The 72,089-nt window shown below is 35.7% G+C and overlaps 2 protein-coding genes across 3 annotated transcripts; one reads left to right on the top strand and one right to left on the bottom strand.

Annotated features, from left to right (window-relative positions):
- The first annotated feature begins 22,356 nt into the window (after positions 1-22,356).
- Positions 22,357-38,316, top strand: IntS6 (integrator complex subunit 6). Of its 2 annotated transcripts, none has more exons than XM_073088500.1 (16): positions 22,357-22,490; positions 22,577-22,654; positions 23,072-23,311; positions 25,006-25,186; positions 27,841-28,055; positions 29,158-29,349; positions 30,154-30,306; positions 31,101-31,328; positions 31,800-31,994; positions 32,349-32,558; positions 33,022-33,222; positions 33,694-34,017; positions 34,490-34,607; positions 35,160-35,344; positions 35,860-35,998; positions 36,984-38,316. In XM_073088500.1, the coding sequence occupies exons 1-16, from the start codon at positions 22,374-22,376 to the stop codon at positions 37,208-37,210; spliced, it is 3,003 nt and encodes a 1,000-aa protein (XP_072944601.1). In that variant the 5' UTR covers positions 22,357-22,373; the 3' UTR covers positions 37,211-38,316. The 2 variants fall into 2 exon arrangements, with proteins under 2 accessions (XP_072944601.1, XP_072944593.1); XM_073088492.1 differs by having other exon boundaries at positions 34,484-34,607.
- Positions 38,317-64,784: 26,468 nt separating this feature from the next.
- On the bottom strand, positions 64,785-69,056 carry LOC140748240 (uncharacterized). The gene has a single exon (XM_073081013.1). The coding sequence runs from the start codon at positions 69,054-69,056 to the stop codon at positions 64,785-64,787; it is 4,272 nt and encodes a 1,423-aa protein (XP_072937114.1).
- Positions 69,057-72,089: the final 3,033 nt, after the last annotated feature.

The raw sequence follows: 72,089 nt of genomic DNA, 5'->3' as shown, positions 1-72,089 counted from the left end.
AGGTTTTTTTTAGCTAAATGCGAAAAAATATCTAGCATTTTTTTCTAGTAATATAGAAGTGGAAAATAGGCATGCACAGCCCGATGGCAGCTGGAAACTGTCATGGACTTCATGGACATCTAATCTCAAAAAGGATTAGAGGCGCTTAAGTTTAAACACGTCGTGTTAATATATGTTGCTTACCACACCCTTCAAACCAGAACATAGCAGCATTAACATTGAAGTTATTATGAAACACAAAGAGTTAAACCACTTTTAAAACTTGCAATTTATTTGGCAATAGATTGAACAAGGAAAATTCATTAACGGTAAAATGAATTGAAAATTAAAATTAAATATAAAATCCAATATGAGACATTAGGTTTCATCGATTATTTTCGTGAAAATTAAGACTTTAGATCGAAAAATCGAAATGCTGCAAGTTTTTAACGCATAAAAGGATGAGTGAGGGTGTGGTGAGGCAGAGGGCTGCAGGCAGGGCACGAGAAACGTGAGTAGCGCTAAAATTTACACGGATTCTTTTTTTTATCAAAATGCGAGTCATAAATTACACACTTCCTGGTAAATAGTAATACTGAAAAATATGATATCAATATTGAGCTTTATTGTTTTTGAAACATGTTGATGGACCGTTATTTTTATTTTTAGATTCGTTTTATCGAAAGAATGTACCTATTTAATAAATACTTTGCCAGAAATTTATGATTTTTTTCAACAATGCAAAAGTAATTATAATCGTATACCCAAGCATAGTTTTTTACTTCGCTAATCCTAATTGAATTAGACAATTAATAGTAGTTAACCACCATATTTGTAAGTTTTCATGAAGGTTTTATTTCAAAGTTCTCTTTACATATTCGATATAAACCTCGATGCATTAAACCGAATTATTATTATTATTACGGGCCGAACGGAGAAAAACTTGGGTGAAAAGAGGAGCAGGGGGCGTCTGCAACGTTAACTTACCCTTTAAGATACGACAGATATGATTTGATCAAAGTAAGAAACATTAGCTCTTAAAGTTGCGAATGCCAAGATTTCACTTCCTTTCAGTAGTTTATGTTATTAAGTTAACTCATAAGTAAATTCTTTTAAAATCCAATTTTAGTATTTTGCATCAAGAAAATTGAGATATGACTGTTCCCAGTTTAGCTTAAACTGATAAAGGATACTATCTTTGTTATAAATATTTATACTTACTTTTGTCAACGAAATAAGTGCTGCAAAGTTAAAAATTTTGAATACGATCGGAAGCTGAAAGGGTCACTGCTAGTAGCTAGTTACATATTATACGCGTTTCCGTGCATCGAAGGCTATGAGATTAAATATCGTATACTACTACCATAAGTGCATTCTTTGAACTTGGAATGTCTTTGTTCGGGAGGTCACTATAAGCCAGTTAATATTAAAAACTCCTACTACGAATTCACCACACGTATATCTCTTTCTAGTAAATGGATTGGAACAGATTAATGGACCCTCTCTTAGTTTAAAGAAATGATTTGTATCCGAAATAGGTTCATTAAAAGGGTTGTAGATATTCAAGTTTAAGAAGCAATGATAGATGAAATTGTATCGTGTTGTGATTTTCTGATTCAGCTTTGTTGTATTTGTACTTGTTTAACGCTCTAGGCCCATTGGCTACACACTTTTATTGTAGTTAATTGAAAAAATAAAAATATAAGTCAAATTCCCGCGATGAGGATTGCACACAACACAAATTAATTTTATGCTTATGTTGGTATGTATTTTCACACTATGTTTCAAACTCGTATGAATTGTGTATTTTTGCGGTTATTATGGTACAAAAAGTGAAAAAAAAAATCTTTGGAAAGGGACTAAAAGGGACATTTATACATTTTTCAAAATTTTATGTACTTAAGTACCTTATTCAAAAATTAAAATATTTGTTAGTTACATACACCTTATTGTCACACCTGAGTTAGAGCCTCCAACGGTGTAAAAAGGTTTATGAAGCATGAAGCTACGCTACTCAACTTCGGATCGATAATAATAATACAAACAGGCGTAATACCAATCTACAAGTACAAAAACCCCTACTATACAAAGTAACGTAATCAAAGTTCATGTTTTTAATAGGGCCGCCGAGGACGGCCCCCCGGTGGCCGTCCTCGGCGCTTGTTGGAGAACTCCGGGATCTCCAACGGAACACAACCGGAGTCCTCCAAAAAAAACTAGTCATTACCTACCATTTAAACAAAACGCGTATGTAAAATTTCAACTCTATCGGGTGGATCAAATGTAACTTGAAAGATTTGTCTCTCATATCGACACAAGTACGAGTCGAACTCGCACATGGAGGCTTCCGTACTACCAAATGTTCATTATTTTAATTCATTTTATGATTTTCAACAATACTTAGTCATATGAAACAACAATAGATGGCGTTGGGGTGACAATGGGACGACGATTATACGTAATCAAAGTATAATAAAATTAAAATAAGTATATTAAAATATGTTCTATGGTTCTTATTTGTATTTATTATAATACCAGTTATAGTAGTAAACGTATTATAAAAATTTCAACCGTCTTCCTAGTACAGTTTAACAGTTAGATCGAAAAATGCCGAAAAAATTCGGTTTGTTGTATGGAGACCCCCTTTAATATTCAACTTTATTTTATTTTTAGTATTTGTTGTTATAGCTGCCACCGTTATGCCTCCTCTGTCAAAATTTCATGTGTCTATCTATTACGATTTAAGCGGTAGAGCCCTGTGACAGACGGACAGATGGACAGACGGACAGACGGACAGACAGCGAAGTCTTAGTAATAGGGTTCCGTTTTTACCCTTTGGGTACGGAACCCTAAAAATGCTTGTAATAGCTGCTTTAAAGTTCATGTTTCCTACCTACTACATATAACCAACAATATTCAGATTTTCTTTTATTTATGTAATGGAAGAAGCGAGCATGCAACTGATTAATTCTAGAGTACCTGGATGACTAAGCTTTGCTCGGTGTTGTAATAATAAAACAAAAATACCGATTATTTGAAATAAAATAAGTGCAATTATTTTTCTGACAAAAAGAAGGAACTCGAAAAAAGAGAAAAATAAAAGAAACAATCGGACCGGGATTTGAACCCGGGTTTCCTGCGTTTAAAGGCGCCCGATTTCTCGACCGAACTTTTTATTTTTTTTTCGTGGGGAAACCCTTCATGGGTTTCTCTCGGCCGCGGGGGCAGCGGAGACGATATGCCGGACTCCTACTAAAACCTAAAACCTCACGCTGTTCCTCTGGATGCCCTTTATCTGGACCACGGGTACGATAGTAGCACTCGTCTGCAGTCCCGACGACATTTGCCCGCATCAGAGCCCATCTCGGCTATGGAAGGAGTTGGAGTAACTCCATCTGCACATTCGCGGGAACACCGCGCGCCACCTCGAGGCCTGATGTTGTTTTTGACATAGAACACCCCCGTGTCCTACGCCAATGCCTCCGTTACGGGGGTAGGAAATGAGCGTGGCGAGCCCTTCTCCTACGCCCGGTTTTCCGGCTGCGGATTGGAAGGTCCGAGGATTTCTCTCTCTCCCTCTCCACAGCTTCCTTCTGCAAGATTGTTATCTTCGCATTCACCTTTTTCCATGACCTTTTCACTCGCGACCATGGCTTTTACAACGGCCAGCAGCGAGAAGTCAGGCCCCACTGCAGCGATGAGAACACGGCGCTGACTGTCCCAGGCAGGACACTCCTCCAGTGTTTCCCGACCCAGCTATTCTAACTTCGTAAATGGTGGCGAATTTTTCTGAAAAGAATAATACAAAATTTTAAGAAAATCGTTGGAGCCGTTTTAGAGATCGTTGTATATATTGATACAAGAATTGCTTGTTTAAAGATATTAGATAGATGTTCACACAGACGGATACAGTTCTATGTGTTTAGTATTGTATTCTTTGTAATAAACTCTAAATAGGACAGGAATCCTCTGTGCGATCCACAACTGTACATTTGTACTCCTTACTACTCCTTATACATTAATTTCTACCTCTACCTTTCACCCTTTAAACTAAAAAAAAACAAGCTGCTTAATAATCCTATAGTAAACCTGAAATTGATATAGCAATAGCGCTCCCGCAGTTAAATTACGGAAAATTAATAAATATAATCATCTCCTTAGCTTTTATTGTTTACGTAGAATCTTTATTCTACGTAAAAAAATAAAAGCTATGCAATACAATACACGTGTTTGAAACGTGGAAGCATTAGCTCTATCTACCTAGATATAGTTATTTCGCCAGAATCAAATTAGATTAGGGAAACATGATATCTCTTTGGACTTCTAGTGCTTGTATCAAATCAAGGATTAATGAGTGAAACACGATCGACCAATACACCTAGGTTTACCTACATTTAGCGCAAGCTTGAGTAATAATCCTATGACTATGAGTAATAGCCTAATGTTGAAACGCGACCTTCCAATCGATGGGCTTGGGATGCGAATCCCAGGCACTAATCCATATCTCAGAGATCTTTAAAAAAAGTTCTTAAATATATTGAAGTGTATCAATTCGCATTTGGCCAGCGTGGTGGACTATAGCCTAATCCTTCTTATTGTGACAGGAGACCCGTGTCCAACAGTGGGACTTTAATGGGTTGAGGATGATCATTTACCTAATTATATACGTTTGTTTCTTTGTTCAGCAAATATTCAGAAATATCTTAACTTGAGATCTTTTACGCTTTAAACACCATTTACTCGTAGGTGCACAAGATCCACAGGTAGATTAATTATATGAAAGCAAATCTATTCAGCTATTTTCCTCTTAACTTAGAAAATGTTTGATGCAATCCTTATTATGACCCGGTGGACTAGACTCCATCCATCAACTGCTCCAATGGAAACTTAAAGGGTTAGTAGAGTAGAGAGTAGAGTAGTTAGGAAATTAAGTTTCACGAATGTTATTTTTACCCGACTGCCAAGGAAGGGTTATGTTTTTCGCGCGCATCTTGTTTGAAATATAGAAGATATAGAAGAAACAAACTAATATGGTACCATATGGTAAATGGCTACTGCCACCCATGGACATCAACATAAGCAACTCCTGACAATATTATGGGATTAAGTTGAAACGCCTCGGAAATCTATGTCTCCTTTACCATACCCTTCAAACCAGAACATAACAGCGCTTAACAGTGCTCTTATTAGACAGAAATAGGTGTGACAGTGGTGCCACCGGACCCGGACGGGTTGAACCACAAAAAGTTCTACCACTTTAAATGTACATAAAATATTATCAATTATATAACTGTATCATTAAAAACAAAATCCGAAAGGTTGCAATTAGTTATATTCATTTTAATGCCTTTGAACGTAACATTGATGAGAGAAATAATGAGCAATATAAAATTGTTTTTCGCTTTTTAAGCCTTGTTTACGAAATATTGCGCTTCAGAATGGCTTTAAAGAGAATACGTCGTCACTGCCTCCCCTTCTCACCCGCTTTTAGTTTTCAGGCCACAGTGATTTTATTTATTCAATAGTTCTTTACTTGTAGGTTTATTTCAAATTACTATAATATACCTAAGTACTTATGCCATAAATAAATGAAGTTAGTGTCTCTCTCGGATTTCAATATAAAATCAATGTCTTAATGTAACAATACATGTCTTAAATATGTATCACTTTAATTTCAAAGATTTCATTATTTGCACGATCAATAAAAGCTCATAGTTTTATCCGTCTGTCTCTAGAGGTTTACTAAGCAACGGCTGAACAGATTTTGATGTAAGTTTCGTGTAAATATAGATTTACTCTAATAATACTTAATGTGAATTCCAAAATTTAAATTTTACACAGAATCAAACGTGGTATTTCGTTATAAATTCTGTCTCGTTTTAACTTTCTATTCTTTGCAGATATCTTCCTGCAAGCAGATGAGGCCTTTTTTTTTGACGAGGGGGAAACCTTCAAAAGGTACCCGACGCCATGGGAGTGACGCCGGGTTATGTGGGATTTTTACCGCACTAAAACCCCCCCGGTGGCCGTCCTCAGCGCTTGGTGGAGAACTCCGGGATCTCCAACGGAACACAACCGGAGTCCTCCTAACGCGATGCCCTTCTATCGGCCTCTGCCCTTGAATTTACGCTCCTCCCACATCCCCTAAGTAGATGAGGCCTAGTGCCTTCTCTATTTGCTTCTTGACTGAATATTGGTAGAGGAACCTGCAAGATAATCTTTTCAACCCATCTATGAGATCTCGGACATAATTTAACAATTATACAGATATAACAACCGGAACCGAAGTCTTAATGTGCCCTCCGAAGCACTAAAGCCCGCATTAAATTAGCCACTAGCGGTTACTCATCCCACTCCCGACCGCGCCCGACTGCTTACCTTTGCAGATCGGTTACGATGTGATTAACTACTGTGTTTTTCAAAGTTTTTCAAGGCATGACTAGGTAAGTATGTAATTTTTTTATGAACAGCAGAGAGTATCTGCTGTTATACCTATAAGCAGTATTTTAATCAAATGTCTATACATTTTCACTTTTTCAGTAGCACTTCAAAATATAATTAAGTAAATAAAAGTGTACCTACAATTAACATTTTCTTATTAAAAAGTAAAAACATCTTTTTGAACTTTTTAATGTTTTTTTTTCTTTTGAGGCTTCTCGACCTCCTGCGACCCCGTTAAAGAGGCTTTGCGGCCCACGGTTTGTAAACATTGATCTACACGTGTAATGATTGGATGGGAGTAAAAAATATTTTCAACCAATGTATAAGTTTGTTCAAGTAGTGTAGGCGAAATAAATATTATTGTTACGTTTGATTATTTTGTTATTTGTATCAATGAATATTAAAATGAAGTATCCGACAAGGTTCAAAGAGCTAATATACAACATCAGAACACAGCCTCCCTTCTCCACCCCTCCGACTGCTATCGTAAATTGATAAATCATTTATCCGGTAGGTAACAAGTGTTTACTTTAACTGGTAAATAAACAAATTTGCAAAGCATCGCTTGGCATGTAATAGTTAATTCCACAAAAAAGGACTTACTTCTTAAGTACCTAATTAGAGAGGGCCTTTTAGTGTTCAAGTTATTCTTTGACTATTTAAGTCGTTTTAATGTTATCACTTTTGGGGATAATGAAATAGTCACCATCATCATAAGACCCTCACTGTGCCACTTAGGGTTTATACCTATATACTTAACCTTTATTTTCTCATAAGACGCATAGATCCCCTAAAATTGAAACAAAACAAAAATGCTCCGTCCAAGACGTGTATGTAGGTAGTGGGTGTATGGGAACACAAATGTGCGTTTGCGGGTTGTGGGTGAGAGATAATCTAGTAAGAAGACTAGATCGAACTGGGCCTGATTTGTTAATGGGCAGGCGAGGCTATTGTCCTGGGGCCTCCACAAGAGATAGTCCCCCACAATTGAGATAAAAATATCCAATTTATATTTTAAAACGTATTTTTTGCATTTTACTGACAATACATGCACTTATGTAAATGCTACATTTCCATATACTCTCACAAAAATGCCCGTTATATTTGGAAATTGAAATTAGAGGCCTCCGCATGTTTGTTGCCCTGGGGCCTGTTGCCTTTGGGGCCCTGGGGCCTTAAGACCTCTAAATCCGGCTCTGAGCTAAAAGAACACTTTTTCAATCAGAAGCCTTAAAATTTAATCGGGATGTCTTCCACCGTAATCTACCTCAGCTATTATTCACGTACATAACATAACATCGATAGTATCAATCCCTCTTGTAAGGAAGCTTGATTAGAAGGAAAACAAAGGCGGTCTTGATATCACTTGGTTTTAGGTTAGCCTATTATAATCCCACTAATTGCCAAGAGCTTTTACCTAGTATGAAAGGGTTATGCTATTCAGCAATATTAAGCGATGTTGCATTCTGGTTTTAAGGGTGTGGTAAGGAAGAGCCTCTTATAATTAGGTAGAGAGAGGGATTTAAACTTAGTCCTAAGTCAATTTATATTAGGAGTTGTTTATAAATGTACAAGACTGGAAATGTGACGTACCATTAGGTAAACTACATGCTCGGTTGCTATTTTTATAAAATGAAAATGCAAAAGTTAAGCTAAACCACTTGGCGAAGATTTCTTGATTTGTAACGAAGATTGTTAATATTTTTTTCATATTAAAAAGGCAAGAGGGTGGAAAAGCCGGACGGTGACTTAATTGGCCTATTTATAAATAGAAAACTCCCTCGCAGCGAAATTGTTTGTGGATCTACGCAGTGAAATTGAGATATTATGTACTACGTACTACCTATGGACCTTCGTTCGAAAATTACAATTTTTATGCTTAAATGAAACAATCTATATATATATTCCACCCACACACGCATAAAACAAGAACAAGCGACATACTGAGTCGATCACGAATGCGTTTCTACCCTTTAGGACTAAATATGAATGTTTTTATAAGAATTGATCTTTAAACTCGAATTAATGAGCACAAATTCAGGCAGAAAAAAGGGTCACAGCAATCGACGTCTGGAACATTCCATCCACAGATTCTACCCTATTTATTATAATAATGTATTTATTAAACATATTTTAAGTTTGTATAAATAAATACAAAATCAAATGAATAACAAAATAATTTATTTTCATTTCGCTGTTTCCACCCGTGTTTACAAAATATCATGCTTCAAAGGGAAGTGAGTGGGTCGTCACTGCCTCCCCTCACCCCTTTGTGCCTTTGCACTCTATTACAGTAGATTCATGGAATCACGTTGCATATACTATTCATATACGTATATTAAAATGCTACGTTTGTTAATTTATTGTTATAGACTACCAAAGTCAAGAGTATATTAGGCTAATATAAGGTTAACTGTTAGCTTGTTAGTTAACAAAGAATTGATCAAATGTAGCTCAAAAATAAATGTAAAAAATTAAAAACGTTAGGTCTTCACATTATTTATTGACCTGGTTGTACTTATAAATAAAAATAGTAAGGATAGTCTGTTATTTGTTTTATATTGTATATCGATTTTTTTATATTACTATAAGTCACTGAAGTTTTCAGGTGTCTAAAGATCTGAAGTGGGTGTATTACCTCCATATATTGGATTTTATTGACTAGATTATATTTTACATCTAGTCTATTTAGCCAGTGCGTCTATGCTAAAATTCAACAAAAATCACGTTAGATAAAAATATTTTCCTACTTCAGACTTTATATGAAACAGTTATAACTCTGTAGCTTTTGGAGTATCAAAACCATCGCTTGCATGGATGGACATTCGACGCAAATCCTCGTGGCGTTTCCGTGCTTCGGTAGCTACGTTTGTAATCACCGTCCGATATTAGGTTACGCTGTTAAGCCTTGTGGGAGACCTGTATCGGTCGCTCATTCGTAGTCATCAACCACACCGGAGCGTAATAGGGTAAACTTCAGGATGCATTGACCTGGATGTCAATCTAAAGCAACTGCTGTTTACCTAAGAACACACTAATTATGATTCACTGAGCTGTATGTAAATGGGTCAAATCATCAGTAGTAGTAGTAAGTAGTCGTTATACGACGAAGAACTTCAGACTATATGAGTATCCAAGAGTATCCAAGTCAACACAAAGCATAGCTTACGACAAAGCTTACGACGACGAGAGGTAGACGCACGCACTAACAAAAAACGGTAGGTAGGACTTTGTAATATTATGTTCCAGCATTATCGTAATTATGTAACTAAGTATGTAAACTCAACAGTTGCAGCTAACTACTGTGACCCATGATATAATAAAGTTTTACATCCATATTTATATGTTTTCATTTATAAAAATAATTATATAAGGTTTGATTTATTTTAGTAGCCTTTGCTCGCAACTCCAATCGCGCCCACTAACGCCCCGTTTGTATCCTTTATGGAGTCTAAGTATTTTCAGTATACCAAATATACCTAGTATATGTCATTATAATGGAAAACAAAATCAGATTACTCTGTAATGAATACAATAAATTATTAATCAAAGAGAAATTATTATGACGTCACTGTCATACCCACACATCGGAATTGAATTAGGCATTCAATCGAATTGTTGGAACCATATTATATAGATCGTATTTAAATACTTATAATAAATGAATAAATTGACTATATTGTAATATAATTGTTTTTTATTTTTTATTTCTGTAACTTATTAAGTGTAACACACAGGGTCTCAATTACCTTTTTTTTTGTTAACTAGGGGGAAACCTTCAAAAGGTACCCGGCGCCGTGGGAGCGACGTCGAGTTATGTGGGATTTTTATCGCACTAAAACCCCCCCCGGTGGCCGTCCTCATCGCTTGTTGGAGAACTCCGGGATCTCCGACGGAACACAACCGGAGTCCTCCAAGCGCGATGCCCAGGGTCTCAATTGCCTATCTCTACATTAGGGGTACTCGAGTCGATGGATCCAGACCCAGGCAAAATGTTGATCCACTATTATCCAAACACCCCACTGTTTCATTTCTAGATTGTAGTTTTAAAAAGTAAAGAATACGTTCCGAAATCCAAATACATTAGCCCACAATACACATTTTTGAAAAAGTTAACTTAGGCATTAATCTAAATCCTACATCTTATTATAATATTATTATTTAGTATTAAACTTAGGTAGTTTACCCATGTATTTCTATGATCATTTAATTTAATGTTGAACGGTTATCAAAGGATCACTATTTAAATATGTACATAAACGCAGATTCTGATTCTGTGAACGGCAGTGGGTTGTGTAACAAGTGGGGTAGGGAGAAGGGTATATAGCGAACAGAATATAAGCGAAGGTCTGTACATATAGGTTTACTTCGATTTCATGTTATAATACACTCATTTAGTGAAATAATAAATTGTTGACAGATTGATATATAGGATGGGATGTATTTTAATTGAACTATAGATAGTTTTGGACAGTTTGTAACATTTTGTACATATTATTAACAGCATGTACATACCTATATAACTACTAGCTGACCCGACAAACGTCGTGTTGCCATATAAATAAAAAAATGTTAAGGGTGAACAACCCTTATCACTTAGGGGGATGAAAAATAGATGTTGGCCGATTCTCATAGATACCGGATAAGCACAAAAAATTTCATCAAAATCGGTCAAGCCGTTTCGGAGGAGTATGGCAACGAAAACTGTGACACGAGATTTTATATATTAGACTAGATTTGTAGGGGTCCGTTCGGTTTGAAAGGTGTGGCAAGGTAAAGGTAAACAAGATCAATTTAGTCCTTAAATATGGTTAGCGAGAAACGCATTTATTATCGACTTCATATATTTATTTATTTATTTTTATTTTAAAGTGGGATTTTTTCGCTGGGCGAACACATCATCTCGTACAAACAGACTATTAATCAATTCATCTCATAACATACATACTTTGAGAAGATTTTAAATTGCGCACATACGGTTTCTTTCGCCACTTCCTCTCCATAACGAATCACTTTCCAAAGCGGTAGTAGTTTGTTGATGTTCGAAAAAAAATCAATATGAATCAATTTTGAATAAACGAAATTTGAATTTGATTTAATAAAAGAAAATAGAACCTAAATTTTTTTTGCTAACCTAAGTCAGCTAACCTAAATAGCACATACTCGTATATGATTTCATATTTGAGATTGACGTGTAAAGACCGCCGCGAGTTTTATTTTTAATTGGGGTGTATCTACATGATTTTACTTCTACTATTACATACAACATACTCGTAAGGTGCGAATGCAATTGATCAGGGAAGAGACTACATATATTAACGCACAGTAACGAGTTTAATTAGCACCTACCTTTTGATGATACGTTTATCACAAAGTTCGACTGGCTAATCTGTTATGCAGTTTCGGATTGATCCTCAATTAGTTTGCATTTCAGAGCGCACTCATTAAATTTTTCGAGTATATAATAATTGCTATAAATTGCGGGCTAATTAACGTTAAATCGTAGCGTCATACTAAATTGTGGCATCATAATTATTAAATCTGCTTAGTGCAACATTGTTCAATTATTAGGGAGAACGTTAAGGTCGGTGGGCGGTAGGGCGGGCGGTTGTATATCAGAGAGATTTTAAACTCAACATAATTCATTAATGTAAATATAATACAGCACCATCTATTTTTAAAATATGAAATATAGATGGTTACATATTAATATATTCTCAAGAATGTAATAGGTAATATGTAATATGTCGTATTAAATATTTCCTTTTCTTTAAAAGTCGCTATTAATAAGGTTTGGTACGTAGAGCGTCCGTGACCGATCCCAGGCCAGGCAGACATCTAGGTAATTGATAAATGTATATTTGTATTCTGGGCTCAGGTATTTATGCACTTTGTGTGTCCGTGACACTAACATTACAATGATTTTTTTCGTTACAGAGGCCAAGCATTGATTTACATATTTACTAGCTGATCCGGCAAACGTTGTGTTGCCATGTATATAAAAAAATGTTAAGGGTGAACAACCCTTATCACTTAGGGGTATAAAAAATAGATAGTAGCCGATTCTCAGACCTACTGAATATGCGTAAAAAATTTGGTGAAAATCGGTAAAGCCGTTTCGGAGGAGTACGGTAACTAACATTGTGACACGAGAATTTTATATATAAGATTTATGATAATAAATAATTTAATCTGACAATGATAGTTTCCTTCCGAGTATCACTATCAGCAAATATTTTAAAGATTTTGATTTAAGATGATTCTCTGGAAACTCCGATGTTTCCATTTCTAGGATTCTATAATAATAATAACTTCTCGGAGATAACAATTATGTTAATACATTACACAATAACTAATCCTATTGAAGACCGGTAGGACAGTAGTTTTCAAACTGACCTGCAGAAGTTTAAAAAAGGCGTACGTAAGGCCTTTTTTTTATAATATAAGAGTAGCAGACGAGCATGCAGCCACCTGATGGTAAGTGGCTACTGCCGCCCATGGACATCTGTAATCAACCCCAGATAGGATTAGATATTCCTACCTGACGTCGGCCACAGATGCGCCGCTACCCCTGAGGACTAAGCTGGAATGCCTCGGAAAAGTCTTTCTCCCTTACCACACCCTTCAAACCAGAACACAGCAGCGCTTAACACTGCTGTTATTAGGTAGAAATAGGTGTGGCGGAGGTGCCGCCGGAGTCGAACTACAAAGGGTTCTACCACCTTTATAAGGCTGTCAATATGAAGGGACAACGTAGAACGAATGAGCCAAAAGGCTTCATAAAGGATACACTGATTAATTTCCTTTCCCGCTTGCTTGCAAGCTTGTGAAATTAAAATGTTTGATCTTAATTCATGTTTAGCTATATGATACTAAAACTGATGATACTGTGACGTCATACTACACCTGACTAGTGCATCAAAGTTCACCTGTTACAGACGTTAAAGGTCTGTGGGCGGCAGGGCGGGCGTCTGTTTGATATCAGATATTCTCAGTGTAATGTAATAAAATGTTTAGATAAATACTCATACAATTTATATCAAAATTTTGTATATTGCTTGTAGTTGATTTACCGTACAAAACAGTCTTCTAGCTAAAGTGTGAAGGTTTAAGATGTTTTTCATATGACAGACAACCTATTATATATATTATAACAGCACAGAGTTAGATACAGGTCTGTGCTATGTAGTATATATGTTTTAATATGTAACGGGAAATCATATTATCAACGGTTTTTCATTTACTTATTGACTTACTTATGTACGTTGTGAGTATACGAAAAGATACTAAAAGTATAAATAGTAAAACTTTGTTGAGTGCCAAGTTATTATTTACTTCTAAAGAAGACGCTGCAAATGAGGTGCTTATTTAATTGTACCGTTTTCCATTTGACGATAAAAATGTTTTAAAATCGCTAGAACTAATTTTCCACAGCGACAAGTTCCTTTTGAGTATCATATGCAGTATAGGGTGTGGGTAACGAAGATGACGGTTATACGGCGTGGGTAGTTCAAAGTGATGTTGATAGGGCTCTATTTATTTTGATATTCTAAGTTATAGCTATTTATGGAACCGACATCGCATTAGAAAGACGTCCTTTTTTCAGATATATTTTTCAGTTTCATAAGCGACTTGGAAATAAATTATTTACTATAGGTACTTTAGGAATTATCCCATAACTTTCTCAAAGGCGCGTGATTATACCATTTCACATTCGGTCTGCGAGCTACAATATGGTGTTGTCCCTGTTGTTCCGGGACTAGAATAAGGCTACGGTAACTCCTACCGATCATAGGAGGTGACTAAAAGGGGGCTTCCGGGGTTCCGGGCGGCAAGAGTGGGAGTTCGAGCCGTCCAGTAAGCGATCCCAGGAAGGAGGGAAGGACGGCGGTATGTGTGGTCGCATACCGTCGTGAACACCAGATGGTGCGGGTGGAGCGAAAACTGCTCCCCTAGGGCTGTGGCCGATCGGGACATCGCGCTTGGAGGACTCTGGTTGCGTTCCGTCGGAGATACCGGAGTTCTCCAACAAGCGTTGAGGACGGCCACCGAGGTGGTTTTAGTGCGGTAAGAATCCCACATAAACCGGCGTCGCTCCCACGTCGTCGGATACCTTTTGAAGGTTTCCCCCTCATTAAGAGAAAAAAATAAAAGGAACAATATGGTGTGAGACTTTAACATTAAGATAGGACGTGTGATAATCCAGCATTTATATACTACTAACTTTAATTCATAAAAAATATAACAGTAGTCAAACAAATGCCAAACTCAAAAAATCATGTGCAATCTTGTGCACTTTCCCCACCGCCCATAGATAGGTAATAAAAGTCCTTCTCGACATAAGTTGAAATATTTGTACCCTTACCATGAGTTTTCAAAACATCCCACAATTTTACGTTACGTTTACTCAATCCATTATTCTGTTCCGCCTGTTTCATTAGACTGAGTAAACGTAACAATAAGTAAGTGCTCAAGTCTTTTTGTCTACCTCTCATGTTTGCAAAAAGAGATTAAACATAAAGCGCCATTTAGTCAATTTAGACATTTAATGTTACGTTACTGACACTATAGTTCTGATACAATCCGCTAGGGGCGCTGATTGGAAATTGTATGGATAAATCCGTAAACATATACCAAAACAGTCATATTTGTCAAAACGGAAAAACTCATGGTAAGGGTATTGTAGTGGCGTATCAAAATTTGTTCGGGCTCCTTATAAGATACACCCCTGGATATCTGACAAATTATTGTGGAATATAAAAAGGCATTAAGGCCCCTAAACTATTTAAAAAGTTTATTTGGGTGTTTTATGTTTGATTATTAACAATCACGGATTAACAATATCATCTGTAGATTCTATCAAGCATAAATGAGGAAACAAAGATACTTAGGTACCTACTTATCGTTGTGGTTTTTTGACTTTCATTAATTTATGTAGATTTTTATACCGTTTTGTTTGATCGCTTCTTATTTCCTATGTAGCTATATTACGTTTACAATTATCATGTTTTTGTAAAATAGTAAATTTTAACCTCGTTTCTTTATGATCAATGATTAACAATTTCAAATATTAAACAGATGTAGATGTAAATATAAGGTTTGTTGAACATAAAACGAGTGTAGCTTAAACTATAGAACGAAGGTGAGATAAGAACCGGTTCTCCCTAGGACTTCGTGTTGGACGACAATATGTCGCCAGTCTCGTCCCGATATATGTACTGTGAAGGTACAAGTTCTGTAAATTTTATTAACAAATCTATAATAAAGCAGAGTATTATTGTTCGATTAACAAAACTATAGTAAAGGAGACTATTATTGTCCAGAATATCTAGACTTCTGGAGCATTTTTGCAGGTAGCGGCTTTGATCAACAATACCTACTTGTTGATCGATAGGCTCCACACTGATAGTATCTAGAGCTGAAGTTATTTTACATAACTTGATTATTTTTTCTTTTTTATTAGAAACCGGCTACAAAACTCAATGGTTAATAATGAGACGCCTTGTGTATTAAAAAATTAAAAGTGAATTTACAACATAGAGCTGAAATTTACAAAAACGCATTCCTACCCCTACCTAACGCCACTCATATTTTTCAAGTACATTACAAGCATGATTTTTCTTGATTTATAACCTTTTATAGATTTTAATACTACGCAAATGCCTATACCTTTGTATAGTATTCGAACGCGGTCCGCAAAGCGCATTGAAGGTCGTCAATAGGGGGGCGGTGGGTGGTTAGCGGGCTTTACACAATTTCAGGAACTGGATCAAAAGCGAGCTAGAATCTGCTCAATCTAAACTGCAAAATGACTGATACCATACTATATCATTGCTAATACCTATTACTAGCGAGTTTAAATAGTCCCTTGTTACTCTACAAGGTAAACCATGAGATAACTTAACCGAATTAGGAAACATAATTTTACGGATTAGGAGCCAATTTGTACCTTTTAATTAGTTACAACATGGATATAAAATAATTATTCAAAATGACGTCATTTATGTTTAGTTATTTATCTCTCAATTCTTTATGTGCGAGGGGGAAATGTACATGTGCAAGGCCACCATTGGGGTAACATCCCTTATGGGGTAACAAGACAAGTTATACGTACTTTGACAATATTTATTTGTTATTTTAAAGTACTTGTATTTGTATTTTCTAAGGTAATAAATAAACTCTGAGGAGTAATTTTTTCCACTTAATTTTAACTCACGATTTAGATTTAGTCACGACTGAATCGTCCAAATTAGTAGATTTTTGCGCAAATATTTACAGTACTGAATATATTGATAATTCTTGTTTAAAATAATATGCTCAGGTGCGTATCAAAAGCGTGTCCAGTGTGACTTTCGTAAAACGTAATTATTTTAGAGAGTTATATGACAAAATAAATTTTGTGCTTATATGGAGAAGAATTATATTCAATATGGAGAATTTAATTTAAGAATTATATAAATTATGTTTAGTTATTACTGGTATCCTGCTCTACCTTTAACCTCTCAGCCAATGTTGAAGCATAGGTAGTACCTATTAGGTACATATTAAATAGGTACTGTCGATTTGCGTTGGTCAAAGGTCAAATTATTTACATAGGTAATCTAAAGACAACGTTTAGCATTTAATCAGTGAGATATTTTTCTAAATTATGATGATTGCGATAATTGCAAAGCAAAATCTCAAATGAGTTGTAAAATTGCTACTTGTACCATATTGAGATCATAAAAAAAATATCATAAAATCGCGTTTAAAGTTCACATTCCTAATACTCTCAAAATCTACCTTACCGGTCTAAATGACTACCTCTTTAAGATCCACACACACACAAGTAAATAGACAGCTATAGTAGAGTTGTTGAGTTATACTGTATGCGATATTCTGCGGGGCTTCGTCTAGCTTCTTCCTGTTAAAGCTTACAAGTTACCATAATATTATACGAAATAATGTTTATTATGTACCTACCTGCATACGTAATAACTGCTTAAACATTAGTTAATTGTGTGATTTAAAGTTCTGTGCAATGCGGCAAATAATGATACCTATAGACAATGTTAATTTATTTTGGTATTATCACAGAGGTTACTTATTGTCAAGCAATCCTAGAAGATTGTGGTTCAAATAGCCACAAAGATGTGGAAGAATGAAAGTCTTTGTGTTATATTTCTCTTTTTTTACTTTAACAAAAAAGTTTTATAATGTTCTTTCACAGTGTTCTGAGTAATAAAAATAATAAGGAAGACAACAAAAAATCTGTCTTTTCGTAGATATGTACATACGAGTACTTACATTGATTTAAATAATGTAATATTTAATAACTGTATTACTTTTCCCGCCATTTCTTTTATCAGTGGCACAGTAGAAATATGGAACAGTATGTAAACTCCCTACAAAGCGTTCGAAACGGCACACTCACACAACATGCGCATCGACGAGGCCCCTAAGCGGTTTTCGCCAGTGTTGGCAACCGTACGATAATTATCGTACATGTACGATAATTTGATACCACCGTACGATGTACGATTGCGAGTCATTATCGTACGCAAATGTACGATAATTGGCTACTTGACACTTTTTGGGAAACTGTTTTTATGAATTCATATACTTATTATATATGCCTTTCGTTGATCATTTTTTCGAAAAAAGGGCTATTTATTAATAAAAAATATATTTTTATTACGGTAAACGGAACGTTACGCCAAAACAGGCGGTCAAGTGTCATTTCGTAGCGTGACGTCAACACATTGAAAATATAGAAATAAACTTCGACGCTACACATACTTCAGGGGAAATCTTGGGAATTATTTAACTTTTATTAGTACAATTGCAAGAATGTCAAATTACAAGGCGTGTGCAGTGACGATGTGTACAAGTACGATCACTAAATATCCTAACAAATTTGCTTATACAAGTTCTTAAACCCAAATCTCATAAACGTTAAAGAACTTGCAGATTCTTATATGTTTAAATCCTCTGTTTGCAAGCAATGACATTTTATACTATTTATGTAAGAGAAGTATTATTGAGAAAAAGGAATAAATTTAGTAACTCTCGAGTGATTCGTCAATTCCAAATCACTGGAACGGGACGTAATCAAAACAAAACAGCAAGTGGAAGTATTCATCCCTCACGCGTGCATCGCGCCCGGGTGCGCGGTGCGCGGCGGTATGTGAAAATCATAAAACTCGAAAAATGACGTGACAGGCCGGTCGGGCGGTCGAGTGCAATATAAATTTATGATAAATATCTATTTTCATTAATAACTAACGCGTTATTATGAAATTTGAACATGTACGATATTTTTTCGGCAGATACGATAATTTTACGCCCCTGGTACGATCAGCGCCATCTCCCAGGTTGCCAACACTGGTTTTCGCAGTGCTGCAGTAGCGAGTGTTGCATCAAAATGAGTGGTCATGTAGCTATTTATTTCCGCGATCTCTTTAAAAATCACACGAGCGTATTGAGTGGTATACGGCTGTTTGTATTTGGCTTCATAAAAACCGGAGTTATCATTTTTTTTAATTATTTTTTATGCTTTTTCATTTCATTTACTGCTTTCATTTTTATTCATTTGTATGCTTCCGCTAAAACTTGTAAAAGGTTACGCCGTAATTAATGACAAATTAAAGATCTACAAAAAATCAAAGTAAGTTATATCAATTTTACACTGTTTTCTCTATTTAAAAGTATAATAATAATAATAATCGTATTTTGCTGGAATTAACCGACGCCGTGAGATTACCTACTTATATTATTTATAAACTGCGTAGTTATTTCAAATTCGATTAATTGATCATAATAGCACAGTAAATGCTAAAATAAAAATACTTAAATAAAACTATTAGTAAAAAATAATATAGTGACAACCTTATTCTTCAATGGAGTGTAGGTAATTATTTTATCAACTAGGCTTAGTTTCCATACTGTTCCATATTTGTACTGTGTCAGTGGCCCATACAATGCGTCTCCACAGCTACAGTCATATATTAATGTTAATACTTATACCACAGTACAAATATTTTCTACTGTGCTTATACTTAGGCACTCACACGCCAAAGCGTCATATCGGAACGCGCCTTTCACACATGTCAATTTAAAATCGCGCCGTTTCTCGCGTGTCGCTTGCTCGGCCACATGGAATCTAGACGTACAATTGGGTGTACACAATATTTTAACTGCATTGACACACCGTTTTGGGGAAATATGAAAAAAATAATACATTACATACCTTTAAAAATATGTTGGTATGGATTTTCCCGGCATAAGGCGTCAAACGTTAGGTGTAAATGTTTTGTGGCATTTCTCGATATTGGTATAGGGGCAGGCATATAATAAGGGAGTATAGATCAAAACTCATTCTAGATGTATTACAGCATTCGATATAAAAGGTATCATTTTTGAGACACCAAGACGTAGATGTATTTAGACGTTTTAGACATAGGTACTGACGTGTTTTTTAAATATGTAGTGGTTATACAGCTACAATTACATATTTAATACTTCAATATTTTCTTTTGTAAAATTTCCTTGTCGTGTGCTTAAAGCTAACTAAGGAGGTCTCAGTCATAGATTAGTAAAGATTACTCACTCCTAACAAGAAAATGTACCCAGTTTTGAGAATTGAAATAGATGCGTAAAAAAGTTTTGCCACGTCTCCGTGCTAAAATGTCCCTAAACTATTTGAAATAATTATTTATTTATTACGTAAATTACGTAATTATTACATAAATTAGTTATTTATTCGTAAATTTTCTCCAAAATGTTTTTATTTGTCAAGGACTCAAAAAAAGAACTTACTAAAATAAGCCGTTTGTGGCTTCATTCAATTTCAAGGCGGCGAAGTATCTTTACTTATCTATGGTCTCAGTATTTAAGACAAAATCAATAAGTAGGTATCTATTAAAATATTTGCAACTCACTTAGATTTACAAGGAAATTTAAGATTGTTTCTTCTAGAAATACTTCGATGCCATTATACGATTCACTGAAGATCTTGGGTTAAGACGCTCAAATACATCTAAAATCATGAACTTCGCCATTCGCCATCGCCATCCATTCGCTTTTTAGGAGGTAGCAAAATTTGTGCAGATACACACAGATTTTTTGAGAGGACACCCTCGGCGGAGGGAGTCCTATTCCCGACGAAATTTCTAGATTTGCTATTTCTTATACCTATTTATTCGAGTTGAATTTGAAGAACATTTCTACGAAAATTTTAATACCGTGCAACTGCTAATTGTGGGTAATACCTACGTCGAGATGTTGTTTCTAATACATCCAAGGTGCCTAAATAAAAATTGAATCTTTAGATATAAACACGTTAGTTGGTATTTAGATAATTAAAAATACCTGAGATTAAAAATACATATAAAATCGTCTAATGCCTACAACCTCAATAGTCAATGTTTATGTATGTATTACATTATTCACTTTTATTATAAGGAAAAACATAAAATTGTTTATATCAGATTAATATTATAATTCAAATATTTATAAAATAACGTTGTATTTTAACTGGTAGTTGCCTACGAACTTGGAAACTATAAAATAATTCTTATTATTGTGGTATGAATTTAGGTTTCTATATTAATTTGCTTAAATGGTGATGGATCGTAAAATAATTTCGTGATTTCCATAGACTGACTTCCCATTATGTTCTCAAAGGTGTAAGAATTTTGCCCACCCATTTATAGGAACCATGGTCACTGTGCTGAAGTATGACTTCAATTTTTATTATCCCCTTCTTAATAGACCGCTTGAGAGGATTTAATGGTTTCATGAACAAGAATTGTACAATATTTGTCATAAATTAGATATTTGTGGATATAGATACTAAAGTTTTCAAAGTTGCAACAATAATTTATAAAGTTATTTAACTAAATCATCCTTATTACTTGCTGTGTGCTGAAAACTAAACATGTTATGTAAATAACTTAAACTTTCGTAACGATAAAACTATAAACATTTTTAATAACAGGAAGTAGGTAATGTCTACAACGTACCTGCTTAATTTTTAAATTTGGCGCTATAAAAAAGACCTCGCCATTTTCAAATAAAACACAGTTTAATGTCATTATTTCTGCTGCTTATTGAAAATATCTTTAAAATGCATTAATTAATTGTTGTTTCAAAAATTTACGTGTATAAATTATCATAACAACAAAAGGAATCAATCGTTTAAATACGTTTTATCATGTTTGCTTCGTAATCAGTGTGGCTACTACAAATCTTTTTCCTTTTTTGGGGAAAAGTATTCAATTAGCATAACAAAAATCCTTCACATTTAAGTATATAGGAACTGTGCGATAACTTAAGTGTCCACAAAATTAATTTTGGGACAGCAATAATTTAATAAAAACATCAGGAATAAGTAATAACGTCTTTTATTAATTTCCAACAAAGTAAATAGCCTACTAATAATAAATATAAAAGACACGTTTTGTACATATTGTCTAATAATATAATGTATATGAATGAACAACATTAAAAATATTTTTTTTTAATTTATATTTTTCACGACACCTTATAATTCATACGAAGTTGTTGCAAATATATTCAATTTTGTGAACCTTTTACAAAGTTAATTATTTAAGATAATTGTTTGCAAATAGATATGGTCACTATTGTATTCAAAATAATATAAGTAAGATATTTCAAATGGTTTATTTTAAAAGTAATAGTAGTTTTTAAAATGAATACTGGCAACATATTTGTCAGGCAACGATCTTTGCCGAGCGTTTTTCTATTGGAGGCCGAGAATATCCGAACGTATGATTAGGTCACGTGGTACTTTTGGAGTCTTCGTGGCGTAGCTTGTTCAGCTGCTCGTCGAAGCGGCTGTCGGACGGTCGCCTCTCAGCGAGTTTTGAACGATGTAGCGGCCATTTTAGTTCTTAGTTCATAATAGCGTGCACATATTTTATGTATTTAGGATATTTAGGGAATTTTTCAGGATGACTATTATAGTCTTTTTAATAGATACATCAGCTTCTATGAACCAAAGAGCTTATTTGGGCGGACGCCCAACATTGCTCGATGTAGCCAAGGGCGCTGTGGAAACGTTCGTAAAGGTACGTGTGGTGTCATCGACTCTTCAACCGTTTTTGTGATCGATTTGTTTATCGCGTCTAATTTGTGAAACCCGTTTTTTTCCTAGGTTCGTCAACGATCTCCTGAAAGTAGAGGAGATAGATACATGCTACTAACTTTCGAAGAGCCACCCGCGAACATCAAGGTTAGTAAATCAGAGTGAACACGTTTTTGGAGATATTTTAGTGGTCTATACCTAGATAAAATACATCCATGTTGAGGCCGGTTCTGTAGACTTTTTTAGACAAGCACTGTAATCTACAAACCATAACATTTACATACTCAGAAAGTGCGAAATTTACTGAAATATACAGCACGACGTAAACAGGACGAGCCGCCGCCGTTGCTGCCTTCGCGATAGCGCTCGCGACTGCGCTCTCGCAGCGCTCTCATTGGTCGAGCAATTACACATAACGAAATGGCGATTTGGGGGGAAATACGAAATTATAATACTTACATTGATAATGCGTCGTGTTTTACGATGTATCTTGTTTATAAATTGATTACATTTATTGTCGACAGTTTGTTTTTGTAATACTAATACCAAAATAATGTGTTTCAGGCCGGTTGGAAAGAGAATTTAGCTACATTTATAAATGAATTGAAGAATTTGCAGTGCCTTGGTTTGACAACGATGGGTGCTGCTTTGAAGCATGCATTCGACGTATTGAATATAAATCGAATGCAGACTGGAATTGATACATATGGGCAAGGGAGATGTCCATTTTACCTTGAACCATCTGTGATAGTTGTGATTACTGATGGTGGGAAACTGTCAAGCAATGCAGGCATCCAAGAAGAAGTGAGTGTTCTATTATTAATAACTATTTTGGATGTAGTAATAAGAAAATGTTTCTTTCAAATAGAATTCTTATTAGGATGTAATGTAAACCAATTCATATCTTAATGTTCATTTTCTCTTATGGTTATTTTAAATTCATTGCATATTTAACTACATAAATATATTTTCTTAATATAATGGTGTAATATAGAATTCTTTCAACATTCGTTTTGAAAATTACTATTAGCATAAATGTGGACTCGGAGGATTTTAAGATATTCAAATACTCTATATTTAGATACATAAAATTCTCTTCAGTTAGAATTTTGTACATTACATAAATATAAATATTCCTAATTTGGTTAGGAGCATGAAAAGTATTTAGACCAGATGCCTGAAGTGGCCATGCGAGACACTTCTGCTTAGGACTATGTATGTATTGTGATGTGAGTCAACAAGAGTGGGCCGATGTCATAACATCTCCTTTATTGTACTCTCTTAATGCAATGAAGAGAGTAACTCTTAACAGAATATTGCAGTATTTTCCTCTGCATCTTGGTAAAATTTATACAAAATTCTTTTGAAAGTATTTTTAGTGCAACGTCTTGCATCCCATGCAAGATTGTGAGATTAGAATTTAGCATACCAATTATTATCTATTGTCATAGAAATGCTGTTGTGGCATAAGCAGTCCAAACAGTCCACAGTAGCTGTGCAACCCACATTCTTATTTTAAAGAGCTCTACCACTTTTATAAAATAAATAATAATAAATAAAAGCAGACAAGTAATATTGTATTGTAGCACTCCATTCCAATTATGCTATTTAAAGAAAATTTTAACATTCAATTGAACTACATTAAGCCTAATTCATTTCAAGTCATTACTTCTTATAAATAACTGTATACATGGGTTTGTAAGCAGTGTACCCAGTTACATATATGAATACTATAACAAATATAATTGAATATAACTATTTGAACAGAAATGAACTTTACTAAAATAAACAGTGCTGTCAAATTGTTACTTACAGAAATGGTTAACTTGTTGGACTAGATGCCTTTATCAACTTAAACATTGCTGCCCATATCTTATCTGCACTTTATGTGGTTTAAATAGGATTTTTAATGGTGTTCTGACACCGAGATTTTCTATGTTGTTCAAAAATTGAGCATTGTGCACTTTTTATTGTTATGGTAAAAATTCTCTGAAATAATTATATATTATAAAAACATCTATATTAGGTATATATTGTAATCAATTGGTTACAATATATACCTAATATAGCATGCAGATAGGTGTCTTATTTGTTTAAATAATTAAATATTTAATATTAAGTTATTTGTTGTCCTAGTTATTCTTTTTATATCTAACTTAGACTATAATTTTTTATAATAGTTACTCATTCAAGTAATATAGTATTTTAAAACTAAATCATCAATTATAAGTTGTCAATAAATAGTATATTTTAAAAATATTCAATTAAATATTAATTTAAACTCAGTACTGTCAAATTTCTAGGATATAATTCTACTCTCAGTATAAGAAGAGCTTAGGCAATAGTGCATTATGCTATTTAATTGCAAATAAGCTGAGGTGTCTTTTGATTTTTATCTCCACAATGTGAATGTTAATCTATAATCCTTTTATTATAAGATAATAAGAGAGCATTGTATTTTATTTATCATACTACTATAAATATGTGTATTTTTCCAGTTCAATTTGCCGATGAACTGCCCCATACCCGGATCGGAGCTTACTCGAGAACCATTCCGTTGGGATCAAAGGCTCTTCTCACTGGTGCTAAGGCTGGCCGGAACACCTGCTGTGGAGAGGGACACTGGCCTTGTGCCTTCAGACTCATCACCCATTGATGCTATGTGTGAAGTTACTGGAGGTAATTACCTTATCAATTTAATATTAAGCTATTTCGTCATATCATTGATTCAATGCTTGAAACACAACATGCTGTTAATTCTATACAGGTCATATTACACTGACCTAGTAACATCTGATTCACCACTATTTAACATCTTGTGGGAAGATACATATATGGTATGTATTAACACAATAACAAGACCTTTCGTGTACCAAATATGTAAAATAGAGTAAAATCTATATTTAAATGCAAAGAGGCATCTTATCTATAACTAGTCTGTCTATGCTAAGAAATGCGACAATACAGATAAAAATGAAATGAATTGTAAGACAAGTTGCCTTTAGTTGTTAGTTAATAATTGCATTTAAGTTGTTAGTTAAAAATCTATTTTATTATTGAATTCTATATCTTATTTTTATATTATTTGTTATCTCATTCATTAGATTTGATTCTTTGTTTTGATTTGTTGCAAACGAATTCTGCCAACACACCTTATTTTGCTTTCGAACAGTGATTTATGCCAGTATTGTTGGGGTGTTTCAATCCCCAAACTGCTGTTAATGGGTGACAGGGTTACTTAACATCAGTTGGACTCAATGTTTATTTGCTATTCATACTTTAATAAAAAAAAGTACAGCCGAATACAGAACCTCCTCCTTTTTTAAGTTGGTTAAAGATATAATATTCTTTAAGACATTCGCTTTTACTCGTATATGGCTAAGTGGTAAATTAAATTTTAGATGTGAAAAAAGTCTATTGAATATTTAGGATAGGTCTTCAGAAATTGTCAATATGAATATGTATGTAAGTACAACCTTAACAGTAAAAGTTGTATCGAAAATTTATATAGAAATTGTACTTATTTTACAATTGGATTATACATAAAATTTTATTATTACATCATGCCTTAATATGCTTATATTTACACCTAAGCCTAGGTCAGCTATTTTTGTAGGAACAGACCTATGACTACCTGTGACAACATCAAAAGACTTGCAATCGAACATGCACATAAACATATACATATAAATCCATCTTGATAATTAAATTTAAATGGATTTGAAGATTTTAAGCATTGACTGTGACAATTATTACACTAGTCTTGCCATTTTAGGTATTATAGCACATTAAAATAAATTCATACAACAGTTATTTCACAGGCTGGGAATATCAGCAAGCCCTTTGAAAACCTGCTCAACAAGTTTTTTGATGCTAGTTCACTTATGTATTGTCAAGGCATTCACAATAACTATATGAGTTTTTGTGACATTTGATATGTTTTGCACTAAAGAGAAATAATAGAAAACTGTTTACATTTACAATGTTTATATGAAACTGTCTTTGATAGTGTGTTCTTTAAATTAATTATAAATTTGAATGTGCAGTTTGATAATCTATAATCAACTTAGCTACAAGCTTATTTATAAAAAAATACCAAACATTGTTTTTTTAAAAATAATGTAAATAATAATGCAAAGTTATGCAAGTTTATTATTTACCAAATTATTTTCACTTATCGCCCTTTTATGAATATCTAATCAATACAATGGCCTTAATGCAAGCTGAGTGCTCATTAAAATTAATGTCAGTTATAAGAAAAGTTTGTTCATTGTTGTACTTGCAACTTAAAGCTAGTTTTAATAATAACTTGAGCTTATTACTTTTATATTAGAGATATTTATAATATTTATATCCTTAAACTTTATTTATGTTACAATGATATCACACTTTGGAATACACAGTATAGGGAAAATGCTAATGTTTTTGATTTATTTTCATGTTACGTTTTTGTTCTTTTGCTAAGGTTTAAATATAGATTAATGCTTGTAACGGTTTTTAAATTGGTTATAGTTATATACAAAAATGTTTATATTTTTTGTAGGTTGATTGTGGTGACGTCACCACCATATAAATTCACAAAAACAAAATTTCATACTTCACTTTTATAATATACTGCTAAACTGCTAAATATTACAAGCCCTATATTTTTATAGATATCTTTTTTTAATCGTTACTATAAAAGTCTAAATAAATTCTGGTCCTCTAAAAAAAAACATTAGAAAAATATTATATTAATAATATGTGAACGTTTGTGGTACAAACATTTTTTGTTGACGAGGGAAAATGTTGAAAAGGTACCCAGTACTGTAAGAGCGGTATGGCGGTGGGTTATGTGGAATTTTTACCGCCAGGTGATAGTTCTCAGCTCTATGTAAAAAAACTGAATATCAATTCTTTAAGAAATTGATTATTGTTGCCTTAATAAAACATATGTGCTACTTATAGATTTTTAAGATATATTAATGTAACACTAATACTAGAGGTAGTATAATTATCATAACAATTAATGATACCATCCACACGAATGTTCCTATGAGTGACGTGACTTCCTTCTGCTTGTATAATAATGTAGGAAGTCTCTGTAGAAATTGAGAGGGACTTAACTGAATGCTTCTGAATGCGCATAATAATGTATAAGAAATAATAAGAAGGGAAATCTTAATATATTAAATGTTGTTGCATTTTGCTGTCTCTATGGCTTATCTCTAATTTGGCTACATTATACACTGTAGATTTATAATTCCACTTATTCTAAGAACTATACTGTGTATATTATTAATTATTTCGTATATTTAGTCAGATAAATAATTTCATATCTTTTCGTATTTTAGGTCGCTCCTACTGCATTACCTCTCATCGGATGCTGATGCAGTGCATCGACAGCCTGGTGCAGAAGGTCCAGAGTGGGGTGGTGATAAACTTCGAAAAGATAGGACCGGACCCACCGCCCATCGATGGAGGGAACAACAGGGAGGGGGAAACAGCTGACGACATCAGCGCAGATGGCGAAAAGGAAATTGACGCTGTCGACGCTGAGCGGAATGGGGTGGGTTTTTATTTTTATTTTCCTATTACTTCTTTTTTGAGAATGTACTTTATACAATGTTTGTTATAATGATCTGACATAGGAGGGGTAATCTTTGCGAGAGATTTTATTTACTTAATAGACATTCTTAAGTACTTTTTCGTTGTTAAAATGCAATATCTTTATTTGTTCTTCCTAATTAATCTTTCTAATTTGATGGACTGTAACAACTGAATGTCTGTTTTGTTATAAAAAAGAATGTTTGAGAAGGTTTAAAGTTTAAAAATCGGGGCAAATCAAGGGTTCTTGTAAGAGTTCTTTAACCGATTGTCGGTATCTAATGAAAAAATCCCTTTGATAAAGGGTTCTAATACTCATTTTACAACCAACGTAAAAAACAACCTAAAACATTACGCAAACTTTAAAGAAGATAAGCGTTTTATTGTTATTTACCAAAGGACAGTTTCTTTAAAAAATAATGTGTGAGATATACAAAGTACATACAATACTTAATTCAGTTTTAATCTAACATGGGCGATGAGTCACGGAATGCTAATAACAGGTTAGAGACAAATGAATTCCATCATTGTATGTATATTTTCACATCGTTTTGATAAAGACACGCAGGCGGTCTCGCGAGCGTGTACTCTTTGATAACTTCGAAACATTGTAATGTCCGAAAGCTGCATAAGAAAGTATTCAATGACCGTCAAGTTATTGAACAATTTGATACTATGTACATTAAATTGTAAATTTTTAAAAATGTCCAAAATTAAGCTTTTAAATAAACCTGTAGGTACGAGTTGGCCATTGTCTCGTTATGTTTAAGGAACTGTCGCTTATGATTCATTTTACCGCAGTATACAATATGTATATGGGTATACAGCAAGCTTTTGTTCTTATCTCGTGTTATAATCTTTATCATTATTTTACCGATGTTAGCTAACGTAGAAGGGATTATTCATTAATTTCTCTTCGAGATGTGAGTGAATTAATTCATCACAAAATTTAATATCATATCATAATAATATAGGGGTGACATATTGGATAATTTAATTTTTATGTGTTATTATTTTAATTATCTGAGTGTCCCATATAATAATTATAAATTTCTTTTTTTCAGCGATGGAACGGCGGCTCCGCTTTCCCAGCACCGGGACCGAGTACAGCGCCAGTAACAAGTGGCACACCTCAAGCTTGGCACTCCTGCCGACGGCTTATCTACGTTCCCCGAACCGTTTCTCAGAAAGGCTTCGCGGTCGGCTTCTGGCCTATACCAGAATCCTTCCGACCTGACCCCAATGCGCCGTCTTTGGTGAGTGTGTAAGATGAAATTGAATGATTCATTAACCGAACGATTGAGCAAAATGATTATGTGTAAAGATGAACCCAATGTTCAAATCTTGCAGGTAGTGCTAATTTAGGCTAATGATTTACTCTTAAATTTTTGATTTCTATTTTTATAGCTATTCATGAACAAACAAATCAATTCGTAAAAATTCAAATCGTGTACAATTATATAACTTAACAATATATTAATTATGACTGTAAGTATGTTGAATCTCCCTTATATGGTTGATGAATCACTGACTATTCATGATTTCTTGCATATAAATGACGATATTGTATTTATTTGTATGGTAAATTTAAGTTGGTTGTATAAATGCTAATAAGTAGTTTCAAGTAGTTCAAGTAGTTTCAAGTTTTTTCCATTAACATTTATGTCAAGAATTAGTTAATTAATTAAATTATTTTTTTCGTAATTTGATTGAAATATTCACATAACTTGTTGAATTTAGTTAGTCAGAAACAAAATTTAAAAAATCATTTAATCTGATAAACATCAGTTTTTTTATAGAAATATGTAATTTGTGATAAAATTTATTACAAGGGACATAGCACAAACCTGTATAATACAGGTCTGTGGGATATTGGGTATTGCTTAGTCATCAACATTTCTTAGAATTAACCATAATAAGGAAAAAAAATTATATTCCTTTAAGCACAAGTAAATAGTTTGATGGAAAATATTATTACACGAATAAATTTTATATGAATTGATTTAATCTAGTGATTTTATTATTTATTATTATTTCATATTTCTTTTTACATTTTTCAGCCACCACGTTCAGCGCACCCTGTGGTCAAGTTCACATGTTCCAGTCAAGAACCAATGGTGATCGACAACCTACCATTTGACAAGTACGAACTGGAACCCAGTCCGCTCACCCAGTTCATATTGGCTAGGAAACAACCGACCATCTGTTGGCAGGTGTGTATAATTCATTCTTACTATCTTTATTGGTTCATTCATGATTGATTCATGATCATTCATTCATGATCATTGATTCATGTTCATTCATGATATTCATGATTGGTTTTGCTAGTGAGGAAAACTGAGCTGAGTACGCTATTCTTGATGGTTGTGACCATCAAGAATAGCGTTGTCTATGATGGTCGTCCATGTAGTGCGATTCTGTGCTATTTCCATGGAATGGTAGATCGTGGTGTCGCTGCTTTTGTTAACAATATCTGTCGAACGTGTTGGTGATCTCCCTCTGTAACGCGTACCAGCCACTTGACCAACAACTATCAACTTCCCTAAGATGTCTGGGTCTTGTTGTGCTATGTGACCGAAGAATTTCAGGACCCGTTGTAAGCAAACTGTGGAGAGTCTTGTTTGAATATGTAGTTCTAGAGAGAATTGATGTGTTGGTTCGGCGCGCTGTCCAGAAATAGCCAACAATTTTATCGAATTTTATCGATTATTTCTACGAATATTAAAACAATAAAATTAAAGTCGCCGACTCGAGTGGGACATAAGAGATTCAGCCATTACATGAATATTTGTGGGTCACCTTTATGGTTGTGAAGGTGTGAAAAGTATTTACTAAGTTGCCCTTCATCAATGTATAGACAATAGAATTTATCCTTCTTATACTGACAGGAGACATGTCCTTAGCATTTCGCCCGCATGATGGTACTGAGATATATATGAAACCTAACTACAATGAACATTTGATTAATGAACAATGAATTAACTGAATGCTTTCTCTCACATTTCAGGTGTTCGTTGCCAGTGGATGCAAGAATAGTGAAGTGAGCCAACCATTTGGTTACCTGAAGGCTTCAACGAATCTTACATGCGTCAATCTCTTTGTGTTACCTTACAACTATCCTGTGCTTCTGCCGTTGCTCGACGATCTGTTCAAGGTTCACAGATGCAAACCGCCACCTGAATGGAAACAAGCATTCCAACAATATTTGGACAGGATGCCATCTTATTATGTGACGGTGAGACTATTTTTGATGTATTATATGTATATTAAATGAAATAAATTATATTGACTACTGATTTGCTGAGTCACTGAAACGTAATTTCTGTGTAGGATGACACATCTTTCTGAAACACTTGATAAGATAATGTTCACTCATTGTAGTGTTAGGAGAGACCTACCATTTGTGTCCATTTTTAGTACGCATTTGTTATATTAGGAATTTCCATGCAAAGTACTCATTCTTAATGTCACTGATTTAAGCTGTGTTTTGTCTATACATCAGTCAGTCCTCAGGGGTTGCGGCATTTCTGTAGCTGACCTGTTGTAGAAATCTTACCTTATCTGGGATAGATGTCAGATCTCCTTGGGCGACAGTCGCTCCTTACCATCAGATGGACTGCATGCTCGTCTGCTTCTCCTATAAATTTTGATGTGTTTAGCTATTTTTAAATTATGAATTTAAATCAAACTTTTTAAATTTTTTCAGCCTCTGCGAAGAGCATTGACAAAGATGGGCGCGTCCGCGCCTCTAGTGCAAACCCTGATTCCCGACTCGCAGGACAACTCGCTTAGCTTCTCTGTACTGAATTATTTGAAAAGACTGAAAAACCAAGCTAAGATCGAATTTGAGAAGCTTTGCGCTGATGTTCTTAATAAAGCTAATAATGGGAATAGTCAAAAGGTATGTTTTTGCAGTTTACAATGATTAAAAAAAATATTATTATAATTCTCCGAAACCTTGTCAGGTTGTTTTCTTATTTTTCCCATATTTAATTTCTTTCGATAAATTTTATTGAGAAACTCATTTAAAAAATCCGGACTTTTAAGGGTTTTCATCATTTACGTTATGTTCTTAAAGTTCTGCTGTTAAAGTGTTAAAGACTTTTATCATGCTCATAATTATTAATGCTTTTTGTTACATAAACAGACATCATTACAGGCATCATTGTGGTTGAACTTGGGGAACCACATACTGCTGGTATTGAGAGATGTAAATCAAATACTTGTTGTTATTATCTTCGAATTACAATTTCAGATAGCGGAGAGCGTGCGAGTGGTGCCCAGATCGCCGCTCAAAAAGGATCTAACGACGCATCCGTGCTTGCAAGACAAGTTCACCGCGTTGCGCGACCAATTGAACGAGTTCGGCGGCTTCGTGGTGGGGCTCTCGCGGGGCAGGCACAAAACACAGACGCACACGTATAGGAACCCTTTCGACATACAAAGGAGGGATTTGTTAGATCAGGTACGGAATAAGTGAAAATGTACATAGACAATAATTTATTTATAATATTATTGTATGATATACATTAAAAAGTTGTTTCTAAAGGTTACTTACTTATAGTGACTGACTAAAGGTAGATTTCCTATCAAAGCCAAATTCGAAATATATCGTTAAATGGCTTAGCCAAAGGTTTAGTCGAAGGTGTTTTCATCAAAAGAAGACGAGACCAAAGCAAAATCTTTGGTCGCACACTATTTATCTAGGGATTATTTGAGGGATGAACAATTGAACATAGTTACTTTTCCGAGAATTATAACTATTATGTCACATATCTAGATTTACATATTATTTTCTCTCACTGTTTAGCACTACAAAAACAAAGTGGGAAATTCAGTAGCACACAAATAATATCTTGTCTCTACAGTAGTGGAGTACCGCAGTACTATATTTTCGTATTTCAAATTCTTATGAAACTGTATTCCAGGTGGTCCGCATGCGAGCCAACTTCCTCCAGCCGTCGCTGGCGCACACGCGGCTGGTGGACGAGGACAGCCTGCACTCGATGCCGGTGGCGCAGATGGGCAACTACCAGGAGTACCTCAAGCGCATGACGCCCCAGTTGCGAGAGATCGAGTCCCAGCCGGTGCGACAGCATATGTTCGGCAACCCCTTCAAGATAGACAAGGTATATTATACAGTGTTATTTAGTATGTAGATGTTAAGCCCAGTTAGGGTTTAAGACAGTAATAGCCTAGTGGTTAAAGCGTGACCTTTCAATGGGGGTCTCAGGTTTAAGTTTCAGATATACCAAAATTGTTGTGCATATGAGAAAATAACTATTACTCGCTGTGGCAGTGTATGTTAACATCGCTAATATAACACGACTGAAAGTTCTTTAAAAGAATCTTTTTGTGTGAATCTTGTATGATATTATAGATGATGGGGAATAGTTAATATATTCTGTCTTTGAACTACATCATCAAACAACATTCCTAAGTTTCAAGCCATTTTGTTTATAATACGCGTAACATTTTTTTCTGCTGATTTGCAATAGCAAATCACCTGATAGTTGATGATAGATGTTGTAGTTATACTTTGTATAAAATAAAATGTATTTTTATATTTGTAAGTAAACATTATTTCATACTGTTTCCAGCGGATGATGGTAGACGAAGCGGACATAGACCCGATGGGCGCGGTGCGGGGCAGCGGCGGGGGCGGCGCGTCCAAGCGCGGCTCGGACTCCCCGCGCGCGGCGCCGCCCAAGCGGAAGGCGGGCCCGCTGCCGCACCACGTGGTGGCGAGGCGGCCCTCCACGCCCGCGCTGTGCCCGTCGCCGCTGCCGCCGCTGTCCCCGCTCTCCCCGATGCCGAGCGCGTCGCCGCCCCCCGCTGCACCCCTATCGCCAGTGACGACGCGACGGCCCGCCTCGCCTCTAGCGCCGGCTCCCTCCGACCTACCGTCAGGACGACCGCCTGAGGTATGTTACAGACAAATTACTACTATTTATGTGTCACTGAAATGACAAATAATTATGTTGTTAAAACTACTATCCAGTAACAAGTGACTGGAAAAGTCTATTCAAAATATTGATTTTAGTACTTTTAGTTTTGATTTTGATTATTCGAATGGAATGCGAAGTTCCGGCGGAAATCTTAAGGAAAAAAAATGTAATAAAACGAGCGCAAAAGTGTGTCAACGCTGATGGCAAAATCACTTTTTTTATTTATTACTAAAGTTATTCAAAAATAAAATTGGATGATTAATTTTGTGTTACACTATATTTATATACATTTAGGATCTCTTTAACGGTGACTTGAAAGTCCTTAAGAAATTATTTTTTAGTCTAAATTATATAATTATTATAAAATGTTTGTAACTATTAGGGGTACACTTGTATAACATTGGTACATTTTAAGATTTAATATTTTTTTTTATTTTATAAGTTGCAGGAGCCTCCTAACGTTGACACAGGCGGGTCGAGTATTGGGCCAGCATCACCAATATCTGCCGTACCCGCCTCTGCACCTCCGAATCTACCACCCGTTATCAAACCATTTCTCAATGGAGGTATTGTAATTTACTGTATTTTTATTAGTTTACTATAACTAAATCATTGTGTTTAAAAGTAAAGATCTAATTATTGGCCATATAATTATTTACTACGCATAGATTTGACTCGAAAAGGTGCATTTATTTGTAAAATAGAAGTAGTAAACAAGCATGTTTGATGTAGTCAGTTTGATGGTAAGTGGGAAATGCCGCCTATGCATCTGTATCAACCCTATATAGGATTTGAGTCCTACCCGAGCCTATAAAAGCATAGCTCCCTTCAAGTATAAAGTTAGAACTCTTGTATAAATGTGTCTCGTCCTTACCGCAATGTTTATCGAGATCGATATTTTAGTACTTAACACTGCTATTGTCGTATTGGTGGTACCTCTTTAGTGTAGTACCCATAATAAATTTTGCCATTTTTATTAAATGCTGTGCTGATACATTATGATTTATGCAACCTATATGTGTAATAAATAATGATTAGTATCCTACTTAAAATCCGTTAAGTTGCGGTAGCTCAAAATATGTAACATTTACTAACAAACGATAATAATCGATGTACAGACGCGTACACGACGATGGGCGGCAAGCGCGCGCGCTCGCCGTCGCCGCCCGCGGAGGCCGTGCTGCCCGCGCAGCCCGCCGCCGCGCCGCCGCCCGACACGCACGAGCTGCAGATCAACGCCATCCTGCAGGGCGTCGCCGCCGAGAACAGCTCCGGCTCCAGGGATAAGAAGAAGAAGCGGAAGGTGAGTCGCGGAATGTCCAATTTAGGTTTTGCTCAAAGTTGAAGAAACGTTAGAAGCGATCGTACTAGACGCCGGGTGGCAATCGGCGCTGAGAAGCTTTAAGTGGCGAAATTGATTGTCCTCTTATTATGTTATCTAAAATGCTGACGAGGCGATATCAATGGTCCGCTTATAATGTTAAAAGGGCTAAGGCGGTGTGTTAATTAATTGAGTTGTAGTCGTGATGCCAATGGTATAAGCGAGGGTATATACATGATATAAACGCCTTGTGTTGCGGTACAGTCATATGATAAACGCGCGTTTCGATCACATACGCGCTGTCACATTCGGGCATGCCGCTCGGACCTGATTAGGTGCGTAATGTAAAAATACATGTGATTTTTAATCACATGTTTTTTGTGAAATACATAAACATATATTTTTTTTAAAGTTCTGTACTTGAAACGTGTTGCATTCTGCTGTAGTTCTTATTTAGCAGCGTAAGATAAGATTTGAAAAACTAAAATAATGTTCAGGTACAGAACGAGAAGCCGCCGCCTCCGCCGCCCGCGCCGGCGCCGCCGCAGATGACGCGCATGGAGGTGGCCAAGCTGCGGCGGTACAACCTCGACGTGCGCGCGGAGGCGTTCCGCGCGGTGCGGCGCCCGGGGAGAGGTACGCAGCTTTTTTATTAACTACTAGCTGTGCTCCGCGGTTTCACCCGCGTTAAAAAGAAGGAGAGGCACAGCTAGTTCTAAAATATAAGTAGCCGAAGTTATTCCTTATTACATCCTATTATTTATATTACACCTGCCAATAAAAGTCCCTTCAAAATCGGCCGAACTATTTCAGAGATTAGCCAGAACAAACAGACAGATTTTGGTGTATGTACCGTATGTGTATTCATATGCATGTTTACTACGATTTAAACCGGTTTAACCGGTTTAAAGCGGTTTTGTTAATATTAAAAACTGACATTCCAATTTTATTAATATGTATAGATAAAATGAGTATGCAATCCATCTAATGCTAAGCGATACTGATACTGATATTCAACCTTAGACAAGATAAGGTTCCTACCAGAGTTTGGCCACAGATGCGTTGTTAGTTACCCTTAAGAATTAATGCCCGTTATTAATAATCAAGTGATAGTTGGATAGGTAAGTCTCTTTTACTATAGAGTACCCACCGACAAACGGAACAGCGTTTAACACTGTTATTAGGCCGGAATTAGTGTGGCGGTAATACGTTCGGAGTCGAACCACAAGGTTTATTCTGTTGCACCTAAAATATATTTCAATATTTCAAACTTATGTCTTATGGCAGGAATAACATTAGATTGAATGTTATACCCATTATACTAATGTTTTCCTGCCATAGATCCAAGTTCGAAAAAATCTACCTTTCATATTATAATACTGTGCAATTAATTATCTTTAAATGTGTCAATCTTGATCTGCGTATAAATAGCATTTTGAGACCCCTGAGGTAGATCCCTCTATGGTACGCCTGTGATACCACCACCGCCACACTGTATTTTTGCCCAGTAAACTTAGCGAAATAAATAAGCGATAGAGACTATCTATAATACAGGAAATACCTTTGTGATGCTAAAACATACATAAGCAACCGTTTATTAAACTGCATTTTTTTTTTTCAGATTTTACGAAACTATTCGAAACACTAAAACTATTTAAGGGGTCTGTGGAGACGCGGAAAGAAATGGTGCGGGATGTTATAACAGAAGCGCTAAGGTTTAAACGGAAGGGCCTCGCTCAACTCTTAGAGAACTTTTTAGCGGCCCTTGAGAAAAATGGAAACAGTGCCTCTGTTAGTGTCAATAACATGACGAACTCTATGTACGGTCACTCGAGCAGTCATAGCTAGTAGTAGACTATGAAATTTTAGTGAATGTTGTTGATTTTCTAGAATAATTATTCTTCACCATGAAATTTCAACCTAATCTTAAAGCTCGGACTTAATATTTTTTGTTAAACTACAATTAGTATTATCGTTTGTCTCAATCTCAATGTGAAGTAGTTATCTCACTTAAATGTTACTTAAAATAACCCGTTTCTGAACAATGTCCTGCCAATATTTCCCTTTAAATGTTGTTAACTGTTAATACAGTCTTGTAGATTTTTTGTCTGGTTCATGTAACCATTTGAAATGTATGTGACTTCTTTATTGACGTTCAGAGTCGGAGTAGTCTTAACATCCGCCTTATTAGAGGTATATTGTGTGTGAATATGTAATACCAAACAAACTTCGGTGTAAATGAATAGATACTTAAAACTTTTATTTCTTATTAAACATTGTCCAAATAAAATCGTTAATACAAGTACTTGCAAGGCATTTATTTTGGACGTCACAATTCAGATTCTAATGAGGTAGTTCCCGATTGCATGAAACTATTTTTAAGTTTGTTAAAAACTGTTATGATTCCATTGTCTGGTTGATCGGACCATATTCTGTCATTTTATGCTGTTGTAGTTAAAAATGAAGGAGTTATATTACAAGCAATAAATAAAATGAATATATGGAGTGTTTTACAGATAAATGACAGTCAAACTGAAATAAACACATGTAAATAGCACTTGTAAATATTAGATTTTATTATTATTACCAATGAGACGGATGTGTAGGATGCATTTATGCATCAATCAGTGTGGTCATTAGTTTGATGGGACATATTAGAATGGGTTGCATAATTTTGTGATTATCTAGCATAGTGAATCAAGTCATGTTCGATTATTTTGTATAATTTTGTATTGTCTTGGAGTATTATTTTATATACATTTGAAGTACGAATGAAATTCATGATTTGATAAAAAAAAGATTATTGTTACAATTTGGGCACAAGTGTTGATATTTTTTATTATTAGTACATAATATAGATTCTATATTGCGCCCGTCAAGCTAATGTCGATGGGTCAATTGTAAAGTGTATATATCATTTTATAAATAAATTATGATCCTTATTGGATTTTTTATTTTGTGTTTTATTCAGGTTCCAGGTATTTAATAACGAACAGTTTGGTATCATTTTCCCATTTCTACAGTGCTATGTTGCAGTGATAGCCTAGTGGTTAAGAAACTCGGCCTCTCGAGAGGTCCGAGGTTCAAATCCCACCTCTGATTTTTCGATATTATATCACTTGCTTAAACGGTGAAGGAAAACATCGTGAGGAAACCTGCATACCTGAGAGATTTATAAAAAAAAACGGGTATGTGAAGTTCACCGATACGCACTTGGCCAGCGCGGTGGACTATGGCTAAATCCTCATTCTGAGAGGAGACCCGTGCCCAACAGTGGGACAGTAATGGGTTGATGATGATGATGATGATGATGTATGTACGTACTATATTAAAATGTATTATTTAAAGTAGTGATTATTCATAAAAGCGTAGGTTCACATCTATAACATACATAGCAGGTATATATCACAATGTTACGAGTTGATTTTATTTTATCTCAATCATGCAGAAAGATTTACAATATCTAAAAAAAACAATATTTTAAACCCACTACATATTTTATCACAACACAGGTAAAAATGGCAAAACAAGGCACATTAATTATTATGAACACGTTACGCTTTCAAGCGTAATTTTATGAGATTATAGTCGCGCTATTTGCGCTTACTTGAAATTTTGTTGTAGTGTCAGGCATAATTCATTGAGTTGGTTTTTAAGCATGTAGTGTTTGTTATTCGTGTACAATTATTATTGGCCCACTAAAATAGTGAGAATTTATGAGGCATTACATCGACAAGAAAGAAAAAGAAATTACCAACACAACTGCTTCATTCCTCATCGCTGTATGATACAACCGTTTGTTAAGAATTCAAAGTTCCAGTTACCTTTACGAACCTGAGCCAATAGACAACTCATTTTGAGACTCGATTTCAATATGAAAACAAATGCAGCCTAAGTTTCGGCTTCGGTCAAATGTTCCGATTTGGCCATAGCCGATTAGTCAGCTTCGGCCAGAAATTTATCTTTGGTCGGACATAGTTTCCGAATACATATGCATAAATATTATACAATCCTAATTCTGACTTACTTTGACCTCGCCCTTTTACAGAGTCAGATTAAGGTCCGGAAGCCCTGTGATAGAGAAGGAGCGGAGAACCCTAATTTTCCGAATACAATGAACATTTTTTTTAACAAGACTAAAAAAATTATCGCCAATAAATTGGGGCAATTCGCAATTTGGATATTATTTTTTCTTAATTGAGTGGGCCCCTCTTGTGAGGGGCCCCGGGGCAGCAGCCCCGCTTGCAATCCCCTAAATCAATATAGCTGTAAAATACCTATAGGTAAACGATATTAAAAAGTTTTTTAATCGGGTTAAGAACATAGGAGCAAAAATGGACGAATCCTTTTTACAATATTTGATACAGTAAATTCTACACTAGGCAAAATACCTATTTGCGTAGTTAATTAAAATACTAAATGATTGAAAATACTAAAAAATATAGATATCTTTTACTAACATTTTTCTATAGTCTATTAGGCAAGTAGGTACATATATGCAAGGGATTTTAAGTAAGCTCTATGTAAGTAGGTACTGTACAGTACCTGAGTATTTACTATTCTTACATGTTGGTATACATTAAAGCGACCTTGTAGTCTTAATTTAGTCAAACTTTAAGTTCAGGCATAATTTATAACTTCCTACATTAACAACCAACGAATAGTCATACTATCTCAATATTGATTATCAATAATGTTTACATAAGTTTGAATTAATTTAAGTATGTATTCATTGAATACTTTAATTACCAGTTTCATGAAAATAAAATTAGCTGAGCGCTTTAAAATACGTATTTCGTGCGCTGCGGCAAATAAAAGCAAAGCTTTTGATGGTTAGGTACGTTTGTGTAAGATAGCATAGCTCTTTTACCTGTGTCTATCAAAGACTCGCAATAGCGTTTCGGTTGAAAGATAAAGTGAACCGGTGTAATCACTGGCACAGAAACTGTTTAATCCTCTCAATTCTCGGACTCTCCGCCGGAGCTTTCAATAGCTTTGTCAATATTTAGCAAATTTCTGCCAACTGGAGCATAGTTCTCGACGTTCGTCGAATTATCGAATACTGTTGTTATTATAAGTAGTGACTTTATAGATTTGGGCGTGAATAAATGAAATTGATCGTATGAAACGTTAATGTAAACAGGGATAATATACCTATATTACCCGGTAATCAATTTTAACGACTTCAAATTAAGTATTGACGACATGAAAAGATTCCCGGCCATCACCTAAATTATGAATATTGCACCCGTGTCGTATAAATGTTAGTATAATTATGAAATTATTTTTACGTAAAAGTCCAAATAAAAATTGTAAAGATTCTTGTAGAGATTTTTTTAAAGGTGTTTTACGGCCTTGGCTTTTTGCCATTCAGCCTACTTTATTGTACTTTCATTATTATAATCACTCTGTAGATACAATTACCTAGGCACAGACCTGTAATAGGCACAGACTTCAATTAGGTATCGATTCAATATGTATTTTTTTGTTTTCTATTTGCATAGAAATGTGCAATGTAGGTATATCTAAGCTCAAAACTGGAGACAAGGGTATGGAATTGGCCTGCAACAGTATAGATAATGTAAACAAAATTGAATGCGAGCTCGTCCTCTGGCCGAATATGCTGACGCTGTGCTAACAACCAAGATTGCAAGAGTATTGGTACAAGTTGTAGGGAGCTTATTTTGTGATATGGTTCTTATATATAGTAGGAACATTGCAGGATTTTTATTACTACATGGAATATTTCCCTTACGTATTTGTCTATTGGTTTTAATGTGTATTTAAAAGAGGTTGTTACGTTTACTTTAATAACTACAATGTTGCAAGACGTATTAAAATAGTAGCACATTTATTTTAATAATAGACAAGCTCTATAATTTGGGAAGTCCGTTAAAAAACCTACCAGTTTACTCCAGTGTCCTTAATTACAAAATTAATTAATGTAATTCAAAATGGCAGTTTATATGGTTAACCATACAGAACAAGAGAGAAAAAAATATAAATACCGTATTTTTGGATTACATCTTTATTGGAACAGGTTATACTTAATAATGCGTAATATATTCAAGTTCTCCATATAAGGTGATAGATACGTAGTTCTTGTTTATATATGATTCATAGGCACTTAAATCATAGATTGGTTAATCTGCATACAATGATCACAGGAAAGTTATGTTATTTAACTCGTGGCCACATGTTATTTGTTATACGTGCGTTGTTTTTTATTAGCACAGTTTTTATGATAGGTACTTATTTTTAAATAAATTGAATGCGTAATTGTGTGTAAAAACTACGATTAACTCAAGCAATCGACTATAAAAATGTAGAGAAGGCTAGTGTGATAAAGATTAGAAGAAAGAGTATAGTAGATGTTTATTTTATTGCAAAATTGTTCGTAATTCGCCTATTTATCTATAATATATAAGAACAAATATCAATCCATAGTTCCTCAATGTAAATACCAATGTGTATCAAAAATAATATGAAATATGGTAATGATAGAGATACGACTACGGAAATCTACCACATTTTGATATTCCATTTTTTGCCTAACATCAGGAGTATTGAATGGTGCTGTGTACTTACTACTTTAAAGAGGTAGAGACTAGAGCCATGAAGATTCATATAGAGACACTATAGAACAATTAGCAACTTCGCAACGCATTTGTGGTCGCGCGATTTCAGATCGGATGTAAATTCTATCGGGAGGTAATTGCAGATTTCCATGGCTAGAGGTGGTAAAAAAATGGACTTGAGGTAGTTCACTGTTTTGCCTTATTCGCATCATCTAAGCTGGTGCTCATCTTATATATAAAATTCTCGTGTCACAATGTTAGTTAATGTACTCCTCCGAAACGGGTTTGCCGATTTTCTCCAAATTTTATATGCATATTCAGTAAGTCTGAGAGTACTATCTATTTTTTATACCCCTTTTTTTTTTTTTTTTTTGTTTACGAGGGGGAAACCTTCAAAAGGTACCCGACGACGTGGGAGCGACGCCGGGTTATGTGGGATTTTTACCGCACTAAAACCCCCCCGGTGGCCGCCCTCAACGCTTTTTGGAGAACTCCGGGATCTCCGAGGGAACACAACCGGAGTCCTCCGAGCGCGATGCCCGATCGGGCTCTACCCTGGGGGAGCACTTTTGGCTCCTCCCAAACCGTCTGGTGTTTACGTCGGTATGCGACCACACATATCGTCGTCCTTCCCGGGGTTGCTTGCTGGACGGTTCGAGCTCCCACTCTTGCCGCCCGCAACCCCGGAAGCCCCCTTTTAGTCGCCTCTTACGACAGGCAGGGGATACCGTAGCCCTATTCTGATCCCGGTACTACAGGGACAAACCTAAGTGTTTTTATACCCCTAAGTGTTAAAGGCTGTTCACCCTTAACATTTTTTTATTTACACACACGCAACACAACGTTTGCCGGGTTACCTAGTCTAATATATAAAATTCTCGTGTCACAGTTTTCTTTGCCATACTCCTCCGAAAGGGCTTGACCGATTTTGATGAAATTTTTTGTGCTTATCCGGTATCTATGAGAATCGGCCAACATCTATTTTTCATCCCCCTAAGTGATAAGGGTTGTTCACCCTTAACATTTTTTTTATTTATATGGCAATACGTTTGCTGGGTCAGCTAGTATCTTATAAAAGTGCAGTGCTGTTTTATATTAGAAGCTGTTGTTGTTAAACACTACATAGAAACATATTATGCTATTTTATAACATTGTAGTTATTAATTTAAAACTAATGTAATCATTATGTTGACTTTCTAAATTAAATTATCTTTTATAACTTACCACAAGTACCGAAGTACTTCCATCGAATATCCAGCACATAACATCGTATCGAGGAAAAATATCACATCCTCGAATCAATTGCCGAGGCAATACGCATGTAATGGTCAATAAAACTGAGGGATATGATCGCTTCCTTTGTCGATCCAGTGATATCCCGGCGACCCGGCCCGTGGGATTCCGCGGTTGACTTACGGATATCACTCAATTGCTTATCAAAGTTTATTGTTGGTTTGTTTACCTATACCTATGGACGTTGTGATTTGTAATTTAGAGAAATGTTTCCATTAAAGTCTCAATTAAAGAATTGAATCATTTTTTGCCTACGAGAGATTTAAATTTGACAATCGCAATAATTTCAAATTTCGTCATTTGATAGTCAAAACATTAGATAGATGGATTATTAATAACGGACGTACGTTGATAAGCACCAAATTAATCTTCGTTTTCGACATTTTTTTGCAGTTCCTATTCAAATTAAATTTGATATAATATTTTTTCTTAAAGTAGATTTTTGAATTTATTTCTGAATGTCAATAACCTATCCATATTGCATGATTAGTTTGCAGTTACACTAAAGTTATAACACATTTATTTGTTAAATTATATTACAACAGCTTGCACAAAATTACACGCAAAATCCTAGGTATTCTAAAATACCTATACATTATACAGCGTGAAGTTAAGTGCAGCATCTCTAGTACCTGCCAGTCGCTACCGCAGCCGCAGAGCAAGTCAAACGTGAAATTCGGCACTTTAGATTTACGGTGCAGAACCGCACTATGCAGTAATGGGTTTATCCGTTTCTGAAAATACGTCATTTTTGAGTAGCGGCTGATTTTTAATGTTTTACTCAGTAGAGTAAGTGCTGGGTGATGACATGATGAGGCTTTCGGATTGAAGACGCTTTCATTTTTGTAAGAAAAAGTAGCGAACGCGTATGCAATCCAATTCATGGTATTTGGTCACTGCCGCCTTTGGACATCTGTAATCAACCTCATATAGGATGATGTCCTACGTAAGTAGGTCATCATCGTCTTATCTGAGGTTGATTACAGATGTCCAAAGGTAGGTAAGTTCTGTCTCAGAGACGTTGCTAGCCCTGACGACTAAGTCAGAACGTCCTGTATAAGTGTTTTTACCTTACCTTCAAATCAGAAGACGTCATTTCCGTTATATGGCGAAAGTAGAGCTTGGCAGTGGTGCTTTCGGAGTCGAAACATTGTTCCAAGTCCAACCAGTTTTCCATCATCTGTTAAAAACATGTTAAGAGACCTTTGTCAATTATCCCACAACTTGCATTTAGTACTGTAGCGTGGAATCCACTTTGATTCTAACCGAAGTCTCTTACGCTTTACCACATTATGTAGTACCATTACGAATTCATGTTTCTGGGTTAGCGGCCAATCAATGACAATCTGTACCTATACTTACCGATCTGCTAATTTCTACTCTCCGTGTTGTGTGTGTTCAAATCGTCTGAATACCTCAGACAAGATAAATATTTGTGTTGTATAAGTTAAAACGATAATAATGATTACAGAACCCATTCAAAAGACCCATCGAAACAAGAAAATGCATTATTGAATTAAAGCTTTTATTCTGAAACCAATCGAAAACGTAAAAACGCAACATACCTACCTATCTGTTTGTTTTTTGAAATCTCAGTAACCTGACAAATCCTTACTAACATTATAAATCCGAAAGTAACTCTTTCTGTCTGTCTGTCTGTCTGTCTGTCTGGTTGTCTCTTCTTCACGCCTAAACCACTGAACCGATTTTAATGAAATTTTGTACAAAGATAGTCTGAGACCCGAGATGGGACATAGAATAGTGTTTATCCCAGAAATCCCACGGGAACTAGGGATGACGATCTAAGAACGATTAATCGGAGAATCTATTTTTTCTACCCAAAACATCGATTATTTTAATCGATATTAGTAAGGATTGAATCGTAAACTATGCATTTGATCAAGTTCCTTCTGACCTTTAACAAAGTTGAAGGTACGAATTTTCAGTTTTATGTATTTTTTTTTTTTTTTTTTGTTTATAATATGAGAGTAGCAGACGAGCATGCAGTCCACCTGATGGTAAGTGACTACTGCCGCCCATGGACATCGGAAATCAACCCCAGATAGGATTAGATATTCCTACCTGAGGTCGGCCACAGATGCGCCGCTACCCCTGAGGACTAAGCTGGAACGCCTCGGAAAAGTCTATCTCCCTTACCACACCCTTCAAACCGGAACACAGCTGCGCCTAACACTGCTGTTATTAGGTAGAAATAGGTGTGGCGGTGGTGCCGCCGGAGTTGAACCACAAAGGGTTCTACCACCTTAAAATGTATGTTAGTATGTTATATTATTTTCTTTTAAATGCGGGCGAAGCCGCGGGCAAAAACTAGTAATAGATAAATTATTTGTAAAGGTTTAAAATCATGTAATAAAATAATCCCTTCATTACCAATTATCGTCCCGTCAATACTCGTATAACGTGTCAAAACCACCGCCAACCCGAGGTCCCCACTTTGACTTTTACCACAAATTTAATTGAAATTTGGCCGCAGAAAACGGTTACCAGCCCGCAGTGTTATTACTTTGGAACTTATAATGATATAAATTGGTTGCGTAATCGTATTGTACAACTCTCAACAAAGATATACACCAGTTTTTAACCAATTTGTGGCTTAATTATATTAAAGTCGTGTTAAATAATATATTCCGTTTGTACAGCACTTGCAATGCCACGTAATTTGTATATTTTTAAATTGTTAATCCATTGTATTACAAGCCTTTATTTAATTTGGATTATTACCTCGTATGTATGTACATATCTGAGGAAATGTATGGGAGGAAAACATGCGATTTGATTTTACGCTGCAACATTGCATACACGTTTGGTTTGGATTGCGATGTGTTTAACGTTATTATTATAAATCCAATATGGCGGACGTCCTAAGAAAGGGGAGCAATTTTTTTTTATAATATGAGCGTAGCAGACGAGCATGCAGTCCACCTGATGGTAAGTGGCTACTGCCGCCCATGGACATCTGTAATCAACCCCAGATAGGATTAGATTAGATATTCCTACCTGAGGTCGGCCACAGATGCGCCGCTACCCCTGAGGACTAAGCTGGAACGCCTCGGAAAAGTCTGTCTCCGTTACCACACCCTTCAAATCTTCAGCGCCTAACACTGCTGTTATTAGGTAGAAATAGGTGTGGCGGTGGTGCCGCCGGAGTCGAACCACAAAGGGTTCTACTACCTTCGAAATTATTTTTTAAGCACCACTATGATATGAGTATCAAATGAATGGGTTCTCTAAGAAGCATAAGAAAAAATCATTTTACATTATTAGTTATCGTTACGACCGCGTCATTCAGGAATAAGCAAGATTGAAATTCAAAACGTTTACCAAAGTTTATTATTAAAAAATAATGTATGAATATTATGGTATCTATTTTTAGCGTTAAGACTTAACGAAGCATGTATAATGTGTTCCTTACATACCCTTAATTTCTTATTCTTGATGGTACTATATTTTCGTCGTACGCAAATAACTTTATCAAGGAAAGGTAGAGTCCCTTGTATTCTTTTCGGCTGACGATATTTTTCCGGGACGGAATAAATTAATAAAATATTGAATGATTAAGTTATAAAATAATATTATATCACGAAGTTGTGTTTAAATTTTATACTTTAGCTCCATTTTATAAGCTTGTATTAAATTGTTAACATTTCTATTTGCGTTAATTAAATTGTATTTTCGCTTTACATTTTGGTAATAGAAATAACAACAGAAAGAGACACGTTTCAATTTAATCATATTTAACAAATTTACACAGTAACAATATTAAACAGTGAACAACGGTGGAAAGAAAGTTCATTAACGTACGCGATACTGTTTTCGTTTAGTTTGCACTTTTTTTTTTGTTCAAGATATTTAGAGATCACTTTACCAAACTGGCAAAATTTTAGTGAAATTTTATGAGAGCGTAAGCGTAATGAAAATAACTTTGTACGGAAATAATTCTTTGTTGTGATATATGGCATGTTTGTAGAGAGTAGATTTATCTTTAGGTATATGTCTGTTGTCTATATGTCGATAAGTTAGCCGTCCTCCACACTCTTCTATTGACTGAACGGAAAACTGCTTCATGCTAGAAACGGATGTAAAAGTGGAACGAGTACATCCCTGGTCAAACCATGCTGACTCTACCGCCTTTTAAAGCATGCCATGGATATGTCATATAGATATGACATAAATCTATTTCAGACTATTTGGTGGACTATAACCTATAATCCTATGTACAAAACTTCTTATCTCGAGTAGTAGCTCAAGTTCAGCATGGATATTATGTTGCTGATAATATGTATGCTGGGCTTGAGCGAAAGTGGTAGAACCCTCTGTGGTTCGACTCCAGCGGCACCATCGCCACACCTATTTCGGCCTAATTACAGCAGTGTTAAGTGCTGTTGTGTTCTGGTTTGACCGACAGTGCCCACTAATTACCATTACTTGGACTGTATGCTTATCTGCTACTCGGTATGCACAAAAATTGGGTCAATTTAAATGTACCATACCAAATAGAAAGAATATTCTGTGTTCCAAAAACCAGTTACATAATAGCTACGTACTCGATCCAATTAATTAACTCCGTGTAATACGACGTTTTGTAGGCGGGTTCTAAATTCACTGAAGACATTCTTGTTCGATATAAATGCGAGAGCATCGTACATGTATGCCGCGACACATTTCAATTAAGGCGACTGGCTCAGAATTAGTTTGTGTCTGTCTCACGAAGTAACGTTTGGGAAAGGATTATAAATTTAACTCAAAGTCGAGTCACACGTAAAGGACATTTCGTAATACCAAAAATACCGTTTTGTTTCTTTTACTGCTAGTTTTGTCTTACACGGTTTATATGAACTTCATTTATATGACGTATGTTATGTATGTTTGTTTTAATGGCTAGCCCAGGCATTTAAGGTAGATTTCACCAAAATTTGCGCACGTATTACGCACTGATGACAATAGATGATGATGGAGCCAAGAGGTGCATTGTGGAACTCTTTATTAGCTGTTAGTAAACATCAACCCACCCTGCTTACATGTTCAAAATTTTAACTTTCGTTTTAATCGAACATTTCCAAAGCATATTTTTTATTTCCATGGTTTAACATATATTTTTGTTTGTATCTAAAAATATTTGTTATACTAATAACTCATTGTTATACTAATAACATAATTACATATAAACATAGTAACTATCTATTGTCTTCATTATCTATGTTCCTAATTGTAGATAGGTTTCTAAAATCTATTGAAAAGTTGGGAATTTTTAGATCGGCCTTGTCAGCAGCTTTAGAGGGTAGCTTCGAATTGTTATTTTTATTTAAAGCTTGCCCAAAATTCGGAACCTTTCTAGGAAGATTAAAATATTCTTTTTAACAAGTCACAGCATAAACGAAAGGAAGTGATTGGTTTATACTTTTCCAATATTTTAGGAGAAATTATGAAGGTCATTGTTTAAAATATGTAGGTAATGTAAAAATTGTGCTATCATTTTTCTTTTTCTTCAGTTTCAACAGTTCCACTATTATGAATTTGAATGAACTGTACTAGTAAAAAAGCGTAATAAAAAAAAAGTGTGTGTGTGTCAGCTACGACGCACGATTGGAGTTTACTCCTTACGAACGATAATTATGATATATATCGAATAGAAAATAGTTAATGACGTTTTAATGTTTTATATATTGCTAATTATTTTTATTGTAATAATTACTTTCATATGGGATTTGAACTTACTGTATTTTAAATTAATAAAAGCACTCTTGATTCATATTTTGGTTAAAAACGCTACTTCCTTTTTGAGAGGATATGATGATTGTAATAAAAAGGAGGGATTGTAATGGATCATTATTACGTTGCCGCCCAGCGACATGTATACATGTCCGAAACGAAATGTACCGTAACCGTCCACGGACATGTATACATGTCCGAGTTTAGCACCTTCGTATTTGGCTTATTTTAAATTATCTATGTTTTATTTGTGGCTAAAAATACTTTTAATATGTAGTCTGTGAACCTATTTTACCAATACAACGCATTCCTTCACGTCACTAGTACAAAAAAATAAAATTATGACATTTCTATTCAGTGACTACACTGGTGTTGCGCGTAAAGTGTGGATATATATGTTTGTCTCTTTCTACATAACGCCTCAACTTTTCGAGTTACACTTGATTTTACTCCTCATAAAATTTCCGTACCGGGCCTTATAACTCAAATCGTTTCTTAAGGAGTAAACTCCAAAACGGCTATGTGCGAGTCGAATTTACAGATACAGGGTTCCGTGCCACCAAGAAATATGTATATAGGACTGTATATTATTAAAATAATCAGTAATAATAACCTTTACTTATTTTTACCTACTACTTTTATCTTAATATTTGTTCTTATAGCGGCCACATTAGAAAAAATCAAGTGTTTATATCTATTAGGGTTCAAGAGATGGAGCCTTGAGACAGTCGGACGCATAATTGGAAGAGGCTTAGTAATCCACATTTTACCCTTTGGCGCACCCAGAGGCCTAAAATACTTTAATAATATATGCATTATTTAAAATATTGTTACGAATTTCTCTCGTTAATTCGTTCTACCATCACTTGTCAACTATAATTTGACAGTGATAAACATTCATGTTCAAATATTATTTGAATGTAGATCCGGGAACATGAACAGTGAACACCCATTGATAAGATGTAATTATTTATCGAATGGATATTGAACTATGACACAAACGTAAATTAAATTGTTCATAGTTCAGTAGCGCTTGTTTATCGAAAACAATTTGTTAGTGGAAAACAGATTATTCGTACTAACTTTAACAGCTTACTCATAAGGTTTGTATGATAATGCTATTTCAGTTGGCACAATTTATAACTGTTACAAAACCTTTCCGGAGTTGAGTTGGTTGCAGATATGTTTAAGCAGCGCTTGGATATTAAAGACCTAAAAATTTTAGGTCGTTATTAATCATGATTCCCAAATATGATGATTATTACGATAAGAAATCTTATTTAAGAAAGAAACTAAATTTTTCATCAAAATCGTGTTATGAAAAGTAAATACGAGTATTTGAACAATATATGGGGAAATATATGGGACCCTTAAGGAAATAAAGATGACCGTTTGAAAGCGGGGGTAGGTTTGTTTTCCATAATGAGCTGGATAATACGTTAACCACATCATTTACGACTTATTTACTATGAACAGGGTGAATTTTTAACTAGGCCTTCAGGGCCAAATCCGAAACTATAAGGCAAAGTTGTAAACAACAACAAAAAATAGAATTTACTAGTTAATCAGTTATCTATTTTTGTTAAAAAATGTATCCTAAAAACGGAAACTTAGTTGTCAACCTATTACTTTTTTTATACTAAGCCGTATGTCATGGATATTATGAATCAAAAAATATGGAGTTTCTTCAAAATTTTCCTTTTCCTTTAATTTGTCACGTGGCATTGCTTCCCAGAATTTGCTCCTTATAAGCGACACTATCAGATAGTGGAATAATATAGAGAGTGTATTTTTTTCAAAATGAATTTGTTCGATTCCCGGCTAGGGATAAATATATTTAAAAAAACGAATGATGCAGTTTTAGTTTTTATCAAAATCGGCCTCGTAACCCTTTTCAGCATTTTCGTTAATCCTTATAGTTTCGGCCCTGAAGGCCCGTTTGAAAAATCACCCTGTATAGGATTGACTGTGTCATGTGGATGATATGGATGCTCACAAAGACGAATCATATAGCCAAACCGGCAGAAATGTATACCTACTGACTGGGCTTCGATCCCAAAACGTTTACGCATTATATTCTGAGAATGTTCCAATACTGCCAACCAATGTTTTGTACATATTTAGAATCCTTTAGTAGTTTACGTAACAATTTATTTTGAACATACGACTTCATTTAAGCCACATTGCGTGTTAGTCGAGTTTTCAATTATTCCGACCACATTGATATAATGTGATTGCATTTGATTTCCCGCAATTGACTGTAATATCAATAACGTCAATAATCTTCAGGCGGAAACAATCGAATAATTTGTATCTAATTTATTGATTGTGTAATAGTCAAGTGGATCATATTTAATGATTCTGAAGTTTTAATTTCTCTTATTACCCCACTGGTAACTGGTTGAATTATAATTTAAATTTATAATGAAAAAAATTAAATAAATTATTATTATTAATTAAAAATCCTGTTTATGAACGTATCTCTATTACTTTACGTAATTATTTTACTTTTTTTGAGAGAAAAGGTACCGGATAGAAATATAAGTATTTAAGACATGTAAGAAAAGAATCCTACCGGAGGTCGACCACAGGTGTGTGGCACCAGTAAGTACTGAGACGAATACATACGTGTTGGACGCCCTTAAATTCTCAGAATTTTATGTGATTTAGTTATTAAACCATTAACTATTATGAAATACTTAGTCGACACCTGTATTTGTATACAACAACAATTATGTATAAATAAGCCTTTATTCCACGACCCACATACACAGACCTGGTGACTTAACGGCCAGTGATAAGATGCCTCCGTCCAGAATGAGACATAAATAGCCTATAAAGATAAGGCACTCATTCGCATAATGTCGCTCCAATACCTTAGCGCTAACAATGTAGAGATTGGAACAGTGTAACCTGTGTTGTAGACCATGTAATTGCTTATTTATGTGTTTACGTTGAGTTGTACTAACAAAGTAACTACAATAAATCATAGGTGGCCCTTTGTAGTTCGTCTCCAGAGACACCACACAAATGTCTATATTTGCCTAAAAGCAGAAGATTTAAGCGTTGCTGTGTTTTGGTTTGAACGGTCATTGCATGGTCGAAACACTTATTAAACGCGGTTGTCCATATAAGTCTTCTGGACCAGACATATTTCACTGACTACAGGCACGATTCAATCTTATTTGGAGTTCATTACAGATGTCCACGGAACCAAGCGCCACTTATCAGTTGGACATGCTGATAAAAAAGAAGCAGTATAAAAACAAGTAAAAAATATTTACTCGTCAGAATAATAACTGCGATACAACCGTATCAAGTGCACACTTTAGAAGATGAAAACAAAGAAACTAAAATAAAAACTGTATTGAAGCGACTACCTACTCAAAAATGTTTACGCTCGGCTTTGTTACAGCAAAACTGCGGTGATTTTCTGCACAGGCTATATTTGATTGCATATTCCCAACAAGGGCGATTTGATATATCAAAAAAGATATACAGTTACTTAGTTTAGAAGGGTTAAATGATCTATTCAGATTAGATAATTAAGATACACGCCCGCTATTACTGATAATCGATCTTTTTTATATAATATAGAAGGAGCAGACGAGCATGCAGTTTACCTGATGGTAAGTGGCTAATCAAAACTAGATAGGATGAGATATTCCTACCTGAGATCGGCCACGGATGCGCCGTTTTGAGGCAGAAATGGGTGTGGCGGTGGTGCCACCGGAGTCGCATCACAAAGGGTTCTACTATTTTCAAAACTATATATCCAATTTTTACCTGCCAAAGATCAAAATTTGGCAATGTCTAGTATGAAGAGTTTGAAAATGGGGTAAAAGATGATACATTTTCACGTCTAGTTTAATGTTCTTGCTGTTAATAAGAGTATATAAATAAATTAATACACCTTAATTATTCAAAACAAAAATTGGAATCTTAGTAAATATGTCATTTATCCTTCCAATGTACGATAATTTAATTGGAACTTGAACACTGTACAAGACAAAAGACATCTCAACACAATCAATGGGAATAGCAAATACGATCACATTATGTACCTGGTCGATTTAATTAAAGGTTTGATTAGGATAGGATAGGAAACACGTAATGTGGCATATGAAGCATTATTTGTACCTTTAAGTATAAGATGATTATACAAGTTCTGTATTTGTATATTATAGATTTTAAAGGTAGGTACCACCGTCACGCCTATTTTACCTTACAACAGTGTTAACCGCCAATGTATTCTGGTTAAAAGAATGTGGAAATGTAGAGACGGGTGAGTTCTAACTTAGTCCTGAGGGGCAGCATCACAACTATGTATGTCCTTAGGTATAAGATTTCAATCCTATCTGGGATTGCTCATAGATGTTTTTGCTTAGTAATTTTCATTTACCATTAGGTGACTACATGCTAGTTTGCCACTTCTGTAATATATATAGTGTTATATACATAATTATAAAATTACGTACCTATATGACCTAAATCACTTTTGTGTTGTGGAATAATGTCACGCCTTATATAAGAACTGTTTATATATTTATATGAAATACTCTTTGCCATCTTTCTTATATAGGTATATAGGTAAAAGAGGTCTGTAATAATTGTAATATACAAATTAACGAAGCAGAATTGCATTGTCAATCTGGTCGGCTTAATTGGAAATTCGATTACCAAAACGTGAACGACGTGGTTCGTTTATTCCATAATAAACAGGCGTCTTAAATACGTTACCCTTGTAATTTGTATGCTATGATTAAATTAATACTTTATCAATAACTTGAACGAATCAAATTAATAATTTGTTCGTGAATAGCGATTCAAGTGTGTTTGATTCAATGATGAATTGGAGTCGAATATTTGGGTTCGAAATATTTGACTTTGAAAACACGATATCGTATGTTTAAATTATAAGTTAAATTGGTAATAAATTACTACATAGTTATTATTACTACTACAGTGGGTTCAAAAGAACCCTATGGCAAAATAAGGTGGAGATTATTGCGAATTACTGGTGTATCAACTACAACAAGTACGGAATTGTTTTGTATATGTTATATAATTAGAAATTAAACGAACTTACCTAAGTGAAGTTCCAATTTCAATTGTACGAACTGCATAGTCTCGAAATGATAATGTTGACATGTAGTACACCGCCAGTCGTCAGCCTTGTGTCACGAATATTCAGAGCTAAAAACCTCGAATTCAAATAATTTAAAACAATATCCAACCTACTTATAGCGCCCCCTACCGGTAAATGTCATTAAGTTTAGAGATCCTGGGGTCAAGATGTAAGTTCATTAGCTCGATTATTTTACAACATAGATGATATTATGGGTAATACTTATCGTATATAAGTATGGGTGGGTGGGTTATAATATCATTTCGAGACTATGCAGTTCGTACAATTGAAATTGGAACTTCACTTAGGTAAGTTCGTTTAATTTCTAATTGTACTTCACTGCATAGTCTCTTCAATGATAATGTTGACATGTAGATGTTTAGAGATTTGTAAAATAACGAGCCTATTAAACAAAATACAAAAACATTTAAATCCTATTATTTTTAAAATTCCTAATTTAATATATCTATTTAAATATTAATTACAGTTATCAAGTATACGTTTGATGTAACGTCTCTACTACAAAATTGAACTTAGATCTGATCCATTCAGCTATCCTTCTAAGAGGGTCTTAACTGACACTCATATGTTTAGACGTCAGCGTAGCAGCGTGGTAATGCGTGCTCTCTAATGGTATGTATTGTAAAAAATGATATATCAATGCCATCATCCTCCGTGGTGGTTGATAAAATCTAGAAACTGTCGTCTGGGAGGTCACTGTATTATAAGATTACATAAAGGAAATAAACTTATTCTTGTAACTCTCAAGTGTTACTAGGCCTATCTAGGTAATTTTATTAAGGATGTGCTGGACAAATACTATGATTACTATGAAATAATGGTAATACTAGATTGTTTGAACACTGGTTATAGTAAGGTTTAAATTCATGTGGCAATTTAATATACAATATCTTCCGCCAAGCAATTTGGTTAATATACAATAATGTTATTATTATGTTTATGTATACTTTTTAGAAGTCTCGACTCAGATGTAGGCGAATCGGTAGTAATAATGGCATTCACGGGCTTACACCAAGTGAACGTCATAATATATACGATATCTATTGTCTTTATATATTACTTATATATATATTACTTATATATTATTATTGTTTTTTTTTTTTTTTTTTTCTTTTTACTATATGAGTAATTACAATAACCAAAAAAGTAAATAGTATTTTTTCTTCATCTCCATTAAATAATATATAATATTTTACACTTAACTCGCTAAAAATATTTATACATCAGATGTAACTATCCCAAGTAATAGCATACTTGGGATATGGAGGATAGAAAACCTAGATATGCATTTTAAGAACAAAAATAATTCTAGATATATATATATCAAAATGAAAAGAATATTGTAACCAGTCTACAGATAGATCTAGTTATTTACACTGTTTAGGCCAAAATATTATAAGCACCAGCATCACGTTTTCATTATTGCGTCTAACATTGCTTCTAGAGCAACAAAATCTTGAGATTCGTGTATAGAAACGAAACGCTCCTCGAGGAAGCGAGTAACATACAGGGTAAAGCGTTGACGAAAAACAAATGGATTTAGATCTTTCTTTTTTTTTTTTTTTTTTTTTAAATTCATATGAGACCCAAAAAACAACCCTTCCAAAATGAAAGGTTTATTTATTTATTAATTTTTTTTTTTTTTTTTTTTTTAACACTATTTTTTAGGACTGTCTGGACCAGTCTGGTACTACCACAAACTCCCCAACCGTTCAGAGATAATCTTTAACAACAATTATTTTATTAGAAATAAAATGAATATTTCCATTTAAATAGTATAACCTTAGTCATGACATGTAAGTCATACTTCTTGTAGGTTTCCTAGTAAATAAATCTATTTAAAAACCTTCAAAGTGTTAATTCGCAATGTATAATCTTGATTTAGTGATAGCAAATTCATTCTGAAATTATTGAATGTATTAGGGAAATAAAAACATTTTTTGGGTATTCAATAAATCCAATATGTGCCTTGATATTACGGTTAAATGTGGGTATTAAACACCATGCTGTTTCTATATGAAATAACTGTGGAGTTGCCTACACGTATTAGGGTTTCACCGTGTTGAAGATGATTATTGAAAAAATATCTTTAAGCACAAGTAACGCTGCATTTAACTTTAAATAGTTGATCGGATTTGTTATTTAAATCAAATAACAAAAATACCGAGAATAATGACCATATGTTACATAACTGATTGTGTCCCGATAATAAAAATAATATGACAACTACCACCTGTAATTATATCTATCTGTAAGAGGGATAGTATTTTGATAAACATTATTAAAATTGTTATATATATATATACATATCTTTGCATTTATTATAATTTTTATTTTTTAATATTATTGTTATATATATCTTTTTATTTTTTTTCTTTTTATTTCACCCTTGTGTTGATTTTTAATCTTTTATCTAATGGTAAAGCAATTTGATTTTTTATTTATTTATTGCTTGTATAATACAATGAACAACCTTAACAGTTGTATTATTTCCAATTATCGAACTATCTTTTAAGTAACCATTAAATCCTAAAGAATGATATAGCTTGTTATGTCTGTGATCCTAAATTACTAAGTGTCGTTATTGTTCCTTGTCCATTATTATGACATTTCAAATAGGAACTATGTTATATAAATATATAACTGACACAATGTCCCTAGATCTTAATCAGTTATGTATGGTCTTGTATATGTTTAAAAGGTTAGTATTAACATAAATATAGTATTCTGCTCAAACCAAAGGAAAGAACTTGAAATGCATATAATTTCCATTTAACCATAGACATGTAAACACTGTTTAAGGTAATCATGAATTAGTATCCAAATATGCATTCTTGAAAACAATAGTAAGTAGTGAGTGGAATGCCAGGCTTTATTTAAAGCTCAAGATTAAGACCAAGATATTCAATATAAACCAACATCACCATCATCAGGTGTTGGTAAAGTAAAAATATTGTAAAAAAATGGTTAAGAGTAAACAATATGTTACCACTGATGTGAGAAGTCTTTCTACATACATACCGAGTATATTTTGACAAAATCTTCATTCCTTGAGAATAATGAGTTTAAGTGTTTATACAAATACTCTTAAAGCTAACCACTTGCAAAGCTTGGGTCAATAGTTATTTGTTACAACTGGTCTTTAAAATTATAATTATAATCGACCACATTATTAACCACTCACCTAAAAATCTGTTGTGATTGAAGATTTATTCCAAAGGAAACTTCGATCAAGCCTTTCTGTGACACAGGTATTTGTGCATGAGGCTTGTTGTAAGTCAGATAATGACCCTATTTGGTATGAGTATCTCAAACTTTTGGATGAAGTTTATCATAGGATGAAGTGTAAATATCTTCGTTATATTTGTTATTATAAAATATTGTACTATATATATATGAATTGAACAATCATTGTTTCTTAAACCATTTTGCTGATTATTTGTTCCAGTACTTGTACTATGAAATTTCTTCTTATTATTTATTATACATAATAAATGACCAGCACCAGTAATAAGATAATTGATAGCAAATTATCTTTATAAAGGCAAATAATTTAAAATTATTAAGAAACAATCATGTCAAATGCTCGAGAGCAGTAAGCATTCGCCTGATGTGGCATGGCTTTTGACTCTTTACAGCTACAATAGTAACTGCGACTTGTGCAACTTTTAAAGTCTAATCATGTGTTATCCGTCCCACAGTTTCTTAGAGGCTAGTGTTCTTCCTTTAAACTATTTTTTCCTTTAGTCTATCTATCGCCATCTAGATAGATGGATAGTTCCTTTAGTAAATTACTCTTTAATATGCTGATCTACCTAGATACCAAATTCTTATGAATGGTTAAACCAAATTTAGGTTCTTCTAGAGTATTACAAAAGGATATAAATTGTCATCTCTATATCCTGTATCATGTACATTATTAATCTGAATGATTCTTCAATAAAATGTTCATTCATTAAAATCATTACACCCACTCGATGGTAATAGTTGTGTCTATCTACTGATTATTAGTATTTTGTTATATGGGTTATTTACCCAATGTGAAGGACATAATACCCTAATAGAGTGGGTGAATATCCGTTGTATCCGTCTACTTAATAGTAGTATCTTGTTATAGTTGTTATATAGGTAAATATCCAATATGTAAGGGTCCCTTATTTGAACGGATGAATATCCATTAGGTATATTCTACTCAATAGTAGATTATTTTATGTGAGTAAATACTCAATATAAACAGGTTAGTACCCATGAACGGGGCTAAATAGCACCCTATTTCTTGTAATGTAGGTAAATATCCAATATGTAAGGGTCATAACCTTATTTGAACGGGTGAATACCCTTTAGGTATATTCTACTCAATAGTAGATTCTTTTATGTGAGTAAATACTCAGTATAAACGGGTTAGTACCCATGCAAATAATGGGCTAAATAGCACCCTATTTCTATGTTCATAGCTTTATATAAGCGAGATTTATATAAGGATTTAAATAAGCGAGATCACCTAAATAGGTGACAAGCTTAGTTAATGAACATAAGACGTCAAATTCCTTGCTACAGAACAATATGGTAATCTAAAAATCCTTTGCTTGGAAAAATATATATGTAAAAATTTACCTTGTCATTCCTCATGAATATATAAGATTATCATCTTATCTTTAATAAATGAAAATAATACATTTTCAATTTGCGACGGCATTCGTAATGGCCGCCTAGTACAAGTCTTCAGAATAATTTCGTCAAAATTCTTTATTTTCCATTGTAACTTTTCTGCACAATATATCACACCTACGTCTTTTATAAATTATTAATTGAAATATTTGTTATAAATTAACAATTTTTACTATAAATTACTTATTTTATTTCTTATTTTGAAAAATCATAAATGTACACAGGCTGCACGAAAAACGATAATGACATTTACCGGTAGGGGGCGCTATAAGTAGGTTGGATATTGTTTTAAATTATTTGAATTCGAGGTTTTTAGCTCTGAATATTCGTGACACAAGGCTGACGACTGGCGGTGTACTACATGTCAACATTATCATTGAAGAGACTATGCAGTGAAGTACAATTTATCTTACATTATTGATCAGTATCTTAAGTATTACAAATACAAATGTGTATCTATGTGATGTGTGGTGTCCACACATCATTTTTATCAAATATATTAGTAAAACAACTTTTCACGAATTCATAAGCTTATTTGGGTAAAGCATATTAAGAAAAACGGGAAAAGTATTCATTTGTCTATCTATTAAGAAACTTGGAAACAGCTAAATTGATTTGATATTGCCGAAAATAGACTACTCTTTATTCCAAGCAATCTAAGGAAAAACAAGTAGGTTGGTTATACTACTATTTATCAACGTGTAGGTACACACTGTACACTAAAGTATCATTGTATAATATAATAGAGTGAAACTAATTAAATCAGCTCTCAAGAGTTTTGTTAGAGCTGCGAGTAAGTTTGCGTCACATTGCAACCGCTGTGCATATTTACACCGCAAATAGACTTGAACTTATAATAACATCATATGTGAATTATAATGCGGAAATACGCAAGATGATATTTATTGTGCGGCTTCTTCCTTTAATATCAATGTAAAATATGTAAATAGTGTTTATTTAGTTTTTATACAGTTGGAGATTTTATAATATAATTTTTATTACCGCCTTGTACAGGTCTAATACTGAGAATTCTAGATCTTAGACGGAAATACCTGCTCATATTTTAATATAATCATATTAAAATCTAAATTAAATCTGAAATATTTTGCGAGATTTAATATAGGTATATTAAAATACAAAAAGTGTTAAGGAAACCGGATTCAATTAAAGTTTTCCTTTAACTAAACGAAAGTACAAGCGAAGTGAGTGCTTAAAAAATAAAAATAGAGCCCGGGAGTAACAATTTATGTTTCACTCGTAGAGTGAAAGCTGCATTGTATGGTTCGTGGTATCGGCTCGATGCAGTGAAATACTATCGAGAGTGTATAAGTATACACACTTGTAAGCAAAAATACCCATAAACTGAAGTGCTTATATTATTCGGTGACCTTAATATTTCAGAACTCTCTATTCACAAATGTAAACTAGTATCAGAACATAAAACTATCTTTAAATTGTACACTGAAACCTTTTACATACCTTTTACATAAAGATAAAAGTTTCAGTCTATATTAGTTAGGTAAAACGGAACCGTATTACTAAGCTTCCGCTGTCTGTCCGTTTGTCACAGGGCTCTATCTTCTGAACCGTAATAGATAGACTTTTGCATTTTTTATTGATGCGTAGGACTTTTTTATAATGGTGGCCGCTTAAACAACAAATAATAAAATATGAATAAAATTTGTTTGCTGCTACTGAACCCTCCACGTGCGAGGTCGACTTGCATTTGGCCAATTATTTATATATCTGTCACACCAAAGAATACTTGTCAAAACGTTAACATGTTTATTATGGAGAACAACTGGTCAGTCGGGTATAAAAATATCGTGTTATAAAACGAAAAAAATGTACGAGTGGAAGAACAGTGTATGTTTCGAGCGTGAAGTAAAAGCCTGCAATGAAACTTTTATCATATCTGCGCGTTGCAGCCTTAAAAATACAATTCGGGAGAGTTTCGCATATTTTCAGTTACAACGTGTTGGTATAAAAGTTATATGTGACCGAATGTTATAATTATTGAGTACTATTTATTAATTGGATAAATTTGAATTGTTTATTATGAAGTCATAATTTTGTTTTATATATTTACGAAAAGCTTACAAAAAGTAATCATTAATTACTTTGCATATTTACTTCACAACGGTTACGATATTTTATCTCTTACGTTTTAAACCTGAGACACTTATTAAAATATGTTACGTTTATGAGTACCTAATTTAATTTACAACTAAAATCCATTAGAATACAATTAATTTCAAAGTGGCGACACTGTGGAACTTTCATTAACACGCGAAGTATAAATTGTTCCTTAACGAATTATTACTTAACATTTGTTTCTTGAAACAAGAGCAAACTAGTATAAAAGGTTATTGACGAAACAATTAGTGGATTATGGGTTGTACTTATAGTCTGAAGTAAAAGAGCTACAAAACTTAGAAGGTGGTAGAACTCATTGTAGTTTGACTCCTAAGGCACCGCCACTCACATTTCTGTCTAATAACAGCAGTTATTAGACAGAAATGTGAGTGGCGGTTATGCATTTAACGCATCTGTGGGCGATCTCAGGTAGGAATCTAATTAATAATTAACTTAACAAAGTGCTGGTACTAATCAGTTTCGAGATACCTTTGCGGCTATTTTCTTATTTAGTATTAAACTAAATGTTAAATTGTTAAATCAATGTGTAACCCGTTCGTTTATTCACCTTTTAGATACATGAGATAACATTCGAGTCGATTATATTTTATCACATATTTAAATTACTGTTCTATTTGTGAGCTCTAACTCTTTACTCCGGAACTTGTTACATGAATTTAAATATAGTTCTTTATGTTTTAGATGTGCAACAATTTCATCGTCGACTAAAAACAAAACACATTCGAATACAATTTCACGACTGCAGCGCGGCGATACGATGAAACTTTCATCGCGGGCTTTACTGGACGTGCGAAACATAAATTGTTCCTCAACGCAAAATCACATAGGTTTGTGTTTTTATTAACTGACATGATATATTATATCAAATAAACTTACGGTTTGCTGCCGCTTCTTGAGCCAATTCGAGTAATTAGTTACAGCTTTAATTGTTTTATTTCAGAATGTATCACACGAATTAAATATTATAGTTATCTATCTATATTTTCTACATAAACAATTTCATCGCCGAGAAAAACAAAACACATTCGAATACAATTTGACGACTGCAGCGCGGCGAAACGAATAAACTTTCATCGCGGGCTTTACTGGACGTGCGAAACATAAATTGTTCCTCAACGCAAAATCACATACGTTTGTGTTTTTATTTTTTGTATGTTTTTCTAATTTTATCGATGTATATGTTATATTAACTATAATAATAAATTATAGCAAATCAACTTACGGTTTGCAGCGACTTCTTGTACTGTTTTGAGTAACTAGTTAGAGTCTTAATTGTTATATTTCAGAATGTATCACACGAAATTAAATATTATAGTTATCTATATTTTCTGCAAAAAACATTTCATCGCTGACTAAAATAAAACACTTTCGAATACAATTACACGACTGCAGCGCGGCGATACGATGAAACTTTCATCGCGGGCTTTACTGGACGTGCGAAACATAAATTGTTCCTCAACGCAAAATCACATGTGTTTGTGTTCTAATTTTGTCTTTACTGTTCAAATTTTATCGACTTGTAGGTATATTATATTAACTATAATGATAGATTATATCAAATCAACTTACGGTTCGCCGCCGCTTCTTGTGCCACTAGGAGTTATTAGTTACAGCTTTAATTGTTATATTTCAGAATATATCACACGAAATTAAATATTATAGTTATCTATATTTTCTACAAAAACAATTTCATCGCCGACTAAAACAAAACACATTCGAATACAATTACACGACTGCAGCGCGGCGATACGATGAAACTTTCATCGCGGGCTTTACTGGACGTGCGAAACATAAATTGTTCCTCAACGCAAAATCACATACGTTTGTGTTTTATTTTTTGTATATTTTTCTAATTTTATCGATGTCTATGTTATATTAACTATAATAATAGATTATATCAAATCAACTCATGGTTTGCAGCGGCGTCTTGTGCCGTTACGAGTAACTAATAAGTTACAGCTTTAATTGTTACTCGTATATTTCAGAACGTGTCACACGAGATTAAATATTATAGTTATCTACATTTTCTACAAAAACAATTTCATCGCCGACTAAAACAAAACACATTCGAATACAATTTCACGACTGCAGCGCGGCGATACGATGAAACTTTCATCGCGGGCTTTACTGGACGTGCGAAACATAAATTGTTCCTCAACGCAAAATCACATAGGTTTGTGTTTTTATTTCAACGTTTTAATAATAAAGTTGAAAAGGAACTGAATACTTTGAATTACTTTAAATCTGTATTAAATTACTAATAATTCAAATTTGCATTAAAGTACAGAAATAATAAGTGAACTATGAGGTTAGCATACTTTATTATAATAGTTCTATTTCTTGGAAAACTCGTTATAGGCGTCAAAGGATTGCTAGCACTGGAAGCTCTAGAAGGACTAGCGTGCTTCTAATTATTTTTTAAATTTGCACATTATGTAACAGTCAAATATATAAATAGGATTCAAACCTAGATGCCCAGTGTCAAACGTTGAATTTCACGTAATTAATGAGAGTAACTCGCAACCAATTAATTAGAGCTTAAAACTAATTAATTAGAGTAACAGAGTGAAACACAAAACAAAATAACTCCTTTTCTTTCGCAATTCGTGTTCATTTTATCTAAACAGTTCTGATTGTATTCCTTGTTGAGTTTAACTAGTGCGCAATTAATATTTTTTTATAATATAGGAGTAGCAGACAAGCATGCATTCCACCCGATGGTAAGTGGTCACTGCCGCCCATGGACATCTGTAATCAACCCCAGTGTTGTCGCGGGGCGCTGTTTGTTCGGCGGTGTGGTGGTATGCCACGCCGCCACCTAACCTGCGACCGTATAGGGGTGCGGGCGTGATGTTGTACGGACGGCCTTCTTCCGTCCGGCGCCGGAAGCCCGCTCGTGGTGATAGTCGTCGCGTCGGGGAGTTGCGCCTGTCCCGTGCCGTAGAGAGGGTAGGTGCGGGGAAGGGGTGACGTGCAATAGAAACAATAATTGACGTGCAATAGAAACAAGAGTGTAGGCCAGCCAAAGCCTCTTCCCTATCCCGACCTAACCCCTACTTCCTCTTCTTGCGCAGGAACGCTTCCGTCTTCAGATTTTCCTTCTTCTTCCCCAGGAGTCTTCTTCTTCTCCAGGAGTCTTCTTCTTCTTCAGGAGTCTTCTTCTTCTTCGGGAGTCTTCTTCTTCTTCGGGAGTCTTCTTCTTCTTCAGGAGTCTTCTTCGTATTCTTCTCTGCTGAGACCATGCTAAGCCGGAAAACTGGTTTTCTGAGCTACCCCAGAGCAATACCGTAAAGAGAGCCGCGCTTTTTTAGGCCCATTTTCGTGTCATTTTCACTTTGGCTGACCTAGTTTTCACTCTTTCTTTATTAATTTCCCAAAAGTTACATACATGTATCATACATCGTTGGAATCCTCATAATTAGCCCTATCTAGCATACATACGTTACATTATCATCCCTAAATTAGTTACGAAGTTATTCCCGAAAATATTCCAAAAATGTACAAGTTACGTCATTTCACATGTCAATAATCCTAATTATCTCGAAATTATCATAATTGATTCTTACTATTCTTACATCAATATGAAGCTAGAAACATATTCTAGGAGATAACATAAACATTAGAAATATAAAATATGTATAAAACTCAAAAACTTAACCTATAATACAATTTTCATAACAATACCTCCAAAAACTCGAATAAAATACTACAAATGCGACCGATAGCGCCATCTACCGTGTCTTATCCTAAAACTTAAAACTTACGTAATGTATTTTCTTATTTAACATATAAAACATATTCAGACAGACATAAAAACAAGTTAATTACAATTCTCAATTAAATAACTTTAGTGAGTCGCCGACATCCTCCCCCTCGTGCGTAGCACCAACTCCTGGCCCGGCGACTCCATGCTCGTGGCTCGACGTGACGACCGCCTCCCGCAGTCTGGCTCGCTGTTCGATGCTCCACCGCCTGTGTCGTCGACCGCTTGCTCTTCATCACGCCGTGCTGGTACCAGCAGCACCAACTTGGAGCTGGGACGTTTCAACACGCCCCCCGTAGTGCGCACCTCCAATACCCTGGTGCGACCGTCGGGTCCAGGGAAGGTTCGGACCACCTCACCTCTCGGCCAGGCTCCTCGTGGCAGCGTGGAGTCCACTATTAGGACCGTGTCTCCACACTGCAAGTCCCTTGTGGCAGCTCTCGCGTCGACTCTTCTCGGGATCAGAGTTGGAAGATACTCTTTCACCCATCTGCTCCAGAAGTGGTCGGCTAGTCGCTGCGCTGTCCTCCATGTGCGCCGGCCGGTGAGGTCTTCGTCGGTGAATGTCCCCAATCTTGTGCCGCAGGATCTCCCAATTAAGAAGTGATTGGGAGTGAGGGCACCTTCTTCGTTGTCTTCGTCGGCTTCGATAAGAGGTCTTGAGTTCACCAGGTGCTCCGCCTCCAGTAGCAGAGTGTGCAGGACTTCTTCCTTGGGATGCCTTTCCTTGAGGGTGACCGCCAAGGCCGTTTTGATGGAACGGACCAGGCGCTCCCATGCCCCGCCCATGTTCGGAGCCCCAGGTGGTATGAATTTCCACCTGATGCTCATCCGCTCGGCTGTGGTGATGAGGTCTTCTTTGTTGAGGCTGGCGAGGGCTTCTTGAAGTTCCTTGTTTGCCCCCACGAAGTTGGTGCCGTTGTCGCTGAAGATCGTCTTCGGCATCCCCCTTCTTGCTGCCATTCTTCTTAGCGCCAGGATCATGGAGTCCGTTGACAGAGATGCTACCAGTACCACGTGGACGGCTCTGGTTGTGAGGCACGTAAACAGAGCGCCCCACCTCTTCTCATGACGCCGACCCACCGTGATGCTCATGGGCCCGAAGTAGTCCACGGCGGTGCATGTGAACGGCGGTTCCCCATGCCGTAACCGTTCCAGCGGGAGATTCCCCATCGGCTGGAGTCGTGGCGTGCCGCGGTACACCTTGCACCACTGACATCGATGAACCGTCGCCCTCACCGCAGACCGTAGTCCCAGGATCCAGTAGCGCTGCCTCAACTCGTTGATCACCGTCGCGTGGTTACCATGGTGGAATTCTTCATGGTAGTACGCGATGAGCAGTCTGGTGATGTGGTGCTTGCTGTCTAACACCACAGGTTTCTTATCTTGCCGAGTGTGTCTTGCCGCGTCAATTCTTCCTCGGAGTCGTAGTACTCCATCTTCCATGACGACATCCAATTTCTTAAGCCTGCTTTTCTTCTCGAATGGCTTCATCTTCTTGACGCAGCGTACTTCATCTTGGAAGCTCTCTTCTTGGCTTCTTCGTAATAGGATCTTTTCGGCTTCTTTTATTTGGTCGGGTTCGAGGGGAATGAATCTTCTTTCTTGGGTGTTCTTGTTCACGGGCTTCATTGCTACCTTGGCTTTCTTCTTATTCCTTTTCCAGGTAGGATCTTGACGCTCAGACTTGCGGGACACGTTCACTGCGTGTTTCTTCCGGCACAGGTCGACGAACTGTAGTACCCTCGCGGTCGCTCTTACTAGTCGAGTCCAACTTGAAAACTTGACTGGGTTCGGAGTTGGATGCCGGTCAACGGGCTTCGTTGCCCCCACTGTTGGCCTCTCCTTCTCTTCTCCCGTGGGCTCCGCCTTGAAAGTACGTGGTTTCGGCCAATCTTCCTCCTCTTGTGCCAGGAATGAAGGTCCGTTGAACCATCTGTGTCCACTCCCGAAGTCCTTGGGCACGCCCCTCATTGCGTCGTTAGTATCGAGATTCTGTACCCGACTTTCATAATCCTGCTTCAGTGCCGGATCCCCATCCAGTTTCTTTTCGATGTTCCTTAACCGGCTTTCCGCTTGCTTGTAATTGTCGGGCATTTTCCCTTCCTTGTTTTTCCATAGCAAGCCGGTCTCGAAGCGCCCATTGTCCAATCTCTTTGTCGTTTCTTTCAAAATTGCCAGAGCCCTTTCTTCTATGTCTGTGGTCGGTCGACGTAGCTGGATCCCCAACGATTCCACGGCGAAATGTTTCTTGATGACCTTTTCCAATTCCTCTTCTATAGAAGACACGTTCGCGCAGGTTACGAAGTTCACAGGTCTTGATGCTGCTCCATCGGACCCGTGTAGCACCCACCCTAGGTAGGTCAATGATGCTACGGGTTGACCTCTTTTCCCCTTGCGTGTGGCTCTGGACACGATGAGCTCCCAATTGTCTTGTCCGATTAACAACTTGGGTGACTCTTCTTCATAATACAATTGTTTCGACATTGGCTTGAGATGAGCGCATTCTTCAATCCTTCTTATTTCCAATTTCTGAGGCGTCAGGTTGATGTCATCTATCGTACGGGCCCCAGAGATGGTTCTCTTCTTGATCTGGTGCATTCCCTTCAATCTGACGTTGACCTTCATTGAGTCTTGCTTGGAGATGGTCTTCCCAACCACGGTCTCCAAGGTGAGTGCTTCCACGGGTCCTTTGAGGCCGATTTGTCTTGCAACCGCAGAGTCGAGAAGCGTGACAGTTGACCCCTCATCCAGTAACGCCAGGATCCGGGCAGCTCCCTTCGGTCCATATAGCTCAACAGGAACCATCTTCAAATATGCCTTTGCTGTCCTTGCAGTGTTCACCGGGAGCATGACGTTGTTCGCAATTTCTTTCTTCTCTTCGGGCTTCGGGTGATCCCATCGTTCTTCATGAAGCACGAAGTGATGCCACCGCTTACATGTCTTGCACGGTGGACGCCGACATGTATCCTTCTGATGTCGTCCTTGGAGACACTTGAAACACATCTTCGACTTGGTAGCGACGTCCCACCGTTCCTTCATTGGCAGCTGAAGAAATTTGCGACATTCGAAGAGGTGATGCTCGTACTGGCAATATGGACAGGTCTTCTTTTCTTCTATTTGTTCGGACGTGGTGTTGGTAAATTGACGTCTGGGATGTTGGCGCCGCTGCTGCGTAGTCTCCTGCGTCGCGTATGGTCCACACCGGTCCGCTTCCCTGTTGAGGAACTTCATTAAATGCACCAGGTCTGGGTCTTGATCTTCTGCGTCGGCGGCGAAGTCATACCACCGATACTGCAATACCGCCGGCATCTTACCCACGATAATCCTTACCATTTCCGGTGAGTGTAGATACTGCGGTCTTCTTAGCCCCCGTATTGTCGCGACGGTGTTGTTCACTCGACTGGCGAACACGCAGATGTCGCGCGCATTTTCGTTGATCCTAGGAAGATTCTTTACCTTTTCCAGTTCCATCAGGATCAGGGCTTCTGGTCTTCCAAACCTTCGACGAAGAGCTTCTATTACTTCTTCAGGAGGGCACTCTGAATATAATAGGCTCTTGATAGCCTCCCTTGCCGTGCCCTTAATTGACCGCCGCAGCCGCGCCATATTCTGTGCTTCCGTAAACAGCGGTGCGGTGTCCTCATATACCGTCCTGAAGGCGATCCATTCTTCGCTTCTTCCATCGAAGTCGGGTAATTCATGTACGTAGTTAGGTTGCGATGTATTCCTCGGCGCAACACTAATGGCCTTCATGATGGCCTCAGCCAATTCCTTGGTCCCGTTGCTTGAAGGTTCCGCTTGGTCTTCAGGCTTGACGATAGTGACTGGAGGTTGACTGGCTCGTCCCTCCCCGGACGCCCCCAGTCGGTGCCCCTCCCCGGACACCTCCCCCTGATGCCCCGCCCCGGACATCCTCTCCACCGTCGACTGCACCCATGTGTGGGTGTTCGCGTTATGCGACCAGTCTTCATCCTCGACCTCGGACTCTTCATTCTCCACCTGGACCAGCTCCCACTGCGCCTTGGCGAGTTCTGCAGCTGCCTTCGCTTCTTCCAGCTGTCGGCGCGCCAATTCCAGCTTGGCTTCCATCTCCCGACGTTTCGTCGACTTCACCGACCGCGTTTTCCGGGTTCCAGCTGTTGCAGCAGTTGGAGCAGCTGGAACACCTGGAGCAGCTGGAACAGTCGCCAAGGTGCCTGAAGTTACTCTAGACTCATATGTTGTAAGCGTACCCTCAGTTGCGGTGCCCGATGTCCCCGAAGAGTCAGTTGTCCCCTGCGCGCCTTCCGTGGCGCGGGGCGCAGTCGACTGGTTCGGCGGCGAGGTTCCCCTCTGGCTCCGTGTGATTGGCATGGCGGCGTCAGTAACCCGACGATGTGACGACTAGCACGATGATGATCCGGCTCGAAGGACCAGCTGTTGTCGCGGGGCGCTGTTTGTTCGGCGGTGTGGTGGTATGCCACGCCGCCACCTAACCTGCGACCGTATAGGGGTGCGGGCGTGATGTTGTACGGACGGCCTTCTTCCGTCCGGCGCCGGAAGCCCGCTCGTGGTGATAGTCGTCGCGTCGGGGAGTTGCGCCTGTCCCGTGCCGTAGAGAGGGTAGGTGCGGGGAAGGGGTGACGTGCAATAGAAACAATAATTGACGTGCAATAGAAACAAGAGTGTAGGCCAGCCAAAGCCTCTTCCCTATCCCGACCTAACCCCTACTTCCTCTTCTTGCGCAGGAACGCTTCCGTCTTCAGATTTTCCTTCTTCTTCCCCAGGAGTCTTCTTCTTCTCCAGGAGTCTTCTTCTTCTTCGGGAGTCTTCTTCTTCTTCAGGAGTCTTCTTCGTATTCTTCTCTGCTGAGACCATGCTAAGCCGGAAAACTGGTTTTCTGAGCTACCCCAGAGCAATACCGTAAAGAGAGCCGCGCTTTTTTAGGCCCATTTTCGTGTCATTTTCACTTTGGCTGACCTAGTTTTCACTCTTTCTTTATTAATTTCCCAAAAGTTACATACATGTATCATACATCGTTGGAATCCTCATAATTAGCCCTATCTAGCATACATACGTTACATTATCATCCCTAAATTAGTTACGAAGTTATTCCCGAAAATATTCCAAAAATGTACAAGTTACGTCATTTCACATGTCAATAATCCTAATTATCTCGAAATTATCATAATTGATTCTTACTATTCTTACATCAATATGAAGCTAGAAACATATTCTAGGAGATAACATAAACATTAGAAATATAAAATATGTATAAAACTCAAAAACTTAACCTATAATACAATTTTCATAACAATACCTCCAAAAACTCGAATAAAATACTACAAATGCGACCGATAGCGCCATCTACCGTGTCTTATCCTAAAACTTAAAACTTACGTAATGTATTTTCTTATTTAACATATAAAACATATTCAGACAGACATAAAAACAAGTTAATTACAATTCTCAATTAAATAACTTTAGTGAGTCGCCGACACCCAGGTAGTATTATATATTCCTAGCTGAGTTTGGCCACAGATGCGCTACTACCCCTGCGGACTAAGCTATGAATAGTATGTATCCCTTACCACACACTGAAAACCAGAACAGCGTTTAATATGGCTGTTATTAGGTAGAAATAGGTGTGGCGGTGGTGCCGCCGGAGTCCAACCACAAAGGGTTCTACCACCTTCTATGCACCTTCTAATTAATCACTTGATAAAAAGGAAATAAAATAAAGTGAAAGCTTTCCGCCGCATAAACATGTTTACGTAACTATCCCAATTACTCAGCCAGTCCTGTCGGGAACAGTTTTTACAAAGTTGTAAAGTTGAACACATTTTCCTATATTATTTATGGTTCTGATATAGTTGAAATTTAATTTATTTATATTATTTTATTCACAAATCTGTGTTGATGAAAAATTTATAACAAGGCACAATACTAAAAGTTAAAATCATTTCATTATCATTATCCTTTGCTAAAAATATGTTTATAGAACGTATTAAAGTTTTTATTTGAATAGCATAATTGAAAACAATAACACAATTAAAATATCTCAAAATTTTACGTCTTTAACATTCCAGTTAGCCACATTATAAGATGCGTACTCGTACATACGAATCTCTCACGATCTACATACGAATACTTTGTTTAATGTTATCAATCAAACATTCCTTTTTTACCTTTTGTAGTATATTTATAAGAAAATTCTCATTCATAGCTCCATTGTATAAAAATACAATAGTATATTTTTATAGCCATTGCAATTCTATTAAAATGTGCGGGCGTGTCAACAAGTACAGTTGTTTATGTTCCTATGTGATGCTCAGGCTCGTGTACACTTTTTGCCAATTCAGTTTTAACAGGTCAACGTTGAACAAGGTTCCATTTTTATTTTTATGATTTTGCGAAAATATTGTCACCCTGAATAGATTCATTCATAAATCATACTTAAGAACCTAAATATAAAAAATCAAGGTATATATCTATGAAAGTTTTTAAATATAATTATGTATAATTTACTTACGGCAAAATGAATGTTAAGATCACTTTTAAGGTAATAAATTTAGTTACTTTTATAATAACAACAGTTAATTATAATTTAAAAAAAAACCCACATCAGCCGAACATAAAATTTCCTCCTTCTTCAAAGACAGCAAAAAATGAATCTTTGGGATCGGGTAAAATTATCCCTCATGTGAATAATTCTTAAGCCGACATGAATAATTCCATTCAGTTTAAAGATGAAGATAAGACTCGTCCTTAATTTAATCCAACTTTAAGACAAAAGGCTAAGATGTCGTATCGAAGTAGTTAATATTTCGCATTGTTCGTTGTAGGTTTCTTTACTGATTGTCGGCTAATTCTCCTCTCCGACGGCTGTACAACGCAATAAATTCTTGGCATTCAGGCGACGCATCCGACCGAAAGCTCCGATAAAAATGGGATGACGTTGCTTTTGACACATTTTTTCTTCAGACAATCGCAGGCTTCGAGGTGGCAAGATACTTGTGGCTATTGTCTCGTGTTAACGCGGACGTTATTTGAATTGAGACAAGCCTGAATACTTATAAAGAATGACAAAGTTATAAGTTTAAGGACATTAATGTTACATTTTTCTTGTTCATTTTTTTAGTTACTTATTCATATATCTACTTACATACTTACCAAAAAAAAGAATTGTGCATACGGTCATACTACATATTCAACTGTTAAAAATACCTTTTGCTGTCTTAACTCTACGAAAGTAATATTAACTGAATTTACAAATATTCTTCGTTGTTAGTGTAGTTAAAATTAGTTAGAGTGAAGTTGGTAGATACATACGTAGTTTCATTCCACAGATAAGTGGTCCACTAGTACTAAGAAGGATTTGTACTAGAACATCCAACTGAGTCCTAA

The sequence above is a fragment of the Epargyreus clarus genome, unplaced genomic scaffold (genome assembly GCF_041222505.1).
Source record: "Epargyreus clarus isolate Ecla_fem2 unplaced genomic scaffold, WU_Ecla_fem_2.2 ptg000003l, whole genome shotgun sequence".
NCBI lineage: Eukaryota > Metazoa > Arthropoda > Insecta > Lepidoptera > Hesperiidae > Epargyreus > Epargyreus clarus.
Note: the sequence above shows the minus strand (reverse complement) of the source record. Positions and strands in the feature narration are given on the sequence as shown.

What these genes read in the sequence shown, in the direction of transcription:
- IntS6 (XM_073088492.1), top strand. Translation starts at nt 22,374, where the DNA reads ATGACTATTATAGTCTTTTTAATAGATACATCAGCTTCTATGAACCAA. An exon ending in TGCCATCTTATTATGTGACG is followed by an intron (nt 31,329 to 31,799) that starts GTGAGACTATTT and finishes AAATTTTTTCAG; the next exon opens with CCTCTGCGAAGAGCATTGAC. An exon ending in CGTCAGGACGACCGCCTGAG is followed by an intron (nt 34,018 to 34,483) that starts GTATGTTACAGA and finishes TTATTTTATAAG; the next exon opens with TTGCAGGAGCCTCCTAACGT.
- LOC140748240 (XM_073081013.1), bottom strand. Translation starts at nt 69,056, where the DNA reads ATGCCAATCACACGGAGCCAGAGGGGAACCTCGCCGCCGAACCAGTCG.